Source organism: Hydra vulgaris, chromosome 11 (genome assembly GCF_038396675.1).
Source record: "Hydra vulgaris chromosome 11, alternate assembly HydraT2T_AEP".
Classification (NCBI taxonomy): Eukaryota; Metazoa; Cnidaria; class Hydrozoa; order Anthoathecata; family Hydridae; genus Hydra; species Hydra vulgaris.
The window spans coordinates 37,357,953-37,430,041 of NC_088930.1; the positions used below are offsets into that span (position 1 = coordinate 37,357,953).

Genomic DNA, 72,089 nt, shown 5'->3' on the forward strand with positions numbered 1-72,089 from the left:
TTCTTGGTGTAGCATTTGTATATTTGGCTTTTTTTGTTATTATATTTGTATAACTAACAAGAATCAGTGTTGCAGTATTACTAGATACTATTACATTTAGACCTCAAAATCAATGTAAAATTAAAACTGGTAATTTGTGATGTATTAGGAATTGTTCTAATTGAACTCTATAATGCAACACGAACTATCTGTAAAGCAAAATTAAATTTAAATTACATCATAATTATTTTAATGTTAGCACCCAGAGTTTGTTAACATACATGATAAGGTATTCTAATGTGTCATAAAAAGACAAAAATATAGTTTTTTAATTATTTAGATATTATTTTTTTGATTATTTTTGTGTTTTATTTAATTTTCTTTAGTAAAAAAAGTTTAAAGAACCATATTATATCCATAATGTTTTTTTGTTTTTGATGTTAATATTTTTGATGCCTGATTGATGATGAAGCTGTTTACAAATTTTCCCTATTTTTTTGTTAATGTTGCTGTTGCAGTTTTTCACAATCTTTTAGTTTCTTTATTTTTTATATATCATGATGCAACAAAACAATTACAAATTTGTATATACAATTAATCATTTGTACATATAGAAATGTAAAATTTCTCTTGACACAATTGTGTAAACACAACAATATATGGAAGGTATAGATATGGCTGAACAAAATCTAAGTAATGGATCATTAAACACTCTTCAAGATGCTGGAGCACAAGAATATATTCAGAAAAATTTATTTACAAATGATTTTGAACCACTAATAACAGCAAATGATAACAAATCTGAAAATTGTACTTCAAAAGGTTTTTCTAATGATCTGAAGCATCAAGGTGTTCCTCTTCATACAATATCATTATTAAATGGAAGATTTAAAATGACTCCTGTGAGAAGAATGTTTTGTTTATTGGTTTTGTTTGACTGTTTAATGACATTTCTTATGTGGGTTATTTTTTTGCAGGTAGCTTTAAGTTTTATTCTGTTTTAAATAAATTGATCTATATATGACATTAAATCATTAATAAATATCTGATAGGATTATTATTAATACTGCAGTGAAAATAAGTTTTTATTCAAATCATTAAGATAATTTTTTTGATTCTATGATAAACCATTTTTTTATTTCAAATATTTAATTGTTTTACTTTTTTGGGATTCAAATTATAATAATGACTGCATCTGACAAGACATGAAAATGATAAATGAATCCTAAATTTTTTTATTTATGGTACAATTTTCACAGCTAATATTCAAAGTGAATATCAGTAATGATATTATAATTTTTTACGTTTTATTTTTTGTTTCCTAGTCTTTTATAACATCCTTTTCAGTAATGGGTCACAGGTAAATAGTACCATAAAATTGTTCAAATTCCACAAAATGTATTGGTGGATCTTTTTATAGAAAAATTTTGTTTTTTTGTTTTTTTATAGAAACTTTATTTTGAAGATATTTTGAAGGAATTGGTAGGATAAGTAAACATATTTTATCTGATATTAATTCCGAACTAAGAAATATTTTGCAGTTAAATCAGTGAAGTAGTTACTACTTTTGTACTTACGCAAATTGTAATATTTATTATATATCATATATTACAGTTCAAAACCATCATGACAAACATTTTTGTAATTTCCTTATTTTTGATATCTTAATACCCTTCTATTAATGAAAAGCTACTTATTGACTTCATTCACTTTGCAGAACAATAGGTTACCATTGTTGCAGATCATAAATTTTTAGTTCTTCGCGCACAAAAATCTTTATTATTTACCAATGACCAAGTTGGGATAAAAAAATTATGTGGTTTGTTTGATGTTACCATGGGTGCATTTAATGGAGGGAAGGTGTGCCAGTTATTTGATTTTTTTCTTTATTTCCAGATTTTGCAATTTTATAGCAAGTGTGAATTTTGAATTATATAGAGATAATGGCTTAGTCGTGTTTAAAAATGGAAAAAATGAAGAAGGATATTACTCAAATATTTAAACAAAACAAAATCAGTTTTCCATTTAATCGTATATGAAAATTGTTAATTGCCTTGATGTTACATTAAATCTTAACAAATGCAATTTTCAAACTTACCATAAACCTGATAGTAAGTTAAATTGTGTTTATGCTAGTTCCAGCCATTCACATTTTAAAATAATTACCAACCTCAATTGAACATAGATTATCTTCCGATCCAAAAGACTGCTCCTTTTTATAAAGACGCATTAAAAAAGTATGGATTTTACACCAATCTTCAATATCATTTAAATCTTCTTATAGTAATAAAATCATTTAATAATAATAATCATTTAAATCCCTTCTAATACTAATAATCGAAAAAGAAATATATAGTTTAATCCTCTTTACAGAAAAACTGTTGTAACCAAATTTGGACACTTTTTCTTAAACTTAATTGACTTTGATTTTCCATAACATCATAAGCTCCGCAAGTTTTTCAACAGAAATATAATAAAAGTTAGTTACAGCTGCATGCCAAATCTTTGATTAATTATTATTACCAACAAATTTTGCGCAACAAACTCACTGCAACTGTATTAAGAAAATTGCAGGCCTAATAAATAAAGCATGTCTATCAAAAAATGTTGCATATAAAGCCTCTGTAACATGAGCAAATCCCAGTTTTATGGAAAAGTCTTACATTGGTATTAGTGAAAACACATTCAAGCTTAGGTTTGCAAGCTACCTTAAATCCTTTAATGCAACCAGGTACAGAAATAATACAAAACTTTCTAGAGAAATCTGAAAACATAAAGATACAGGTAACATGCCCATAATCAAGTGGAACATAATTTAAAGATGCCAATCTTACAGCCCATCTACAAAAATGTGTAACTTTTGTCTTTATGAAAAATATTTTACTATGACTTGATAGTAGATCATTATTGAAAAAAAAAGTGAAATAATTTCTGCATGTAGAAATAGGAAAATTTTTTTACTATCTCACTTTGATACCAGCGATTTGCAAATAACTGTTTTATTTTATGTTTTTTAATATTATATCTGATGATTGCCAAAAAGCTTGAAACTTAGAGTTGCATTTTTTTTTTCATTTAGATTATTTCAATATATACATATATATATCCCTCTATTGCATATTGTAACATAAAAGTAATAAACCAATCTTTGTTACTTAATACACATAAGAATGCTTCAGTTCTGTAGTTGCATGCTGTTTCTTTTTGGTAACAGTCTAAATAAACAAATGGTAACTTTCTATTAGGTCATATGACTTTCTTATTTTTTATTTTACTTCCACAATGTGGTAATATGTGTAAGGTTGAAGTTTGAAGGTTTGAGTGTTGTATTTGATGCTACTACAATTTTCCTGTTTTTTTCATCAAAGAAAAATTGGATTCAAAAATATTGGTAAGTAAAGGATTATTTTCATACATAGAACTTATTATTATATTAGTTTTACTATGGAAAATTTACGAAAATTGGTATGTATCCAGAAAGTAACATTGTGCAATCTTGATATGGGGAGATATTAGATTTACTGTTGACATATGGGAATATTTTGTATTGGAAATATTTATTATTACTATATACTATTGCTTTACTTTTATTTTTTTACTATATTATGTATTTTTATATTCAGAAAATGAATACATTGATGCTTTATGGAAAAGGGAAGAAAAAGACAGAATTAACTATCCCTCCTGATAACAATGAAGATGAGCTAGCTATTAGTGATGAGGATGATGGAGATTATGTTCCTGCCAATGGAACTAGTGACAGCGAAAGTGAGGACAAGGATGATGAGGAGTATTTAGAGTTAAATAACACAGGTATTATGAAAACATTTAGCTATAATTTATCATACATAATTTGTTATTTTTTATATTTATGGTTTTTTACTTATATATATCAGTCAAAAAGCAGTCTATAGACTAATATCAGCAAATACTGTTTTTGAATATTTTACATATTCTAGATTCAAATGAAAAAGCTCTGCTGACAAAAAATAAACCTGCAAGAAATTTGAAATAGTGTAACAATCGGACTATTATGTACTGGAAAATTTCCTGTCGAGTTGATTGCGTGGCTAATACAATGTCAGTCTTGCATTGGGAAGCTATCAAGCGCTTCCTCCACTTGAGCAATAATGATGAACAAGTTCCAGTTGGACACCTTGGTTATGACAGGCTTTTCAAGATTCAACCGCTGATAACAGCGCTTCTAGAGAGCTTCCAAGGGATTTCAATGGATGAAAAACTGTGTGTGCATGAGCAAATGGTCCCATTTAAAGGGAAGAGCTCCATAAAACAGTACAATCCTAAAAAGCCAAAATGCTGGGGATACAATACATTTGTTCTCTCAGATAGTAATGGCATGGTTTACAACTTTGATATTTACAATGTTCCAATTCTACCAGTTGATGGATGCTTGACATTGGCGCAAGTGGAAGTATAGTCCTCAAACTTGTGTCAATTGTACCACAGAGCCTTTCTCACAAGATCTACTTCGACAATTGGTTTTGTAGTGTAGATTTGCAAGTGGCACTCAAAAAGGGAGTTCACAGTGTGGGGACTGTCGGATCCAATCTTTTGGGTGGATGTCCATTCATGTCAGATAGGGAGCGTAAGAAAAAAAAGGAAGGGGAACCTTTCAAGAGAAAGAAGCAACTGTCAATGGCGTAAACCTCAGGGCAGTAAACTCGTATAACAACTGTGCAGTGACTCTACTCAGTATGTTTGCTGCTGCCAACACAACGTCTACTGTTGGTAGATGGGATAGGAAGAAGAAGGAAGTTGTCTAAGTGACCTGCACTAAAATTGTCCTGGTTTATAACAAATTATAACAGAAGGCCAAGCTCAAATGTTGAGGAGAAGCATGCTGAAAAGAAGGGAAGAGGGCCTGCAGCCCCATTGCCTTGTACATCAGTTAGACAGGACAACACTGGACACTGGTCTGTTTTTGCTGAAGAAAGAGGCAGATGCAAAAATCCAGGCTGCAAAGAACTTATAAATGTACAGTGTCAGAAATGCAGTGCAAACGCCGCAAAAGTGTACCTCTGCTTCTCTGCAGAAAAGAACTGTTTTATGGATTTTCACACACATTAGTCCTGTAGCAAACGTGTCCAGAATAATTGTTAGTTGTTCATCATTCATTCTGTTAATACTGTTCATTTTGTTAACAGAAAAATGTTATCTTGTTAGAGAACATGCAATAAAAAAATGTTTTGATTGATGTTTTGAACCAATAAAAATAATTCAATGAATTGAATTATTTTTATTGGTTCTTCAATTGCACATTGTTACTTCCAGGTAACGTTACCATATAAAACTTCCCAAATTATATTTAACAATTTTTTTTTTGTGTGCAATATGGACCTATTTAAGTAAAAAATTCTAAGAATTATTTTTTTTCCACTCTATTTTCATAATGCATGCAATAGAGGGATATATGTATATATATATATATATATATATATATATATATATATATATATATATATATATATATATATATATATATGTATATACACACACACTTTTTTTGAATAAAAATATTTTTAGGGGTCCCTCAAGACTCTTGAACATTTAGGAAATTCCTAATATTATAAAAAAAAAATTTTTCAAAAGTTCCTACCTCATATCAACATTGTATCATTCAATTTTGACATTGTATCAGTACATTTTGATAATCTTGCATTTAATTTTGACATTGCATTTCTTACCAACTGTTTTACATTTAATTTCAATAACACTAAAAATCATTTAATTAATATAAAACAAAACAGTTAGAGTCTTTCTCAATTCATTAAGATAATATAATTTTTTAGTTTGTATGCAAACTAAAGTTCAAACAAAACTATCATATATAAAATATTGTAGTTGCAAATATTAGCTAATTGAAAGAAAAAAAAGTAAGTTTATTCAAGTAAATATAGGCTTTCTGTATTAAATGCTCTTCTTTGTGTTTCATATTTGAAAATTCCATTTTTTTTCACTGAACAACAGATGAAAATATTTCTTGATCATATATATGTATATATATATATATATATATATATATATATATATATATATATATATATATATATATATATATATATACATACACAGAATGCAAAAAAAATAATCGTGCACTTAAAAAAGAATCTTAATTTTAAAGATTGCATCAAAAAAACGAGTTGTCCCTTAAAGAATTTGAAAGTTTTTTTTTAGATATCTTATCAAGTATTGCTTTAAGAATTTATTTGTGTATTGGTGAATTAATTGGTTTTCAAACCTATTGAGTTTTACACAATTGATCTAATCATGCATAAAATTGATTGCAAAAAAAGTAATCGTACAGTTCAAAAATAATGTCAAATTATCACATTTCATGGAAATTAGCATCGAGTGGGGCCTCCTTTAGCCTTGATGGCCTTACCTAGATGATTTGGCATTGAGTTGATCAAATTTTGGGTCTCTTTTGTTGTTATATTATCCCATGCCCTCATTATAGCTTTTTTCAAGTTGTCTTTGCATCTAAATGCTCGATCGCAAATATTTCTATCCAAAATGTACCACAAATTTTCTATTGGATTCACATCCAGACTTTGAGATGACTATTCTAAAACATTGATGTTATTCATGTCAAAGTATACCTTCGTTTTCTTAGGGGTATGTTTTGGATTGTTATCCTGCTGGAGTATGAAATCGCTTCCCATTCTCAATTTTTAAGTATATGGTTGCAAGTTAGCTTTGAGAATTTCACAATACATTGAAGCATCCATTTTGTCATCAATAAATGTAAATTACCCCACTTTTTTTCAACTCATACTACCCCAACCCATCACATTTCCTCCTCCATGTATTACACTACCTCGCAAACAACTCAATTTATAAGTTTCTTCTTTTTTTCAACACACTTTTTGGACTCCATCTGATGAGGCGAAGTTGTATTTTGACTCATCTGACCACAGAATTTTTTTCCAATATGATATCAGCATTTTTAAGTACTTCGATGCAAATTCAAATCAAGTTTCATTTGTTTAGAAGTTAAAAAAGGTTTTTTTCGAACTACTCTACCTCTATATCCTTGTTCTCTTATACAATTTCTGATTGTTTGAGGAGTCACTGTGATGTTATGATCTTCTTGAATTTTTAAAGCTAATTTAGCTGCTGAAACAAATTTATTTTTCGTCACATTAATGATGAGATTAATGATATTTCGATCAATTGCACTAGTGGACTTACATTTTCGTTCTCTACCAGCCACACTTGCAACAGTTCCAATCAGATTAGATTTCTTAACAATTGAGAAAATGAAGTTATACTTTGACACAAATAACATCAGTGTTTGGGAATGGCCATCTAAATGTCCGGACTTGAATCCAATAGAAAATTGGTGGTATTTTTTGGACAGAAAAATTGGCAAACGAGTATTTAGATGCTAAGACAACTTGAAAGAAGCTATAATGAGGGCATGGGATAATATAACAACAGAAGAGACCAAATATTTGATCAACTCATTGCCAAATCATCTAGGTGAGACCATTAAGGCTAAAGGAGGCCCCACTCAATACTAATTTCCATGGAATTTGATCAATTTGACATTATTTTTGAACTGAACAATTATTTTTTTTGCAGTCTATTTTATGCATGATTAGTTCAATTGTGTTAAATTCAATAGGTTTGAAAACCAATTAATTCACCAATACACAAATTAATCCTTAAAACAATACTTGATAAGATATCTAAAAAAACTTTTAAATATTTTAACGGACAACTCATTTTTTTTGATGCAATCTTTAAAATTATGAGGACATTCTTTAGATGGAAAGTGGGCCACGAAAACAGTGACCAATAAATGGTCAAGAAATATTTCCATGTACAATGAACAAAAATGGAATTTTGAAGTATAAAGCGCAAACAAGAGCATTTAGTACAGAATGCTTTTTATATTTTATTTGTCTGGTATTAGCACAACTAGCTGTTAATGAAATTGTTAGAGCTATCTTAATTTTAGACAATGTTCGTTTTCATAATGCTGTTGTTGTTCTTTGATGTTTTTAACTTCATATTCTCCCTTTTTAAATCCAATTGAAAATATGTTTTCTGAATGGAAACAATTTATCAGAAGATGTTCGCCTAGAACTGAAGAGGAACTACTTGAAAATGAACACAACGGTTCATTGAATTTTATGTGCCAAAAAAATTATTACAAATTGTAATAATTATTTTGGGCACATGCTTAGGTATATGATTCCTTGTTCAAGAAGAGAATCAATTATTGATGAATAAACTTACACTTGTATTTTTTATTTTTAAAAAGGGAATATATTTGCAACTACAATATTTTATATATGAAATTTTTTTGTTTAAGCATTAATTAACATACAAACTAAAAAAACATATTTTCCTAATAAATTTACTATCTAACTGTTTTATTTTATACTAATAAAATGATTCTTAGCGCTGTCAAAATTAAATGTAAAACAGTCGAAATCAAATGCAATGGTATTGAAATGGAATGCGTACATTGTTGAAATGTACTGGTACAATGTCAAAATTGAATGGTACAATGTTGAAATGAGGTGGAAAACTCTGTAATTGAAATATACATTTTACGTATATTCAAAAAAATTATTTTTAAAACCACATTCATGATTTCAGTAAAAAGATTTAAATATTTTAGAATTTAAAAAACAGCCAGGTTATTTATTTTATTGGCCTAATTTCATCATAAATATGATATTTTTTTATTCAAAATATGTTTTTCAATTGTTAAAATGTATTGCAACTGTCAAAATTGAATGATACAATATCGAATTGTGATACAATGTCCAATTGAAGTGGAAAACCTGTAATAATTAGGCTATTAGTCTAGTGAAAAAAAAAATGCAAAAAAACAACAATAGAAAATTTTTTCCCTGTTAATTTTGCATGAATTAATGACCAATATGCTTTAAATAAATAACTTATTGATCTTGCTATGGTATTTTTAAAAAAAATAAAACATTTGTTTTTAATAAACTTTATTTGTTACTATTTTAATTCGTTCTTTACAAACAAAATCATAAAATGAGACGAATTTTCTTTCACTTACTATTGTTGTTTATAGATTTTTGATAACATATTTTAAAATACTTTTTTGTTTGTTTTTATTACAGCTGTTTCATATTAATCTTTGTATAATTCATTCAGAAAATTCTAAAAAATTAAATGATTTGATAAAAAGGCAATTGTGTGTATTGTAATGTAATTGTAGTTATTAATGTATTATATAAACAATTAAATAAATGTAATTCTAGGTTGATGGTGGATTCAGTAAAAATGTGGTAAAGGAAGTGGTCCGTTATCAATTTACATCTTCATACTTTGATGTTGTTGTAAGTATTTTATTTTTTATATAAATATAGTGAAAAAAATTGCTAGGCAAGTAATTGTTAAAAACATCTGAATTTTTGGTTAAAAAATTAAAGTTAAATACTTTTATACCGATAATTATATCAATAAATAGTTAATTTTTTTTATCTATTTTCAGCAATACTGCTATATTTGCAGCACTTAGTATTTTATCAAATACAAAACAAATATAAATACGCCAAAACAGCCCATTTTTACCAAATACAAATAGGCATTTGACCCCGATTCCTGGTAGGAAAAACAAGGAGGGGGGGGTAAAGGGAGTAAAATTTCACAAAATTCTTGATAAAAGTTATAAAAGAAATAAAATACACAAACTATTTCTGCAGCTAATTATAAACATTTTGTTTTTTAATCATATTTAATAACTATTTTATGACATTAAAAAATAATTATTTATTAGATCTTAAAAATCTTAAAATATTATGAATAAAACAATTGCTTTTAAAAAAAAAAGCAATTGTTGAATTCTTATTATAATTTTATCGAAAAAAATTCAAGAAAGTTTTTTAACATTGCAATGTTAAAAAAGTAATAGCATTCTACAACCCTCGGAATTAGGAAAAATGAGGTCGGCAATAATTTTGCCGACCTCAATCTTTTAAAGGTCGGCAAAAAAAGTTTGATACAAAGGTCTTACCATAAAACATAGAAATGAGGTCGGCAAAAAATTGCCGACCTCAAATATTTTAAGGTTGGCAGTTAGGTCAGCAATGCCGAATGCCGACCCTAATTCCGAGTGTTGATTCTATTATAGAAAGAAAAGAACTGTACAAACAGTAGAAAAGAAGAATTTCTGATTTTCAAATTAGCACTCGCTTAAAACTGAGTAAATCTTAATGACTTGAAAATTGTTCAATACTGTTTAAAAGTTTTTTTTTTTTAATCTTTCTAACAGGTTTGGTTTTTAATTTTAATTTTTTATTTGTAATTTTAATTGATATTATAACTTAATTTAGTCTTAATAACTTAAATTTTGGTAGTTAAATTGTTAATAAAAAAAGTATTGGACTTCTAGGACTATTTCTTATAAAATAGTTACTTATAAACAATAATGCATATATTACTGTTTTAAATGACATTTTATTTTGTTAGGTGTGGCCACCAAAGTAAAGAGGGCTAGCATTTTATAATACTGTTTTGTCAAAAGAATCAAAAATCTACCAATACAGGATTTTGCTGGTTCCATCTTGAGTATCATCATCCAAACAATGTAATTGTGCATTAATTGGCAAGTCTGAAAAAAATCAGGTTATAATAAAATAATTTAGAATTTCTTCTCCTGAACCTGAATTTAGTGTGAAAGTTCTACAAGAAAAAACAAGAACGTCATTGAAATTAATAAAGAAGATTCAATAGCCGCAACCACATGTTAAAGCTGTTTGTCTATTGACATAGGGACATCTTTGTCATGTCATGTAACTGATTAAGATAATTACAAAATATTTTTGTCCAAAAATCATATACCTATTTCAAAGGGTAATAGTTTCAGATTATTTTGGTTTTGTAAACTACATACTGAAAATTATTCTAATTTTATGTCTTTACGGTAGTAAATACATTGACAAAGTTTGACTTAAATTGAAAGGAAAAATATTAACTAATAGTTGCAGCGTTAATTTAGGTGAAAACAACTAATAGTTATTAAATTACAGAAGATTGGAAATAAAACGCAATAAAAGTACATGATATAACAATGCTTTAATATTAATGATTTCCAAATGTTCATCTATACAAGCTGCAAGAAATACAATTAGCACAATGAAAAAAATATTATAATTTTTTAAAGTTTTGCTGTGTCTTTAAATATATAAATAACGAAATGCTTAAAACTTTATGTGAAACAAGATTAATTGATCAACATGTTTCTGTATCAAATTTGATTTGCTTGATAAAAATATTAGAAACCCTTGATTTTATATCTTAGGAGAAAAAACAAATTTCTTCAACAAAGGCAGTACAAGGATAATCTTTTTGTTACAAGGATAATCTTTCTGGAAAAATCCGTAGTTTTGGATATTTTTATTTAATTTTCAGTTTTTTCTAGATTTTTAAAAATTTTCAGTAAATACAAATTTAAATATTTTTGCAATATATTTGTTTCTTAACTTTTTTAGTCATTACCCTTAAAATAAATTTTTAAAAAAATTTAAGAAAGTTATCAGCTTCAAGCTAAATTAAGACAAATATAAGGAAAATAAATTCTAGTTTTTTCTCTGGATTTTTTGCAAAGCATTTCCGATTTTTTAAAATATAAACCTGGATGATCACTTAGCATTACTAAAACAATGCAATATCTGTCCTTGTTTGTAATAACACTTAGTTCATTAGCCAATCTGTTAAATATTAAAGTCTCTTTAAGTGAAGCTTTTAAAAAAACAACAACAGTTAAGTAATGTCCAAAAACTATAGTAAAACATAGCATAAAGATATTAAATAAAAGATGACAAAATGATGAAGAAAACTTTATCTTTTTGCTGTCTTTTATTTAATATCTTTACTACTTGTTATATTTAAGAGTGCAATAAAGTTACTAGATGACATAAGATCAGAAATCAGGTTTCCATGAATTACAAGAAAAACTTCAATACCAATCATCAACAAGTTAAGTTAAGAGCCAATGTTTATTTACTGTTACTGGATAGTATACTTCTGGATTTAAAGTTTCGATTTTCTAATGAAACCTTAAAGTCTTTTCACCTTAATGTAGAATTATCTAGAAATTTATTAAATAAAATAAAGGCTGAGTTAACAGCATTGATAAATAGTTTGTTGAGTTATATGAAATGGCTGTCTAAGATAGATACTATTTGGACAAATAATTTTTTTTTTCATAGTTTGAGTATTCGGAGTTAAAATAAAAAATCTAATCAAAAATTGACAACACTTACCTTACTGTGTGTAAGAAGCATACAAGCAATATTATGGTAATGTCTACCCTTTAAATAAATGTATTTTGCAATTGCTTTGCATCCTTCCCATTAGCGTTGCTTCAGGCGAAATACTTTCTCAGCTCTAAATAGACATAAAGCTTGGTTAAGATCAAAAAATAAACAAGATCACCTAAATGGCTTAGCTATGATGCATATCCACACAGATTGCATCACAATTTTTAAAAAGATTATTGAAATATTTGCGTTTTTAAAAACTAGAAAGCTCCATTTTTTATTTTAGTTTGTTAACTTTATATAAGTTTTTTGAAAGAAAGATGTTGAAGGTATTTTTTTATTTTTAACTGCACATCACCAATTTATAGCTTGATATAGCTTAACTATATACAGTAAATTTTTGTTTCTATATATAAAAATAAAATATTTTTTGTTTTTTTGTAAATGATTAAATGAAAAAGTGTTTTTTTTAGGTTTCGATTATTTGCTAACTTCCTCCTCCCAAAGGGCAATGGCCTGGACCCACCTCTGATTAAACTTATAATGTTGTATTACTACTAATAATATTTTTATTTTCTTATTATAAATTTAGTACAATTAAGTGAAGTTGTTTATTATTGCTATTTATTCTTTTTATTATTATTTTTATTTATGTTTATCACTTCTTTTTTAAGATTATTTATCTCTCTAATAATTCATCAGGGATACGGAGTCCCAAAAAGGACTCTAATAAGTCACAAAAAGGTTACCTCTTCCTAGTTTTTGGTATCCAGGAGCTTTAAAAATTGAAAAAAAGCGTATGGACTACTAATGGGGAAAAAATTAAGACTTTAAGGTTAGAGGAGCAATCAATTTTTGAACCTGAAGTCTTTAGGTATAATGGCGGCAAGGATTCCGGAATTAAATATAAATTTTTTTCTTATATCAGATCATAAATCAACCAACATGTTTAGAGCTTTTGGACATCAGAAACCATGAAATATATATATATATATATATATATATATATATATATATATATATATATATATATATATATATATATATATATATATATATATATATATATATATATATATATATATATATATATATATATATATATATATATATATATATATATATATATATTTAGTATATATGTTACTGTTACTCGCAGTACCAGGAATTAACTAAAAGCTAATGTTTATAATATAATTTAATATTGCAACTCTGAGATTCATGTGTTACCACAACCATCAGGCAAATATTAAAAGTTTAATTTTGCTATGATTTGTTTAGTGGACGTTACGGTTTATATTTGTATTTTAGATCGTTATGGGACAGAAATCGATTAGTAGTTAGGTTAATGATATTATTAATTTGTTTTTAGTTGGCTAATAGTTGTGAAATTGTTATATGTTTAATGTTGTTTAAAATCTTTTTTATGTGATAATGTGTATTATTTGTGTATTAAAAAATAAGAATTAAAATTAATATAAAAATATATATAATATTACGAAATATATTACAAAAGCTGTGTATGTGAGTAATTTATTAGTTAGCCTAGAGATATATGGAGTAGATTAATGTAGTTATTTTTAGTTGTTGGTCAGGTTTGTAGTGAGCTTTGTAATTTATTAATTAGAATTTATTTTCGTGGCAGCACTTTGATATTATTTTGGTTCTTTTACTAAATAGTTCTTTAGGTTTTGGATATGATATAATAGTAAATTTCTCATACAGACATAGTGGGCTTTTTTTGGAAATATTTGAGTAGGAGGGTACAGACTTGAGAATAGACCATGTTAGCATAGGGGTTTCATTAAAATTGTTTTTAAATCCCAGACATAGTTTGATAGAGCGGTAGACTTTTTTAATTTAATATTATTGAATGATGATTTGTGGTTGTTGATATATCTGGTTTTCCACTCACCTTCCGTTAATCCGATATTAACTTTGTTGGGTTGGTTTTTTGCTGTGATGATGCATTTATATATAATATTTGAGGATTTGCACTTACCATTCAGTGGGCATTTTGCTTTGTTTTGACAATTGCATTTTGGATCATTATTTTCAATTCTTGAGAAGATAATTTTTTTGTTGTGGTTTTTATAATTTTTTCTATATTTTCAGTGCAACTGTAGCTAACCTTTACAATGTTTCTGTTTAAGATTTTGTGAAGTTTGTGTCTTAAAGAAGTTTTTTTCTAGTAAATGGGTCAAATCATTATACTTCAACCAATTTAAAGAAAACTTTGTGGGGCACCATCTCTGATTTTCCTGATTTTTACATATTGTTATGTGCATTGTGTAGATAGGTTAAATTTGAAATTTCAGACTTCCAAGCACAATGGTTCGGAAATTATAGCCTTACAAACATGACACAGTGGCCCCACTCGATTTACAAATAGTCAAAACAGACTACTTTAGAGCTGTATAACTTTTTTCTCACTTTCAACAAGTGTCTTATTTTTTCTAGAACTATTTTCTGGATAGTTCTCTCTTTAAAAAAGTGGTTTTTATTAACTTGTGTTAAATTAGAAAAAAATTATGACCTCCTCAACTTTGGAAAAAATCATAAAATTGCTAAAATATGCCAAAATGAAACTAACTGTAGCATTATTCTGTTCATCCACAAGTCTTTACAGATAGTTTTTCTGATTAGCTACTACTGTCTGCAATAAACGGGCAAAATATAGGCAGCTTGTTGCAGTTTAGAACTTAAATATATCTAAAAGCAAAATGTCCACTCACCTAAAAAGTCCAATTTTCAGCCATTTTGAGATGCTTGTAAATTTTTCTAACACTTTGTTTTGATCTAAGATTAACAGCATATAAGACCATTAGACCTAACTATTTGAAAATGCAAACATTATAAACTTGTCAAATCCACACCAAAAATGCCAGCATTTTTAAATTACACTATTTTTCAATCATCAACGGTTGTATGTGTTACTAGAAACCAGTGCCCCTCTAATCTGTCAACTGGCCTATGTAAAGGGTGCAACTAACTATAAGTCATTTCTTAATAAAAGGAAAGATACGATTGGTTGTCCTCTCCTTGATCTAGTCTTTATAGTAGATAGGGGCACAAATAAAGGGGACAGTAACTTTTTAGAGACCTTCATTATGGTTCAAATAAAGATCTCTAAACTAATTTAGATATTTAGGTACTTAATATCTAAATATCTAAATAAATTTCAAAATGAAACCATTATTTCTTTAAATTCTATTTTATTATAGGTAATTAGTGGTGTTTATGTGGTCTGGACCCCCCCCCCCCCACTCACTAAGGTGAGGGGGAGGGGGTTTGTGGTGACACCAATCAAATTCAACTAACTTTTAGTAATTTAATTAACTTTAGTTAATTCCCTTTTAAGACCATTACATTGTATATTTGCTGGAAAATCTCGCACACATTTTTGATAGTTACTAAGAAAATTTGAATCATATGGTAAAAGCATGAAAAAATGCAATAAAGATCCAATGGCCTTAACTGTGTATTCATTAGAAAATGAATTATGTATGTTTCATGCTAGAAAATGAATGCTTATATCTTTGTAAGTTGGTTGCCCTTCTTTCCCCTTTGATTGGAAGAAGTTCACGTATTTGCTGATAAAACCAATAATCTATATAAAATGTCTGCTGAAAGTCACAATAAACTGATGAACGAAATGTTACAAAAACCTATAAAAAAGCACCGGATAATTTAGAAAAATCAGTCAACCTAGAAGCCAACTAAATAGCTTTAAAATTAAATTTAAGTAACCAAATAGAATACCTAGCAAAATCTCCAGCAATTTATCACCTTAAAAGACCATAAAGAAAACTTTAAATTAAAACCTGCCTGCCATCTCATTAACCCGGCAAAAAGCGAAATTTGAATAATAAGTAAAAAAATCTTAAACATTACTAACACATACTTGAGAAATAGCCTAAAAGTAAAGCCTAAAATTGTCTAACAGAGTTAATAAAATCTAGTCCACCATATTACCTACATTCTAATCTTAGTTACATAGTTATGACCTTCTAATCTATTCTTCAAAACTTTCAGAGTCTATTCTTGTTGAAGTTATAAATCTGTATATGAATAATACTATTTTCTGCTGTATATATCCACATCCCTTATAAAAAAGAGTTTGTATTATTTAAATCTACTTATTAAATTGTCAAGTTGTGTAAATTGTTGTTCTGATAGTCGATTTTAATTTAGTTTGTTGAATTATAGAGAATCACAAGTTGTTTCTGAATATTTTAAATCTTCCAACACAAGTAACTGTAAAACCAAAAACATTACAGATAGTATTTTTACGAACTTTATTCCTAATATAACTTTTGGCAATCTTTCAATTTGAATCTCTAATCACATGGCACAGTTTATTTGTATTCCTGGCAACGCACCCAATACTAAAAAAAGATTAAAATATTTTAATGAAGCTTCAAAAAATTTGATAGTGATACTTTTATCCCAGAGGTTTCTAAAATAAGAACTATACATCAAAGAAGTCAATGATAATAAATTTTTTCTTAAAACATTTGAAAAAGTACTATAGCAGCAAGCTCCTTAAGAAGAATTAACAAACAAATAAATCAAACTTTAAACTAAATCCATGACCATCTATGATATTTTTAAATCTTTCTTAAATCTCTCTATTTTCTGTTAAAACTATCCATTATAAAAAAATTTATAAGGTCAAAAAATAACAAAAATCTACTAATAAAAGATCTTCCTTGTATACCAAAAATTTATTATTTACTATGTTCAAGAAAATACAGAAAGAGTATGAGCAATTTTATTTGAAAATGAAAAATTCAACTTATTTTTAAATAACAACCTTAATACTATAGTAAATACTTTGAAAAGAGTTAAGGAAATTAGTCTCAAAATTAATTAAAATATATTAGCAACACATCAGTGTTGCTAATATATTTTAATTATTTTTGAGTCTAATATATTTAACAACTATTTTGCAACTATTCAAGACTACTTAATAAAATTGATCAATCTAAATGTACTTCAACAATTTTCTTAAAATATCTAATAATTTTTTTTTTCATTGATTCTGTTTTAGAAAATGAGTAGTTCAATCTCTTAAAAGATACAATAAAATAACCAAAGTATTGGTCCCAATACTCACCTAACATTTCTTCTGCAGCCGATTCCCCATATAGTCTTCAAACCTCTGTGTTATGATGAATAATTTTCCCAATATTAGCGTTTTTCCAGAACCTCTTATAGTAGCTAATGTAATTCCAATGCACAAATGGGTACTCTTCTGGATTTCACCAATTAAATAGTAGTTTCTTTTCAATTTAAGTAAACTGTTTAGTAAATACTCATTTCTTTTCTTAATTAACTTAAGTAAACTGTTTTAAAAGCAATGCTCCACAGACACAGTTTTTTGGAAAAATGTCTTTTTTTCTGAAACAATTTGAAAAGTAATTGCAATAGAAAAGCAATGCATCGTATGTTCGAATTATATATATTGATTTATTTTAGGTTTGAAAGTAATATTATTTTCAAATTAAAAATAGTGGAAGTGGGGGAAAAAAAGGTAACTAAAGTTGAAAACAAAAAGTTTCTTGTGATAATTGTCATGCTTTACTCAGCAACAAGATAGACCAAATTAAGCCCCATTTAAAACATAGCTAAAAGAAAATAAAGTATTTACACAAGCATACAGGTGACAATCACAATCTGTCAAAAATATTTAAATACTGCGATAATTTATTTCCAAAAACTTGTTTGATTTAAATAATAATGTTATATCTGCTCTAATAGCTGGACCATCATCTCAACTTGCAACAAATTTCCCTGCATACAGATGTAGAAAAAACTCTTTATGTTTTCCAAAGCTTTGCAAAAAGCAACGGTTGATGTCAAAAAAATCATGTCATTTTACAAAATATCATCAATTATGCAAGATTGTTGATTTAATATTATGAATGATTTAATTATTTTTATAGTGCACATGATGGGCTTAAACTTTTATGTAAACTTATATGCATAAAATATTTAAACTTTTATACATAACTAATTGTGCATCAAATTAAAAAATCAGTGTCATTAAAGATCTTAAGAAAAGATACAATAAAGAAGGAATTGCTATGGTAATAGAAAATGAAAATAAGGTGAAAAAATGATGGAGTTAATTGGAGACAGTCTTCAAATCCAACTCAAAATATTTGGACTTGTTTTCGATCAAGGATTTTATGTTTTTAATTAAAGTGAAATCTATATAGCTGTCCATAAAAATAGCTGAATATCCATATTTTATTACAAAATTAGACTTTTACAGACCTTTAATTTTTTGATAAATGCAAAGTGACAGCTGCCACATAGCAGATTGTGTTGAATTATGGTTTCTAAACAATCCCAAACTTAGTTATTACTACATAGCTAAAAAGAGATGTGACAATAAAGTGACACATATCCCTTATCTTGCATACATGACCAATCCTTGCTTTTTTGGTAAATATATATATTTTTTCATAGGTAAAAAGCTGACAATTTAAAATGAAAATAACAGTAGAAGAATGACTTCACAATCATTATACTGATTTTTTTTATCTGGACTTTGTACCTTGATTTATTTTGCTTAAACTAAAAGGCTATAATGTTTTTCGAACAAGGATTTTAAGTACTTAAATTATATCTACAATTTTGTGCATCAATCATTAACCAGCAAAATGAGAAGTCAGTTCAGTAAAAGCTGCCTAAAACCCTGCTAGCTCAGTATCAATTAAAAAAACATTTGGTTTTATCTATATTTTTCTTTAATAACTAGACTATATTTAGAAATCTAATAAATATAATAATATAGTTATAAATATTATAAGTTACAAAAAAAAAAAGTTTTTAGAAAGATTGCTTATAATAGTAACAATAGTAACTACAAAGTTTTCTTATTTTTTTTAGACTTACGGTTTCTGTAACAAACACTTTAATAAATTAAAACTAAATAAAAATAGAACCCTTACTTTTTCTACTTTTTATCAACCATCTGGGCGTTTTGCCTATATTTTCTACTGCTTAATTTTTTAATTTTTTCAATTGGCACTTACTCCTAGAATTACAACTTGCTCCTAGTTAACAAATCACTAAAAAAAACTCAACAAAAATGTGAATTATGATCTAACCAACATTGTTTAATGATTCAGCTCCAAAATAATCCCTTAACTCAAAAAATAAAAAATAAAAACAATTGAATTATTCAAACAAAAATAAGTAAACTGCTAAGTTTTAAGTTAAGTGGACTGAAAATCTTGTAAATTCTATCAAATATCTGGGAATCAAAATAGATTCTTAATTATTATTTGAATCACATCTTTAAGACTTAGTGCTGACTTAAGTTAATTTATAGGAATGTTGGATCTCCAAAATCTACTATAATGCCAATCATGAAACTCTGCCTAATATGTATCATGCAGTTTTTCACACTCCTCTCAGATATGCTTGACAAGTTTAGGGACATAATCAACAACATCTTTTTTTAAGAATAACTTATCTCCAAAATAAAGCTTTAAAAGTAATTTATTTCCAACAATCTAACTCAAATTTTAAAATCCTCTATTTTATCTCCCTTTTTATCTCATATCTCTTAAATTCCTCTCAAAATTTAAAACCCTGGTCTTCCACTATTTTTCAGTAAAGTATTGTTTATTAATCTTATATCTTTCTGCATCCTATTATTTATAATCTCATCTCTGAACTATAGTATATTATTTTTTTATGTAATAGTTTCCGATATGATCCTAAAATTGACAACAGTAATTGATAACATTAAAGATAAAATGAGAATAATGCATAGTAAATATTCTTAAGGGTAACTTAATCAGCATATTGACAAATTATTGAGAGCATACCCTGTTAGCTCCAGTTAGTTTCACATTGATGAACTACACAAGAAACTTGAGCCAACAGTATGCTCTTAATAATTTGTCCTTATGTCACTGAAGTTTGAAAATTGGAAACTTTGGAAAAATTAGAAGCTAATTGTTAATCCTTTAATCTTATTCGTCTAGTTTTTTTCCTCAAACATCAGCTCTTTGGAATTCGCTTCCTTCATCTTGCTTTCCTGATTCATATAACTTGAAATCCTTTAAGTTGTCTGTCAATCGTTATCTTGCTCTACAATCTTCATCTTTTTTCTTCCAGTAACTTCCAACTTTAATTAGTGGTTGCTTGCAGCCTTGTTGGAAGCGAAAATGTTTTGAAAAAAAAAAAAAAATTGTTAATCACATTAACGAGTTGCTATCGTCTCAGCGTCAGTCCATTAGAAAAATAAACAACACATATTTTGTTTGGGCTAAGAAAAACTTGGACTGAGATCATTTGGATGCATAAATTCAGTTTTTTCTCCTTCCTCATATTTTTTGATTATAGTTCCAATCCACTAAAAGATTTTGTAGTTGCAAGCTACATAGTCCATAAGATTAGGTTTTTTTATGTTGTTTTCGCAAAATTTAAACATCTTATCTACATCTAAAATCAGCTCAGTCACTCTCCTTATAAAACTTGCACAGTTATTTTTTTTACTGTGTTGCCAATTCCATCACAAGCAGACTTTCTTATTAAGACCTTGTGATATATATTGTGGATAGTGTGAAACAATAAAATAATGCTGGTTTAAAAATATTTTTTGAATAAAAAATGTTTTAAAAAGTAGCACAAGACCCTTAAGTATCAGACAAATACCTAATATTATCGAAAGGTTTTGTTTTCAAAATTATGTCATGTTGGGTCTTAAAGAAAGCAAAATTATATAAGTTTTAAAAATGATAAAAATATAAAAACTAATTAATAACTATGTAAAATGTACTTTTTAATTTTTTTGTTAAAAAGGTTTTTAAGTCATTAAACTAATAATCTCTATATAAGAATTTTTTTTTTGTAATTTCCATTTTTAAAAATTTTTATATTAAAAGTTATATTTAAATTCATTCAAAAATGAGTAAAGATAACTAATTGAAATCAATTGAAAAAATTATGTTGACTACAAGTTTATATCAATTTAGTCATAGAATCACCGTAAGCTTAGACATATACTTTACTTGTTTTGTTTGTTGCTGCTTTCGCAATTTGATCAATTTTTTCTTTTTGCAGCTGGTAATTGTTGATTTTTTGGCAATGATTTAGATCTGATAAGAGTAGCAACAGCTGTTTTGACCCAGGTACATCTGGATTGTCTTTTATTTTCAGAATTATTATCATTAATAGCATTACTTTCGCATTTCCTATAAAATAAAAAGGAAAAAATCACTTCTATAAATTACAATCAGAATGGTTGTGAATGACATCTGTGTATAATTATTAGTTTATAAGTTAGCTAACTTTAAAATCAATTAAAAAATTTATATTGTTTTTTTGAAAACAAACATTTTTTATAAGTATTACTGTTTGAGTCTATTTTAATCTAATGTAAATAGTATAAAAAGTTACATTTCACATTTTTCTTTTTATTTCCATGTTTTTAAAATAGATTACAGTATTGCTAGAATTTTCTTTCAAATGCAACTCTAAAGTATTCTTTATAGTAATAGCAAATTGTTGTAAACAATTTTACACAATCAAAACTAACTTTCGATAATAACTCATCATTATATAAGTATTTTTCATCACTTGAAAATGTCTGCCCTCCAATTAAGGTTGGCATTCAGAAATGCTGACCTAAAAGTACCAGATATATGTGATTTTTTACTGGCCTTGTTATTATTCTATGTTGTTAAGGTAAAACCTTTGTATTGAAACTTTTTTCCAGATCTGGTGCTAACCAAAAATAGTTTTAGGTTGTTAATTTATTGCTTACCTTATTATTTCTAATTCTGTTTGAAAAAGGTGATAGGTCTGAAAGACTTTATGTAATATTATGAAATTTTTCATCAAATTAAAGTATCTTTGTATAAATCACAATTAAATTGGCGTAAAAATTAGCAAAATTTATTTCAACAAACAGGTTAATCTAGCTGCAAACTTTTAAAAAGCAGTAAACCAAGAGAATATCTTTTGATGAATAGAGTTACAAAATATTAAAATAAACTTCAAGAACCAACACAATAAACATATGTGTATTATGGTTTAAAGAAACACCCATTAGCATGGGTTTATAATAGATTCAACATGGAATTGAATCTCAAGGAACATAAATAGTTTTTTTTTAACTCCCACATTAAATTTCTTTAATTAAAATATTTTTAGATTGAATTTTTTAATTGATTTTTTTATTATGAACCTGTTTATGTACCTGTTATATAGAAAGCTTATCAGCTTTTCTTACCTGTTGTAAGGAAAGCCATTAATCTTTCCTAATAACATTTATTTAGATAAATTTTTTCTATATAAATAACAAATAATGACAACAATCTCATAACTAATCATAAAATAACTTGAAAGTTAATTTAAAAATTGAAAAGTATTTATAATCTTTAAAAACAAAGTGTTTGATAGTTAAACTGGATTAAATTATTGGATATTGTTAGTTAAATAAATTGGATAGTTAAAAAAGGATTGAATGATTTAGTTAATTGAATTAAAATTTTTGTTTGTTGCCTATTTAGTATGATTATGTGATGATGTTGACGATTTGTATAATCCTTTAATTTTTCATTTAAATTATGTTATTATTTTTAATATGCTTACTTTTAATTTTTAGGCAATTTCCTTTGGACGCTCAGCTTTGTTGTTGTTGGCATATGCCTGTATTTTCAAAAGTCAAAAGTGGTACATGATTGCAGTACGTTTTCATGTAAAATAGAAAATATTTTTATTTTAGCGTGGTTTTGTTAATCTTTACTTTTTATTATTTGTTTCTTGTTTAGATTATGACAGCATCGTCAACTATCTTTCTTTTAGTAAAAGTTTTTAAGATAGCAAAGGTTTTTACTTAATTTTTACTCTAAATTTTGCTGGGGCCTAGTCCCCCTTTTTTGGGGAGTAGTAAGCGCAAAATAAATGTCAAAATTATCTGTATTTGTAAGCAAAAATTATGTTTTAAAACTTAATTTCTTTACATTTGTTAGCATATTATTTTGACATTTATCTCTGCTGCAAAAAATTGTCTTCAATATATGTGTAATAGTAAAGAAAATGCTTGATAATAAAATCATCTTTTGTCTTAGGTAAAAAAATAAAAATGAAAATTGAAAACAATTATTTTGTGATAAAATTCAAAATGTTTTTTTTTCATAAACTGAATATAACTTTTTTTTTTTTAAATATTCTTTTAGATCAATGAAGGAGCTCCAATGAGTTATTTGTTAATTATTTATTCATTTGTTATATGTTGGTGTGAAGCATGGCATTTTGATTATCAAGTAAATATTTGGATTGCCTAGTAGATACTTTTACCAAGAACCTTTTACCAATTTTAACCATATTTTATTTACCATATCTCTTCACATTTTGTTTTTAAATGATGTGAATGATAATACATAGGTTAATTTGAATTTGATAAAATTAACAGTTTTCTGTAAGTAACCTTAAAAATGTTACTTTTTTTTTTGTGATGTTAGTGTTGGATATTTTTTTTATTTTTTTGATGCATTATTAATAATTATTATATATATTATCATATTATTATTGTAATATATTTATTGTATTTTTAAAATTTGCATTATGTTTATTATTTTTTTAAATTAAAAAATATCCTTTAGGTAATACCAAAAGAAACACACAAAAAAACAGGTAATAATTATGATAAAATTGAGAGAAATAACAATGATAAAGAAAAATAATTAATAAATAATATTAATTCTTTTTTTTTCATTAACTTCTTTTTTTTAATAAGTTTTTGTCTAACTCGTTTTTTTAGTTTAATTTTTTATAAACATGTTATTTTTTTTTTTTTTTTTAATATTTTGAATTTTAGTTAAAAGTATTTTATTATTTAAAATACATTAGATAACAAGTTTTTTTTATTTTGTTGCTGAAACAGGTTCGTTCAGAATGATTTATAAAAGTTTCGCTTTTAGTTTGATTGTTTAATCAAGTTTATTATTGATATTAATTTTAGGCTGTTAGGTAGTATTTTAAAAATATATACATTTTTAATTTATTTAAGCATGTTTTTTTTATTACATATATACTTTTTATAAATTTTTAAATATTCTATATAAATCTTATTATAGATTTTTTCCTATAAGATTTTACTTTGGTTAGATTTTTCATGTTAAAATATAGAATTGGTTTGTGACTTTGTTTTTGTTGAAGGCAATTTCCATATTGTTTATCTATATTTTTATGTTGTTGGAGGCAAGCATTATGGATTCTATCCAACCTGTTCCAGTTTGGATACACGGTGTTTAGCCAAAGTGTTTAATACTTATTGAAGGAAACCAAACATTTCACCAAAGACTGTTTAAAAACTTGATGCAATAGTTTTATATATAATATGGAACACTGCACAAAGAGAGTTTTTAGAACAGGTTCCTGTCCCATTAAAAAAGGAATCCTTATGATACCTGACTTGGATAATATAACTTGGAATGCTTCTTTTAAGAATCTTTTATAAATCACTTTAGTTTGAAATTAAACGGGTTTAGAGTTTAAAAGATTTCTTTTTTTATTACATATTTGAACTTTTTGTACCTTTTATTTCTATTTTTACACCCTCTATTTATTTTACACCCTCTGTTATTTTATTTTTACACCCTCTGTTATTTTATTTTTCAACACTGTTATTTTATTTGTACACCCTCTGTTATTTTATTTTTCAACACTGTCATTTTATTTTACACCCTCTGTTATTTTATTTTTACACCCTCTGTTATTTTATTTTTACACCCTCTGTTATTTTATTTTTACACCCTCTGTTATTTTATTTTTACACCCTCTGTTATTTTATTTTTCTAACCTTTATTATTATTTATTTTTTAATCCTATTGCATTAAATTTTCATATGTTATGATTTTTTTTTGTTTATTTATATTTTAAACAAATGTATGTGAATAGTTATGATTTAAAAAAATGATCAATGTTGTCAGCCATAATTTTTTTATTTATTTTAGGACTAGAAGTATTACCAAATGTGATTGCTGGTTCATACAGTGGAAAAGCTTATTTAAAAAGGTATCTTCCTGTGGTTTATTTATTTAAATTAGACATTTAAGTTGCTCTTTAAAAAGTTAAGAAATACAACTTAAAAGAGTTTGTTGTTTTAGTTCTTATTTTATGATTTGAATAATATATCTGGAACAGTTGTGATACAACCTTTTCCTTTAAATGAAGGGCTTTTCTCTAGTACCATCCAAATATAAACAGCGTTTTTGCTAAATTTTTAGCCATCATACTTGTACCAACCAAATATAAAAAGCAACTTATGCAAACTTTAATAAGTTGATCTATCATTTCCTCATGTGTTTAAATGTTTTGGTAAACATTGCTCTGTTTTTTCCATTTTCAGCTGAACTTTGTAATGTAAAATGTTTAACTATAGATTCTAACCCGTTTCTCTGCAATGACAGGAAGATTATTAGGTTCAACAGATGAGTTAGATTCAACAGATGAATTAGAAAATCTTGGATAATCTAATCTGAGCTATATAATAGAGATTAAATGTTTGACTTGCCTTTGTTAATGACAATGTTATTTGATCAGAACATCAATAAGAGTGCAGTCTTGAAAAGAAAGGGAATGATAGAGGTAAACTTGTACTAAATTGTTGATTGCACTCTCTTTGGCACATACTTCTTAATGCATGCAATATTGAAAAAAGTTGATATTTTTTAATGCTAAAATGTTAATAGCAAGTTGTTTAAGTAACTAAAATCCAACAGTAAAAAAACATCCTGTTGTAACATTACATCAATAAAAAGAAATTAACAGTTACAAAAAAACATCCTGTCATTACATCAGTATAGAAGAAATTTATTACCTATTAAATTCAAGGTATATATAGCATATTTGATATGTAAGGTAGGGTGGGCTAGTCAAGTCCTTTTTTTAACTACTTTTAATATTATGCAAAAAATATAGCAAAGCAATTTATTCTTTAAAGAATATTAAAATCATGACAAGCCATCCTTTTTAGTAAACTACATCAAAAAATGTTTATAAATAATTTAAAAGTTGTGTAAGGAGCACCGACTTTTAGTTGTCTTCAATAGACCCATATTATCCTGTTTAGTGGAGTAATGTAGGTCTAAGTTGCATTTTTATCTTTTTTTCAATCAAATATACCAACTCAGTGTTGGTATATTTGATTGAAAAACTTGAGTATTCAAATTGTATTCAAATTATTTGATCAAAAGTTTAAACATAATAGTACTTCAATAGATATTTTAAATGCAAAAGAATTTTACTCGTTCAAAGTGCTAAATTAGAAATACAAAATATATTGAATTTATGATATTCAATTTTGAAAGTTGAAGTAATTATAAAAAGTCAAAGCACGATGAAGTTATTTTAAAGGAATAATTTAAAGCGAAAGCTCATTTAAAAATTATCTAAAAGTTTTGTGTGATATTAGAGATTCATCATACTACAAAAACAATATGTTTATATAATAAAAATTCAATGTGCCATGGTTAAAAACTGCTACGCTGCGTTATCTACTAGTTTCAATTGAAAACACAATATCATTACATCATAATGATCATCTAAATAAATCCATCTAGAAACATCTTCTAATTTTTACTAATTTTCATTTTAAAGGTATTTATTATTGTATAGCATTAGATTCTTAAAACCATAATAATGCCTCTCCTGATTGATTCTTTTCAAAAGTTGAAAAAGATTTCTCAATTTCACAAGTATCTTGTTCATTAAAATTATCAATTGTAGCATCATTATATAAAAGTACAATATTTGGCACATTGACTCTCAATGGTTTTGCCATGTCTAATGTTATTACACGAATACCTGAAATGAAAAGTACACTTTATTTTTAGTGATTACCTATGAACATGAAAACAGTTTGTTCTTATTTCAATATAATGCATAATCAAACCATCTTATTTATAAACTTTTATAAACTAATTGATTTTAATTTTATCTTTCAAAACAGATTTTACAATAATTCTTTATCAACAATTATTTACTTTTGATTGCTTTTCTTTTTAATTTATGCTTATTCACTAAATTACAACATTTTATGTTTCTTTTCAAAGTTTGCACCAAAAATCTTTTCCAGGTGAAGGCAGATTAATTTTATTGTCTGTTATTCCAGTTATCTGTTATTCCTGTTATCGCCAAATTAATTCTTCTCTGGCATCTTCTCCATAACAATCAAATCTCTCTAAGTCAGTCTTTCTGCAATAAATTAGTTTATGACATTTAACAGTTTTCTAAAATCACATGAATCCATTCTTACTGTAAAACTAACTATTAAGTTGCATTTCAGATTAAATTAAAAGTGAGAAACCAATAGAAATTAATTTAATTAAAGCAACTTAAAAACCATGGTAATGGTAAACAGTGATTGTGATTGAAGTGATTTCTTTTATATTTTTTTGAAATTAAAAGATAAAATATTGTTTCTTTAACAACTTTGTTTAATTTGTAATGTTAAAAATGTTAATGATGAATTTAATAGGTAATAAATTTCTTCTATACTGATGTAATGACAGGATGTTTTTTTATAACTGTTAATTTCTTTTTATTGATGTAATGTTACAATAAGATGTTTTTTTACTGTTGGATTTTAGTTAATTAAACAACTTGCTTTTAACACTTTAGCATTAAAAAGTATCAACTTTTTTCATTTCAAAAAGTTTAAAATTATACAATGTAAAAATCTGTTAAAATCATTCTTTTAGATGGATGGCTGTTTTAATCTCTATACTTGCAAATCAAAAGTCTTATAAACATATGTAGTTTCTTAAAACATCTTGAGAAAGATCATTGAATACAGAATGATCAAAAACCAAACGGAACAAATATAATCCAAAAATTTATTTTGAAAACAATATTTTCAAAATTATCTTTACTTTATTATATATGCACAAAAAAAATTTTGGCCCCCAATGTCCTGGTCTTCTGGTCATCTGTCTTGAAAACAATTTTAACAAACGTTCATCAGAACTACATAAATGCTGAAATTTTTGAGCTCCAATTTATCTGGAAAGTAGTGAAAAATCTATCACAAGATTCTGCTACAAAAAAGTGAAACTTATGAATTAGCAATCCCCTCCCCCCCCCTCCCCCCAGTGTCTTGGGTCCTAAAAACAACTTTAACATGCACATTCATCAGCACTACAGAAGTGCCAAAAATTTCAGAGCTCCAGCTATTCTAGAAGGTAGTGAAAAATCTATTGCAATACTCTGCTACAAAAAAGTGGGGATTGTGCCCGGATATCCATATATGGAAATCCATATACTTGCAAATCAAAATCTTTATACTTTTTGAAAGATCAATGAATATAAAATGATGTGTAATAATTTTTTTTATATCATCAAGGCCGCATGGGTTTCTTGAGCATCAAAATCAGGTATGTAAAAAATGGCCTAAATTTAAATGGATAATTAGAGGTACTTAAAAATAATTTTTTACATTTCTGATCATTTCATTTGATTCGCCACCCCTGAAAACAGCCAGGTACAAATTTTTAAGTTAAAAGATCAGATCTTTCAAAGTTTTGTAACTTGAAACCTTTAAATAAATGTTGCATTTCTGAGGGGATAAGAGGGACCTGGCCAACATTTGTTAAAAGTAAAATGGACATATTTCAGGATCTTCTTAGAGCCAGAGGCTAAAATTTTCAAAGAATTTTATATTTACTAAGTACTCTCAATTGTATAAAAATCAGCAAAATCTGACATATAGGGTGACATTTTTAAAATTTTCTGGGTCATTTGACTTGGAATTACCCATAACACATGCATAACATAGGTGTATAACACATGTATAACACAATATATTATTGTTGCAGCTTCAAACAACTGATAAAATCTACATTTGTCTAAAACAGCATATTCAACAAATTTCTGCATGTTTTTATGTATAATTTGATTTGCACTGATGTTAATATGTATAAACTAAAATAAGCATTACTTTTAATATAGTAACTAAATAAACATTTTTATTAGATGTTTATTCTGAGGCTGATTTGATTGCAGATCTAAATATCAGTTTACACTTGCGCTTTATTTGTAGGTTATAAATTTGATATGTTTTTTAAGTGAAACGAAAATAATTCATTGCTTTTAGTTTTCCTCAAGGTCCACATTCTGCTGCATACTTCACCCCTCATGCTCAGTCAATATATAGAGGTAATTCTTTATTATTAGTAGTACTATTTAGAATTATTAATTTTTTTTAGTTATATATTTATAACCAAAATTTGCAAAAATTCAATTTTTTAAAAAACTCAGGTTTATAGTCAAATATTTTTTTTTAAACAATGGAGATTTTTTCTGAACAAATGGTTTGAAAAGTTTTTAATTTCTTTGATAAAAGTATAGAATGAAGTCTTTATTTATTATTGTAATCATAGACTCTAAGATTTAAGGTTTAGGAATAGGTTTCATTTTTCTAATTTTTTTTTATTTTCTATTCTTTTAAATTTATAATATTCCTAAACCTTAAAATAATAATTTTTTTTATCAAATTTTTCAGTACATAAAAAATCTGTACTAAATATAGTAAAATAAATCGCAGCTTTATTAACAGTCATTTCAATAAACTTAAAACATCTAATAAGATTAATAATATGGTAAATTTTGTATTCTGTCCCATTAGTAGTGATAAATTTGTTGATGGAATTAAATTCTTTAAGAAAAAAGTGTCTGTTGTTATTCAGATATTCCAATTTAAATTACAAGGCTCTAATTAACGCAAAAAAGTCTAATCACAAAAAATTTATATTAAATATAAAATTTTTGTGATTAATCACAGTGTTTAAAATAGCCTTATTTACTGGTATAATTTACAGCTTAAATTATGATTTAAAGCTTAAGTTGCAGTTAAGTTGCAGTTATAATATGCAAGTTAAAACTATTATGATATTACTTTTAGTAATTTTTTTTTTTCTTAACTTAAAAAATTAAAATAGATACTTATTAAATCAAAAGTAAAAATGCAAATATTTCAATGTTTAAACCCATTTAAATAGTATAAAAAAACTACTAAATACTCCGTTCATGATGACAAAAAACATGTTTTATTTTTAAAGGGTATTAAATTGTTATCATAAAAAGCAACATAAAACAACAATAAAACAATACTACAAAGTTTTGTCGTTATAAAAAGCTGGCGTTAATACAAAACAACTTTGCTATGTTGTTTTATTGTTGTTTTATTGCGTTTATAACATTATTTACATAAAACACGTTTATAATAAATCAACATAAATGATTGGAATTATTCTAATTAATTAAATCATCATTGTTAAAACTTTTAACTTAATATTTGTGAAAAAATATGCTCTATTATCTATAGACCAAACAAGTAAGATCAGATCAAAAAAACAAGCAAGTAAACTCAAAAAAATACTACACGTATTAGCTACCATGTTTTTTCTAATTTATTACTTCTTGATCTACCATTCTATTAAAAATTTCTACATTTAAAAAAATTCATTAATAAAAAAGTATAATTAATTTTTTCATTCAAAGGATTTTTGAGTTAATGTTTTCATTTAATTTTTTTGTTCAAATTGTTTTGCAATCAAATAAAGTGAGGAAAAAAAGAAAGGTTTAATAAGTCAAATTATATTTTCATATGCTCAAATTTTATTTTTGAAAAAAAGTTTTTGTATAACTTTTTTTTTATTAAATTTTTTAGAATTTAATTTTTACTCGTTTTACTGAATTTAAAATTTAATTTTAACTTGTTTAACGTTTGCAATGTTTTGAATGTTTGTACTTTTTAAACTATTTTCAATAAACAAAAAATAATGACACCTTTAAAAAATACTTAATTGTTAAAAAGGTTTACTTTAAAAAAAAATCTTTCTTCCTCAATTACACAATCTATCTTCTAAATCTGATATTGTTACTCTAGCTAGATCTATGTTTGATTTTCAGGAATGATCCTTACTATGCCACTGGGTATTATGGACGTCGCTACAGTTTCCATTCAGTTAAATTTATAGTTATTGTAAGCGAGCGTTAAACTTGTTTTAAATTTTTAAAAGATGGTTGTACTTTTATTTAAAAGTTAAATTTAGCATGACGTACTTTATGAAAGTTTTTTTTATGAAAAATTCTGATTCAGCATTTTTTTGGCCATTCCTAAAAATATGAAATGTTTTTGCCTAAAGTTTATATCAGAGGTCATAAAGTACATTGTGCTAAATTTAGCTTTTAAGTAGAAGTTATTACTACCGCGATATACTTGATTTGAACCCTGAATTATTTAAAAAGCATTCGAAAATATGGCTGATCCATTAATGAAAATTTTTATTAATATCTAAAAACAATCTTTCTTTATTATTTTAACTTAATTTAAAATAGTTAGCATAAATACACTTAATAAACTAAAAGGAGGCTTGCATGCTTGCCCATGAAGGTGACATGCACGCATCCATGTGTGCATTTCACATGCATGCATGCATGTGAAAGTGACATTCATATTAATAACAACTGTAGAAGTATCATTATATCATTAGTGAATATGTTTGAATAAAAAATTGCCAAAAGAGCAATTTTTTATTCAAATTACTACATCTTTGAACTAAATAATTTATTGAATAAATTTGAAAGAAAAAAAAGAATTTATTTAACAGTTACAGATGCAACCACAATCTAATTTCAAAAGCAAAGATGAACAGTCATAAAAAACTTTCAAAAGATGAACAAAAAACTCTTAACACAATTACTATTTATTGATTTCATAAAAAATTTGATTTAATAAATTCAAAAAGTTGCTTTTAAAAACCACTGCAGTTTTCCTAACTATGCTTTGAATTTAACACAAAATTATTTTCACAGTAATAAAATTGTACATCATAAACTTTTGTAAATATTATAAATACATAAGTTTAGAATGTACAATCTAATTAGGAATTATTGAATATTAGTTTACCGCAAGTTTTATATTCATTTTTTTGACTTCAGCAATGATCTTCTTAAATATTTAAGACTATTTAAATCAAAATTGTTCTCTGGTAACACAACACTTATGACAAGTGATACAAATATTACCAATCTAAGAACAAAGACTCAATTTAAAATATTTACTGAGTGGTGCTAGGTGCGTATAAATTTGACATCTATTGGGAATTCGACTTAGCAATTATCATAACAAGCAAGCAAATAACTAAAATTGCCAACAATAATATTGTCATAGACAATAAGTTCAAAATTAAAGCAGTTAACATATTTACATTGATAGTTGTCATTATTGACAAAAATAATCAATTTACTGACAACATAAAATAAATCAAAGCAAAAGTGTACAAAAAATTATTTATAATAACTTATTTTATTGTAACTAACTTTTTTTTGTAAGTAACTAATACAAGGTATCTAAGTAACTAATACTATTCACCTACCTCAGTGCAAGTTTCACAGAGGCAAAGCCTGCTATTTTTACCAAAACATTTATAAATTTTTTTCTTTATTATTTTCAGTTATTATAATTGGATCAAATTAATTTAAAATGTTGTGCTATGTTGCTTTTATAAATCCCAATTTGATTCTTGATTTAAAAACTAGTTAAACATGTAGAAAAAAAGTAGTACACAAGATTAACAACTAAGTATAACAATTTACTTTGTTGTTACACAAGATGTTCTACTTTGTTCTTACACAAGTTTTTACAAGGTTTTTACACTGTTACTAAAAGTTTCTTGCTCTTAAAACTTCAAGCTAGTTTATTTTATTTTTTTTCCAGCACGAACCATTAGTGATGGGTCCCAAAGCAGTAGTGTCAGTAATTTATCACAAGAACTTCAAAATGCACAAGAAATGGTACCTTTTTATCATTTTTTTTTTGTTGTTGCTTTCTTTAGAAGCTGTTTAGATTTTAGATTTTTTTTTTGCTGTTGCATTACTATGCTTATTGAATTGAAAAAGATTAATAAGTATATATATTTATATAAATTATATATATATTTATGATTTTGACATTATTATATACATTTTTTAAATTGCAATATACATTAACACAATATAAAAAAAGTGGTATGAAGTTGTGACTAAAAATATAATATGCCAGTTACAACAAAAAGAGCTGACCACACAATATTTCCTCATTGAACTTTTAGAACAGTCTCTATTTTTGCAGAATTGAGGCAACAAGAGACTCTTGACATCACTCTTTTATTATGGTTTTTTTTAGATCTGCCAGCAAAGTTGACTTACTAGCAGATCTAAGAAAACTTATGTTTTCATTTTTATCAAGCAGTTTTTAATGGGTTTTGAATCAAGTGATTGCCTAACCATGGGGAAAGAACAGTAATCATATTTTCTTGGAGCCAAGTCTTGAAATATTTCGCCTGATGGCCAGTTGCCTTGTAGTGCATGAAAATATTAAAATTTCAAAAACCAATTAGACATTGTTTTTCAAATATTTTTCTTCATTGTTTTTCAAAATGTCTGAATAGTTCTTGGAGTTAGCAGTCTCAAATAAATGTAAACTATCAGTATGTGATCCATAAAATGGTTCACGTTAGATCTTTGTGCCCCACCCTACAATTTTTAATTATATCATGAGACGATACTCTCATTTTGGTATTTGCTGAAAAATAAATGGAAAAAAAAGTTATAATTGTACTTTTGAATAAAAATTAATCATTAAAAGACTTATATACATTTAAAAATCTATTTGTGAAATAGTTTTTTCAACTTAAAATTATTTAAGTAGTAAATCCTACCAGCTTTCAAAGTTGTAAGAGTCAATCCAAAAAAAAGTAAATAAAGAAATAAAAAAATATTTTTTAAATATTTTTATTGTTTGTGATAAGCTAGTTTTAGTTCACTTCTTTGACTATAAGATATTACATCATATCATACATGATGTAAGCTATATCTTCTTTTTTTTTTAATTATCTGTTTATCTTTAGTTTCAATTTGCGGTAAAACCATGGTTGTTTGTGTTATACCCTTGATTAAATTTTTTATTTAATTATTACTTTCTGTTGTTAATTAAAAACAATCTTTAAACTGTTGTTTGTTTGTTTGTTTTTTTGCTCATTTTTTTCATTAATTTTTTTTTTCAAAAACCCTCATGAAATTTTGCTATCATTTGCAGAGGTATAGCCAATAATGGCAATATCTTTGCAAATATCATTGCAATGACAAGTAATTGCAATAGCAAACGATGGCAATGTCTTTGCAAATATCATTGCAATAACAAGTCATTAAATTTTTTTTCATTAAATCTTTTCAAAAAATTCCATTGAATTTTTGCCACCATTTATCAAATCATTGCAATGAATGAACATTTTTTTAAATATATTATTAGCACATTTTTTCTATTGAGTTACCAAGAAAATAAAAAAGTACAAAATTAAGTACAAAATGGAGATGACTAAAAAGAAACAAACAACATTTTCAGTTTTAACTCAACCAGGATCAGATTTTAATCCATTTTAATAATTTTTAATTTTTTTTTTTAGTTTTGTTATTGCACTAAAAAGCATTAGTGGGTAATAAATTAAAAAATATTTTTAATTTTTTTAATTTTTTTTATGTTTAATGAATAGTTTTATAAAAGTTTAATTATATTATAACAAAAATTAAAAAGTTAAATGTAAAAAAAAGCACCAAATTTTAATAGCTCATTTTTTGTATTCTTTGCGAAATTTTCACAAACAATTATTTGTGAAAAACAAGGTTTAATACAGCATAGTTTGATCAAAGAATAAAGTCATTGGAAAGACGTCTTAAAACTGTGCAGACTTATCGTCTTTCATTAAAAGTTGTTCTTGTGCACGTTTAGCAAGTGATATTGTAACCATATTCTAATCAGTATTTAAGATAATATTGATTGAATTACACATGATTTCAATCTATATAGAGCATATAATATATTTTCCTATTATTTATAACTACACAATCCCCTATGCAATATGTAATTGTTTAGTGCATGCATATTTTGCCTTTATAAGTGATTATCTATAATAATTTTGAGTGATTATTATTATAATTAGTAATTATTATAAGAATCCAAAGTTTTATAATAAAATTTATTTAGGATCGCAGTTGGATCTCTAAAGGTAATGATAATGTACATGAAGTGCTTAAAATATTTTTTATAAATGAAGAATGGCATCTAGAACAAAAAGAGGTATTTTGAGTTACGATTTCTATATTTGATTTATTTCTAATTTATTATTTATTGTTTTCTTAAATTTTTTTTTTCAACACCTTCGCTTCCAGCAAGACTGCAAGCAACCACTATTAGAGTTAGAAGTAACTGTCAGAGAAAAGATGAAGTTTAAAGAGCAAGATAATGGTTGACAGTCAACTTATTATAATAAGATTGCAAATTAAATGCATCAGGAAAGCAAGATGATTGAAGCGAATTCTAAAGAACTGATGTTCGAGGAAAAAAACTAGACGAATAAGACTTTTTGGAGCACTTAAGAACAGTCACAGAAAAAGGATGAGACTTGATTGAATGTGAGTAATATAAGAATAAATTTTAGTAGATGGTACAAGAGATGCTAGCTCTTTAGAGCAGTGCCCATTATAGTATTTGTACAAAAGAGAAAAAAAAGCAACATTACGACGATGTGATAATGGTTGGAGGTTGGCTGCAAGAGCAGGTCCAACTATGTTTACAATGCGTTTTTGCACCTTGTCTAAAAGAGAAAGGGCATCATTAGAAGATCATCCCAGATATGGCAACAGTATTCAATACAAGGACAGATTTGAGATTTATAGAGATAAAGAATAGAATCCGGAGTAAGAAAGTGTCTAGCACAATAAAGAGAATAAATGGTAGTATCATCAGCAAACAATGGCACCTTAGATGAGAAAATATCTGGAAGGTCGTTAATGTAAATTAAAAAGAGTATAGGGCCAAGGATTGAACCTTGAGGAACCCCTGAAGGTAAAGGATAAGAAGAAGAGTGCTGTCCATCAAGGACAATTTTTATACTACAATTGTGAAGGAAGTATTCAATAATCTTAAAGATGTTACCAGATACACCGTAAGAAGAAAGCTTATGAAGAAGACCAGCATGCCAAACTTTATCAAAAGCTTTAGAAATGTCAAGAGAACCTTAACCTCTCCATCTCTATCTAATGCATGATAAAACCTATCAGTTATTACTGTTAGCAAATCGGCTGTAGAACGAGATGATTGAAATCCATTTTGATGATCAGATGTTATTAGATTCAAGATGAGAGATTAAGTGTTTGTTAATTAAAGATTCAAAAATCTTGCTTATTATAGGAATAAGTCTAATGGGATGGTAGTTAGACAAGTCAGATCACTCTCCAGAATTTTTGAAAATAGGGATAACAGATGCCGCTTTCTAGCAGGCTAGAAAACAAAACTCTGATAAATACTTGTTAAATAGTTTTAAAAGTATAGATGACAGCTCCGGAAAACACTTCTGCAAGACTATAACAGTTATGTTGTCCGGACCATAAGCTGCAGAAGAGTCTAAGTAGGAAATCACTTTTGATACAGAAGCTGAAGTAATACAAATATTAAGCAATGGATCAACCTGTTTTCCGGCTACATCAGATAGAACCCAACTAGTGAAATCAAGAGATGATATTGATGAAAAGTTCTTAGCAAACAATTCAGCTTTGTCTTTAGGTGAGGTGACAAAGTCTGAACCTTACAAGAGAGGTGGAATAACAGATTTGCCCTTATTATTGATATTGTTAAAGATTCTCCAGATGTCATAAGAGCCTAGTTTTTGTGATGAAATACAAGATTTCATGACCTGAGAATTGTTTTGCTGATAGATATGGAAGTAACGGTTTTAATTGAAAATTGCAGCAGCACTATTTGAGGAAAATCATGGAGAAGAGTGAGGTTTGCCTTAGAATTGCAGAGACGGAATAAAAGGCTCCATGCCAGCCTGAATACTCGAAGTTATGTAAGAAACACATTTCAGCAGGAAGACGAAAGATTTATAAGGGCCATCACGAAAAAAATCGCAGAAAGAGTTCGAGTCAGCTTTAAGGTAGTTGTAACAGGTACAATGATAGGGGGATTCTGATGATGAAGAAAAATTAGATAATAGTTTTAGAGAGATCGAACTGTGATCAGAAGATTTAGAGAACTTGGTGATAAGGATAGTTTTTTGTGTTTTAAAGTTTTTGGTGCTTTAGTCATTTTTAAATTTGTTAAAGAACTTGACTCAAAGCATAGATAGTACTCAGTGCACTATTTAATAGTCCAAGCAAATGCCTCATTACTATTAATAAACAATTTCTTTTAATAAAATAATTTCAATAACTTCTATATTTTTATTTTAATATTAAACTCAAATTTTTTAATATAATTTTTTAGACTGACAATATTTCTGTTTACACGCGCTACTTTAAAGGAATTGGTAAAGTCTTTAAAATGGAGGTAATTAAGTTTAAACAATTTTTTTTTAAAAAAATATAGTTTTTTTATAGTTTATTAAACATTTTAAATTGATTTCTTGTACCCAAATATCCTCAATTAGACCCCTTAAAAAGACGAATCGCTCTATAAAATTAAATTGTATGTCTATTATTTCATTTTTATAAATATTATAAAGAATTTTCAAAGATCATAGGAGTTATGTTCTTGTATAACATTTGATGACATTTTATGTAAAGTTTATTTTCTCGCATCAATACTAGAAGTTGCAATATTATTTCTATTTTCAAAATTCAAATGCAATTTTATTTGCTTTGAAAGCATTGATACTTGAAAATACAATTTACAGGAGTTATTTTCTTTTGTCATCAAATGTTCATTTATCATCAAATGTTTTACAAGAACATAACTCCTGTTATCTGTGTCAATAGTGTTATGCCAATGATCTTGCACTATTTCAAATAAAAATATGAAGGAATGCTAGCATTCTCTTTTATTATTCATTTTAAAAGGTTTTAAACTAAGTTAAAAAATAAAATCTTGAAGTATAAAAAATATCACAACTTTTTTCATGACATAGTTTTACTCAGGGTTGATGCTACAAAAGTACATGAGACAATATCTCCCTTATAATAGTTTAAAATGTTGACAATTTTAAATCATTAATTGAAAAAATTGATTTTTTTATTGATTAGCTGGCATATTTAGGAAAAGAAAAACTTTTTATTCCTTTTCTTTTTTGCAGTAAGTATTTGGCTGACTTGTTTTTGTATAAATATCGAAACACACTATAATTTATTCATAAAAATAATAAATTTTATGTTTGAGGAAGTAGTTGGAGTTTGAACTTATTTAAAGTAAAAATTTAATGTAAAATATTTTCTTTAATTTAATAAAAAAAGTAATAGAAAGAAATTTAGTAACTTTATGTAAACATCATGTTTTGCAAAACAAAACAAAAAAAAGTTAAAAAATATAATGAATTTTTAAATAAGTATTATTTAAATAAATATTTTATTCTAAAAATTGAAGGGTGAAATTTTATATTTTTTAAAAAATTTACTCTCTTATTATACATATAAATATACTTCCTTATATTATGATTAAGAGTGACCTGGATCACTAAGCTCTAGATTACTGCATTGAAGTAAGTACTCCTATAAAATTTTTTAACACAAAATTTATCAATTTTTAGACTCGGCTTGATGTTTCTAGTAATATACTCGATAAATTATTTTGGGATGATGTTGAAAATCATTCGATATGGAACTCATCTGTAAAAGAGTGCCAGGTCAGAATTTTTCTTTTAATTTTATTATGCAGTGTTTATATTAATAAAAATATATTAATGAAAACATATTAATGCTGTGATTAATGTCATGCAAAGGAGATACTATGTTATGCCTATTTAAAAAGTGCACTATGAGTTGGCTTAACAATGATATTACAGGTGATGAGAAATTGGTTTTCCACTATTAAAATAACATCATAAGTGTAAATGGAAGAAAAATTTTCTTTTTTTTTGCGTTGCATTATTGAACTTATGTTTTAATTTTTGTCTTGTGTCAGTTTTATGACAATAAAGTTGTATTAAAACTTGTATTATAAAATTTTAGTTCAGAATTATTTTAGAGTTATAAAAATTTTCATGAGTTATAGAAAAACTTTTCTATAACTCATGAAAATATTTTCTATAACTTTTCTATAATATATATATATATATATATATATATATATACATATATATATATATATATATATATATATATATATATATATATATATATATATATATATATATATAATTTTTTTTTTTTTTTTTTTTTTTTTTTTTGAAGACATTGATTAAACCCAATCAATCATATATTTCTGAACTAGTTATTACACTTCATGGGTGTTTACAAATAGTAGATGTTTCAGCAGGAGTGGTGGGCTATAGACCATGCCAGCCGCCACACCCTTGTAAGTCAGTTTACAAGGGCAAAATAAAGTCTGCCTAAAATATAAACTTTTTGGTAAAAAAATGTTAAGTATGTTTTTTTATTTTTAAAATTTTCTTAAAAAACTTCTGACATGATATAATTTCAACATGGGCAGCAAACTTCAAGTTTTAAACTGTTTCTTTTTTAAATTAAAAAATAAAAAAAATTAGCATGTGCTAACAAATATTAGTTATGCAAGTCTTTTTGTTGATTTGCTAAATTTCTTTATTGTTATTATAGTGCTTGTCAAAATTTTGATTTTGATGACATTTTATTCACAAAGAAGTAGAGAAATTAATGAACTTTTATAAAATAAAGTAAAATCAATTGTATTAATAAAATGATGTTATATTGTTTTTTTTATTTTTGTTTTATTAAAACGATTGGTTATGCTATAACATTATTATATTATCATATATTTATTTAATTAATAAATAAATATAATAATGTAAAAATTAATTTAACAAAAAAACATTAAGATAAAATAAAAATATTGTTTTTGAATGCCAGTTTTTTGCATTTTCATTGCTTAAATAATGAATACTGAATACCACTGGAATGCTATCACTGGAATGAAAAATACTATCACCGGAATGAAGAAGAAATAAAGTAAAAGTTCAGTGGAAATGTTAAAAATAATAATTTAAATTGCTTTAAAAGGTAGCGCTAAACAATCTACGCTGGTGGCCCCTGAAGCCCGCTTAGTCCATTTTAGACTGGCTATTCTTAGCTCCCTCACACATTTGCTCCTTCCATAGCCTGTGCACTATTCTTAAGTAGAACATAAAGTATTAACTGTATTTATTTAGGAAAAAGTGGAATAAGTTGCTTTTAAAAACATTTCATGCAAGTTGCTTTTGAAAGACATTTCATGGATAGACTGTGCTAAACTTTTCTTTAATGAAGATAATTGATTGGCGTGAATTGGACATGAATTAGATGGTTTATCTAATTTAAAAAGCGAACAAGAGAGCTCAAGGTTATCGTCACTAGGCTGCTGTTCTATGGCTTTGGTGTAGAACGTTATCATCTCTTTCAGAAGAGTTTCTTTATTCTCATTTAAAGATTTTGTCTTTAGCTAGCGAGTACTCAGTTTGCCTTAAGTATGGCTATTTCTTCTGGAACCTCTTAAAGGGATCCCAAAGTGCTGAGACAAGTTGTGTTTATTTTAAAGAAGATGATAAAAAAAAATGTTTGGGCAGAATTTTTTTATGTAAAATAAAATAATAAATGTATACCAACAAAAACAAACTTTGTTGTTTTACTCGAAGCTTGTTGTCTCCACAAGACACTAGATAATCGGTCTCGAGTCTCGATTTCTCGTCTGGTATCGGTGCGATACCATACAGTATCGGTATCGAGATCACGCAATACTGATATTGAAAATATCGTTTATGTTGGTATCGTTTGATCTCGGTGCGATACCTTACGGTATCGATACTAGTATCAAAAGTTATTGGTTATGTTGGTATTGTTTGGTACCTATAGTATCATTTGGTATTGCAACTCGGGTCATCATGAGAACTTCCATGTTATTTTTATAAATGATTTGTAATTGAAAATAGTAAATTCGTATAATTAATGAGATATATATATGGCTCATTTATTATAAAAAAAAAGTTCTCTAAGCTGGTTGTATGACATCACGTTTATCATTTAATTTCTCATCTGTTATCTTTGTTTTAATTTAAATAATTGTGTGGTACCACTTCTGTATTTTAATTTCTCATCTGTTATCCTTATTACAATTTTTTCTACCGTGATTAAAAGGAAAGAAAAGATTTTTTCAACATTTATTTCTATATTAAATTTTTACAAATTATTAAATTATGTTAAACAGTGTGTAAGGGCGGACAAAAAGGTAAGGGAGGGGGTGGTATTCAAGGTAACTACCCCCTTCCCCTACTTAATAAACGTCAAACTTCAAAATATTATTAATAAAATTAAAAAAATAAGAAAAAATAAAAAAAATTTATATAACCATTCAATATATTTATTATTACTAACTATCTTATAACCTTTCTAAAATCATTCTAAATATCAAATGAAACAGTTGTTTTATTTTGAAAAAATGCAAACCTTATTTTTTATATATTTTTTTGGTCCGACTACCCCTCTAGAACAATGACCTGGATCAGCCCCTGCAATTTGTAATTTTCCATGTCGTTATTCCAACTCTATCGAATTTTTATTCCGATCAAGCGAAAATTTTCTGTGCGGATATAATCTCCAAGGGAATAGTTTTGCAATCATTAAAGAGTGTTTTTCATATAATTCTCCAAAGAAAATTGCTTGTGATTATTCTAAACGAGTATTAGAAATGGTTGTTCAAAGGGAATTAGTTTTGTAACTATCATTAATTAGAGTTTTTCATATAATTCTCCAAAGAGAATTGCTTGTGATGCAATCGTTAATGATTATTCTAAACGCTTATTAGAAATGATTGTTCAAAGGGAATTGATTTCGTAACAGTCACTACAGTTATTTTAATTTAATTAATTGTGTGATATCGCATTCATATTTTAATTTCTCTTCTGGTATCGTTACTTTAATTAAATCTCTCGTGGTATCGTAATTCTCGCTTTGTTCTGTTTTCAACATTCAACGACTAAACTTTAGTTTTAAACAGTTAAACATAAGTATACTTTAGTTATTAAAGAAAACTAATCTTCACTCGTTATGCCTTTTACAATATCTTTATACAATATCTGGGATTATTTCAAGATCTATGCCTTTTACAATATCTTTATACAATATCTGGGATTACTTCAAGATCTAATTACAATATCTGGGATTATTTCAAGAAAAATATAGGTAAGCACTACTTACTAAGTATTTTTTATACTTTATCTCAAAAGGTAATTGCCGGCAATGTCGGGAAATAATTCTAAAATTAATTACCGGTAGAATTATTGTTATATATAATAACTTAACTTTAAAACTAATAAGTTTGCGTGGCCAAGCGGATAAAGTTATGGCATATAAGCACAGAGTTCTAGGTTCAAGTCTTTCATGAGAATTTAATTTTTTTTAACTAAAAATGCTGTTTTTTTTTACTTTTACGTTATAACTGTTATTGTTTATTAACTATTAAGATTTAAAAAAAAATTAATTTAATTGGTGGAGCAATAATTCATAAATCGCAAAACACAGTGTGCTAAATTGATGGCCAGGTTGTATACCGGCCCACTCTAAATTTGTTTTTGTATCATATAAAGATACCTAGTAATTAATTGTAAAAAAAATAAATTAAATTCACGCCTATCAAAGGGTCTTTTTTTGGTAATAATATTTCTGAAATTATTTAACTCTTTTGACATTTTTTAGAGGTAAAATTTACAGTAAATCCCCCCAAAACTTAATTTTGCCTCAGGCCCCAAGTGAGTTCGAAGCGTCCCGGCTCTGTTGTTTTTAATAAAAATAAAATAAAATATTAATAAAAAAGTAAAACCATTTTATTTGTTATTAAACTGTATCTTACATTTTCAGGAGAATCTGCTCTGTGTAAAACTTGTGGAAATAAGCTTGCATCAAAGCAGGCAAATACTACTGGCTTGCGAAAGCATATTCAAACACAACATAGGAAGTTATTCATCAAACTTCAAAAAAAGAAGACGAGCGGAGATCACAAGTAGATGAAGAACTAAATGTAATTGAGGCAGGTGCTTCTGGATCTGCAAAAGATGTAGCCTTCAAAACTCTCACTCTCCCAAAGAAGTTACAAAAAGGTTACAAAAAAAGTGGCTAATTCAAGATCGGCGTCAATTAGTAGTTGATCATGACATCATTAGTTTGATTGCTACTGAGTGCTTGCTGTTCAGTTTTGGTGATTCTGAAAATTTTAAGAGGTTTATGAACAAAATATTACCAACAATAGTGTGTTTTTAATAACTAAAGAAAAAGGTTTTGTTACATGCAGTGATCACAAACTCAACACTGCACTTCAAGGAACAGTTGAAGGTCCCCGGAACTAAAAAATGCTTTTCTTAAAGCCAGCTCACTTGCTACCAGGCTTCATAAATCAACAGCCTTCAGTGTTTTGTTAAAAGATGCTTGTTCTAGGTTAGATGTGAGTTATCTCAAAATACCCTCCACAGTAACCACGAGATGGAACAGCCATTACGATATGCTGCATGTCATGCTTCGACTGAAGGTTCCACTCGTACTTATGCAATACAGAAGGTGATGATTGGAAGAAAACTGTACCTACAAATGAACAGTTCCTACTCTTTGAAGCTATTGTTCCAGTGCTTAAATCTGTTAAAGAATTATCAGTTTTTTTATCTTCTGACACAGAGATCCGAATTGACATGTCACTGTGGAAAGTAACAGCACTCATCAACTTCGTCAAGAAAGAAAAAAATAATTATGTTACTCATGGAAACAACAAATTAGTAGAAAAATTCTTGGAGGGCTTATTATCAGAACTAAATAAGAGATTCCCAGATAAAGGTCGTAAATTACCTGCATTTGCACTAGGACATTACCTTCATCCATTTTTTCGTGGGCATCTTCTTGATGTTGACGATGAAAATATTCAAAACTGGTTGAAAACCATCCCACAACCAAAGAATACTTTGAGAATTCTTCATTGTCTGTCTTAAGCTCCAGTAGTAACAACGGTAGTAACGATTCTGTTGCTGATAATGCACAAGGTTGGGAGGAAAATGAGCACAATATTATTTTAGCAAAGTGTAAGGAAGATACTAATTCATATCATATACACAAAAACCCTCCTATTAAACTTGAAATGGAAAAATACCAAAAAACAATATGATCCAAAAATGCAGGAAAAACTGACACCTTAGCATGGTGTAAGCAGCATGCAGCGGAACTTCCTATCCTTTTGGCTGTTGCAAGATCTTGGTTGGCAACTCCACCAACCACTGCATCATCTGAAAGAGCATTTTCTGCTTCTGGCCTTGTCATCACTGATCGTAGATAAAATCTTGATAGTGACAAGGCAGATAAGCTTGTATTTATAATGCAGAACTATTCTGCTCTTGAAAATTACATTAAAAAATGGCCCATCGAACAAGAAAATGAAAGTGATATAGGACATGAATCAGACTTATCTTTGCCAATATTAATAGAAGAAAATCCTAAAATACCAACGAAAGTATGGCAAAGGAAAAAGTAACGAATGGACGATAGCCAAAGTATTGTAGATTTTTAAAAATCTCTAAAAAGCAATTGTACTTGTATTTTGTTAATAAAAAATTCAATAAGTCACATTTTAATTTTTTGTTTTTTTGTTTTATAAAGTCTCGATTCAAGACCTTGTGATACTATATGATTCTTTTTATTATCGGTATGGTTTGGAATCGAAGCGATACTGATAGTATCGACATTGGAACATAAGCGATACTACACGATACGAGACCTTCCTTCTTGGTATCGAGTGGTATCGAACTGATACTGATAGTATCGACATTAATATATAAGCAATACCACGCGATACGAGACCATTCTTCTCAGTATCGACTTATACAATACCGATTATCTAGTGTCTAGTCTCCACAATAGCAATTCTCTCAAAGTCTTTAAAATATACGCCGCAATCTACAGACTTTTTAATTTATTCAAGCGCATTTAATTCCAAAGAGTTTTAGTAAATTACGTCATTTTTTTAGTTATTTTAAATTATTATTTTTTGTTATTTTTACAAAGTTCACATTAAAAGTATTAATAAAATATTTCAGACATTTTAGGCTTGTTTATTGCTATAAATTAATTTTGTGTTAAAGTTGTTGTTATTAAATTATTATTATTATCCATATTAAGGTTCTGTTAAAAAAATTATTTTGTATTTTTTAACCTTAAAAAAGTTTAATTAACAGCTTTTAGGGATTGTTCATAAAGTTAATGTTTGTTATTGTTATTATTATTAATACTGCGCACATCAGTTTATATTTTAAAGAATGTTACTTAATTTGTAATACCTGTAGCGATATTTATTTCCTTTATTTCAACGCAACCAAGACATTCTTTTTCAAGTGGCATAGTTTTACAATATCCACATTTACATCATTGTTCAGCGCCAACACTTAAATGGCTTAGCTTAGACGTTTTAGCAATATTGAAATTCAAATTTCATAGATGAAACAATTGTCAACTATTTTGTTTCTTTTATCCATACAGGTTATTTTTGTCTTTTTTTAAAAAGGTTCAAATCGGTATGGAGTTGCCAACATTTTAATCATTTATTTATAAAAATCCAAATACAAAATACAAAATTACCTTAATATTTATATGCAAATCATTAAAATTTATTTAATTTCCACTAAATTGACATACTTAATAATATTTTTTAACTATAAATTAAAGAGTTCGGCTATTATCTCTAATAAATGATGTTGTTTACCAAAATTATTTATTAATTAAAAATTTTAAATTTTGTAAAATGTCATTTCAATTGGAAAACAAAAACGTCATAACCATAAATAACTTAAATAAACTAAAAAAAAAGTTCACATTATTTACACAAAAAGAAAAAAAGATTCAGAATATATAATAAGGTGGTCAATGACTTTTTTATATATTTATTTTATTTAAGAGTGTAATGTAAAAATCTTAATTTTATTTGGTTCTCGTGCTCTATAAAAAACATTCTTATCTTTAGCTTCCTATAAAATTTATAGGAAAGTCATACGATTGATAATAAATGCTATTTTAAAAAACAAATAAAACAATAACAAATAATATTGATTCAAAAAAAAATTCTACTATGATGTCATTTACTAAAACTCTTTTGAATTAAACCTTCTTGAATTAATTATTAAGTCTGTAGATTGCGGCATATGTTTTAAAGACTTTGAGAGGATTGCTACTGTGGAGACAACAAGCTTTGAGTAAAACAACAGAGTTTGTTTTTGTTGGTATACATTTATTATTTTGTTTTACTTAAAAAAATTCTGCCTAAACATTTTTTTATAATCCTCTTTAAAATAAACACAACTTGTCTCGGCACTTTGGGATCCCTTTAAAAAGACCAACTTCGAATCCACTTACAAACAACTGTCAGAAAAAATCAGCTCTAAACGACTTGATAAGGCATCTAATGTTTACAAGTTCATAGCCAATTCCTTCCTCATTAAGAACGCATAGTTACTCATCTCGATGAATGCCTGTGTGCTGGAAGTTGTATCAAGTACCAGACCTTGAACTTTTTCTCATATTTTCCAGTTTTCTAGTACTTTTAAGCATGAAGCAACCTGTTCTTCCTCAGTTCCTCTTCTAATTTTTGGGACTGCCAACAACTTCTTGATTTCATTCCCTGTGAGGATCACAGCAATTGGCTCAACAATTTGCTTTTGCACCAGCTATGTTTAAAAGCAGTTTCTTATCCCAATGGAGAAGAGAAAATTGAATTGAAAAAGAACACTTCTTTGCTTCAGCTACTTGTTTTTGGGTAGCCATCCAAGGCCTTTTGATAGTGCTCCTAGGCAGTGTCAGGTTAAAGAGGATGGCCTAAGGCCTTTGCTACTGATGCAACAGCATACATAGCTCAGCGGTCAGAAAGTTTCACTCTATCAAAATCACTACATCGACTATCTTATAGCCTGACTCGCAACGGAGTGCTGCTGCATCGACTGAGGGTTTGGTTGGGGCAGGTAGTTTCAAATAATTAAAAAAAAAGAAAAAGTTTTTTGGGTCTTCAAATTAAATTTTATTTAAAAAATCCTAAAACTGACATTTTATGGTAAAAACTTAAAGACGACCATGCAAGTGTGTATATGTATATGTATATATATATATATATATATATATATATATATATATATATATATATATATATATATATATATAAATTAGTAAAAACACTTATCTAATTTTTTCTTTCTTCTACACAGTGTTTCTCCATCAGTAGGTTCATCAGGAAGCTTTCTGATGAACCTAATGATGGAGAAACACTGTGTAGAAGAAAGAAAAAATTAGATAAGAGTTTTAACTAATTTATTATTGCTCTGTTCTTTAAGAACATTGAGCACTCTCTTTGTAGAATACACTAACATAATTTATATATATATATATATATATATATATATATATATATATATATATATATATATATATATATATATATATATATATATATATATACACACACACACACACACACATATATATATTTAAAAAATTTTTAAACAATTTTTAAGCACTCTTCAATTTTTATATTTAACCATTAAAATGTGTAGCTGTTTCATAGTTATTAACAGTAGCTAACTAATAACAAGTTATTAGTAGCATTAACCTGAACTACTTAACAGTTTTCGCCTCTAAACAATCTAAGCTGCAATTTCTACTAAATAATTTGTAGCAAAATTAACTTTTTACTACTTGCCTGATGAAGAAAATAGTTGTATAGGTTGTTTTTTTTTGTCAGTATTTAGGTTCATGGTTATTTAAATGAATTTAATTTTTGATTTATCTAAATTTCAAGAGGTATTTAAGAACTAAAACAATGGATCTTAAAAATTTAAGTATATTTTTTACACAAAAATATATCATGTTTTTATTACCTGATGGTTGCGGTAAAACTGTGAAACTTAAAGTTTTAAATACAAGCATTATGGAGTTGTTTGTTTTTATTTAACATAATTCACATATTTATAGCTCATAGCTCTGATTTTATTTAATTTATTTAAATGGATTATTTAAAGATACATGCAAGTACTTATACATATATATATATATATATATATATATATATATATATATATATATATATATATATATATATATATATATATATATATATATATATATATATATATATATATATATATATATATATATATATATATATATATATATATATATATATATATATATATATATATGATATCCAATTCGATCCAACCACTCATAATTAAAAATGTTTTATTTAGTATATACATTTTATTATTTAGGTTTTCCATCGTGTAAATAAGAACACTGATATTCTTTACACTGTATCTTCTGAAGCTGCTGGTGGTGTAATTGCTAATAGGTGTGTATTATATGAAAATATGTGTGTGAAATGACAAAGTCCGAATGATAGATGTATAGAATATTTCAATACATGAAGATTATAGGTGACAGATTTATAGATTATAGGTGACAGATTTATAGATTATATAAAAATAGATGTATACATTATTTTTGTATGTAAGCAATTTAATAAAAAATTATTAAATTAATTTAGAAAATATTATTTGTAATAGAGATTTTGTTGTTCTTCGGCGTCGAAAAAAGAAAGGACCAATAACATTACTATGCAGTGTAAGCATTGAAACTGATCTTTTACCAACTAAAAGCGGTATAATAAGGTCAGTAAAGTTATTTTAAAATAAAATTGTTTTCATTGGTAAAAACAGTTACTTAATATTGCTTCTTATTTTTTTTAGTATTGCTTAAAGTTATTTTTCTGAGCTTTTTTATTTAGAGGTCATAATGGTCCAGGTGGCTTTATTCTTCGAGATATTCCCAATGAACCTGGAAAAACAGAGTTATTTTGGCTGTTGAATACAGACATTAAGGTAGCTATTCTAATGCTTTGCTTAAAATTACATAAAAATGAAACCAACCTAGTTTCTAGTTTGTTTTATCATAAATATATTTTTTGATCATAATACACCTAACAAAAATTAAGATTTTAAGAAATACTGTTAAAATAACTACAGTTGATTCTTGATATCTGGGAGACTTGAAACCTCAAAGGTTTTTCCTAGTCGCTTGGGCAATACATTCTCGTTTTGGATCAAAATCCTATTGATATCTTGAACCTTGACATCTTTAATATCTTGAACTTCAATATCTTGAACAATATTTTCAGTACCTGGGTCAATTTCTCTTGTTATTATGAACTTTTTAGAAATGTTTTAAAAGTTTATTTTTTATAAATTTAAAAAAATTATTCATTTGAGAGATTGATGTTTCTATCAAATGTTGAAACATGACACTCGCTCAAAAAGACAATCAAATCTATAATATTAATATAAAAATAAGGGATGTATAACAAAGAGGTAGCATAAAGGCATAATGTTCTATAGAACAAAGTATTTATCTTGGTTTAGAATAAAAATAAATGATTGAGTTCCGCTGGAAAAAATTGATATTGTACTGATAGTTTTAAATAGATAGTCAATAAATATTCATGTGGTACGTTACAAAAAGAAGCAAACAAATACCAGTTGTTAGCATCATACTGAAAAAAAAGGCACTAAAATTCTCAAAAGCGTTGAGAGAGTTGAAGTTTAAAGCATCTAGTTGTTGGTTTTATAATTGGAAATAAAGTTCATGATGGCACCAGCAATGAATTTTTTGGTCGTGTGATTCTAGCTAAAGTTTGAGTTCTGTTCTTGTTTTTAGGAATGGCATCAGTTTTAAAAGCATCTCCGGCCAAAATACCTCAGTGAGAAATAATATGACCGCCTGATAAAATGAAGTTACACCCCTGATGAGTCTGATAAACTACTGTTTGGGCTGTTCTACCAGTGCTTTCCAAATAAAGCATATCGGATTTAATCAAAAATTCAGATTACCAGAGAGCATTTCACAGAATAAAAAGCTTGACTCTTCTTTTCGTGCTCAGAAAGTAGCATTCCTGGTGGAAACTTTCTAGCCCATTCACCATAAAAGTACTAAGCAAAGTAAACCTGATATTTCACCACGCTAACACCACATCATGAGACTGTCGTCAATTGTTTTAAAAAATCTGGTATTAATCGCCCAAAAAGAGCTCTCAGCAGAAGCTCTTATTGGATTTGCAATGTAGTAATCACTTTTTCTATAGCTACCAAAGCTAACATTGTTGCTAGGATTTTTGAAAATGTTGGTGATAAAGTTGAGATAACGTTAACGAAGTAATAGACGTTGAAGCCTGCCATGCCCAAACCGAATACACTTTTGAAACACTTTAAATTGCTTTGTTAGAAATTATATTATTAGAAAATAAAATGTTTTTAGTAAAATCCTAATAATTTTTCTTTCTTTTCAACCCCTTTTTTGATATATCAAACTTATATCCCCTAGTCCCCTGAAAGTTTGAGATATCGAAAATCAACTACATAAAATCAAATGTGTTGCAGTTATAAAACAATTATAAGAAATATACAAACTCGTAGCGAATAATTAACGACCCCACAAACTGATAATGTACGATTAGCTCACACGTACACACGCACAAGTACACGTACACACAGCTATCAATACTATGAACTTTTTTTTTTTACTATACTTTAACTTGTATATTTTTTTCTAAAGAAAATCCGTTAACTTTTTAACATTTCAAAACTCAACGTTTTAAGTCTCAATTTTTATTACAAAATTTGAGGCTTAAAACGTTGCAGTAGATTCATTCGTTTCAATAAATTTCGTTTTTTTAGATTTTCTTAACATTGTGTCTTCTTTAATATTCAACCCGATTTGTTTAGGGCTGGCTACCATCTCGTTTAGTGGAACAAAGTTTAAGTGGAGTTATGGTGAACACAGTCCGAGATATACGTAGGTATTTAATGAACATGCCTTCATCTTAGAGCGATGTTTCTGTGGTTTCTTTTTATCTAGCTTTTTTGATCAATTTTTATATTTAAAACGAAAAACAGTAAAAATAAAATTGTTTTTTAAAGCAGACAAATGATGAAAAGACTCAATTTTTATTTTACCAAAAAGATTTGTTATAAATCATACTTTTTATTAGAACTTTTTATAAAAAAATTAAGAAAATATTTTGTATGAGCTTTTTTTTTTCTTTTATTGAATAATGAAAAATAATTTATATTTCTTTTCGCACGATATTTTTTAATTTGTTTTATGTTATCGAAATTAATATATTTTGAGTAAATAGCTTTTTAAAGTTATTGGTTATAAAAAAGAATTTTAATACTGCAATAATTCTTTTATTAAATGGCTGGAATCCTTAATTATGTAAAGATTTTCATGGTTTATATACCGGTATTTGGCTTAGTTATCGGCATTTCCTTATTTACCCGGTACATGGATCATTTTCCGGTAATTAACTTATTTATCGGTCTTAAACTTTTTGTTGTTTTTTTCATAACAATGATTGCAGTACTCGCAGTGCCATCCTGAAATCTTTTTAAAATTTATAAATTTTATTTAAAATGCTCATTTAAAATGGCTGAAGAAACTGTTTTGTCATCAACTTTGAACTTAGAACATTTCAAATTAAATTTTCACTTTAAAAAAAAAAAATTCGGATCCTAATATGACATCAACTTCAACATTTTATAATCACATTAACTAATTCTTAATCTTCATTTTTCAAAGTGGGGTTTATTTAAGTAATAATTAATCCTACACGAGTAATTAGGGGCTAGCGCAGCGTTAATATAATATAAAAATATCACGGGTATTTTTATATTATATTTATTACAATATCAAGAAAGCATGTTTTTTAAGGCATTAATTTAATGCAAAAACGCTATTTATTTAAATAAACTTATGAGAATACACGAAAAGTCAAAAAACAGAAAGTTAGGTATATTTTTCTTTCTAGTCCAGTACAAATATAGGTATTAAGATGGAAGGACAGTGGTCCTCAGGCACAAATATAGAATCCGGCATTTAAATTAGAAAAGAAATAAATATTTTTTGTATTTTCACACTAAAAAAAAAGGTAGAAATTTCTACCTTAGGGTAGGATATGTGATATACCTTTAGTAAGGTATAATTTTCTACCTTTTAGGGTAGAAAATTATATTAAAAACAATTATCTGTCATACAATTTTCTAACTTAAAGGTATAATTTTCTACCTTATAAGGTAGAAAATTATACCTTACTAAGGGTATATCACATATCCTACCTTAACTAAAAATTTCTACCTTTAATTTTTAGTGTGTTAGATTTATGCTTTTTTTTTTTTTTTAACTGCTGTTTACATAATATTGTAAATTGTACAAGTCATCTATTAACCAGCAGTTAGAAATGGTTAGTCCATTTATTATTACAAGTTACCATGCGATAAGGTAGCAACTTAATTAACCATGTTGAGAAACTTTAGTTTTTGAATCCATTCTTATCGTAGTAATAATCACAAAATATACAATTGTACTTAAACAAGTCTAATATATTTATATTAAATTATTGAAAACGCACTCTGATGATATAGCACAGTAAAATTAGCAAATATTATCATGTTACCCAGAAAAAATTAGGAACAAGCTGAAACTGCTGGAAATGTTCAGCATGCACTCCTCATTATTATTGCATAAAATCGGCAAAATTCGGACTGAAGCCTTGTCTAAAATCTAAGATGGAGTCCAAAATTTCATTTAGTATTATGTTTTTGAGGTCAAGGAATTCATTTCCGAAATTATTTTTTTTTGAGCTAAACAACTAAAAGATGGCAGGCAAAAATAGAAATTGGCTGCTTTTTAACACACTTATCAGCTCATATCCTTTTGAGATTAGAAATTATTTGTTAGATTATTATGTTATATTTGTTAAATATATCGAAATCAATATTGAAGATTTAATGTAGCAATTCTCAACTGTTTAATGAGTGGAGTTGGCTCTCAGGTGAATTCTATTTTTCTAAACTAAAATCTAAAATTAATTTATAAATAACCATATTTACAATTGTGAGAAACTTATTCTTGTTTCCCTGTGACAATAAAGAAATTACTTTTACGTTTAACTTATTATATTTCATACTAACTGACTGCAAATCTAAAAAATTAATTACGTCGTTAATTATATTATAATTTCAATTCCCTTGCGGTTTAGAACGCGCGACTCACAGCACGCTAATAAGTCATTATAAGCGTCCTTATAATGACTTATAAACGTGCTGTGAGTCGCGCGTTCTCAACTGTAATTCCTTTGAGACTTCAAAGGTAACACAATCCACTAAATACTCTTTCTAGCCGTTATTTAGACGAGATTTACAACAATATAAAAGAATGATAGTTAAATCTAGTTGACCCTAAAATTTTATTTTAGTTCACTAAAACTAAGTTTTATTAGTTTTAACATAATGAACGTAGCAGACGAGTTAAAATTGCTGTGCGGTAAACCTCCTTTTTATGCTGAAGTAGTACTTGTTCAAAGTGGTACGTAAGTATTCTATAATTTTTCAAAAACATGGTTGTAATACTAGGCCTTTAATTCGTCATTATAATTATGCTTTTGTGTGCCATTTACGATTATACAAACAAAATAACGTTTGGCTATAAATTTATTATTTGTAGGTTTGAAAAACCTGATAAGTTGCATTAAACTACGAAATGATGGCAAGTTTGAGAAAACGAACGAATGTAAGTCGATCTGTGTTCACATTCATGGCTGCAAAGACTATACAGATGCTTAGAGCATTCAACGAATAACCATTTCCAATTTGGAGGCAAGTGCTTCATTAGAAAGTGTTCCATGAATTCGCTCGACATTAGGAAAGTTTGATTTCAAATTAAATTGTTTATTCTGCGGAAAATCTGCGAAATTAAAACACGAAAGTAGGAAAACGTATGAGAAGAGGCAAACAATTTCCATTGTATCAACTATGGCGATAAAAATTCGGTGCTAGAGTTAGCTCAAATACGGAATGATGAATTTGTAGTGTAATTGATTTGGTTGCAGCAGAGGGCGATATCATAGGGCCTGTCACGCGCAGTTTTCAAAAGAAGATAAAGTTGTTAAAAGAATGTCTTGACGTCCATCTAATTTAGAACAAAATTTAGCTTTCAATAAATTATGTGATTACCTCGAATCACGTAACTTATTGAAAAATTTATTCGATAACGGCGAATGCCAGTATTCAACTACCGAAGTAAATGACAAACTCTGTGAAATCCTTCCGTCTGGAATTGACCCGAACACAGAGAGAAATTTGAAAACTAAACTTCAAGCAAGTTTTGGAAATGAATTGGTAATTTCAACCAATCCAGGCAAAAATAACTTTTTGCTTCCTTCATGAAAGCCATAAGATTTTAACATATAATTGGTATTTACAAAGATGCGTCAACAGAGAATATGAGTAACCTTGGATTGTTGAGACAGTTGCAGCAATTATTCGAGAAGACCAACATTATCGTGCTTATAAATTAGAACAATATCCTACATTTCAGAATATGATGGCTACCTCACAGGAACAAGTATCAGAAAGCTTGCGAATTTTTGTTGAAAACGTGATTAATAATGACTAAAAGAATAGCCTAAAACATAAATGCGTCACTTTAGTGCATGCTATTATATTTGCAGCAAATCCAAGATCATTTATGTCTAACATTCAAATTGGCTTGTCTGTCTACCTGCACAGACACTTTGAATCCAAGACTCTAATTCAAACGCTTTCCAATATTGGATTGTGTTCATCATATAACGGAGTAATGCTTTTCTAATCTTTTGTAACATTATCCAGCGTAGGCAATATGATAGAATCAGATGCATTTATCCAGTTTGTTTTTGATAATGTTGAATTTAACATTCGTACATTAGATAATCACAATAATTTTCACAGCATGGGTGGAATTCGATGAATTACTCCTGCACATGCAGTACGTTCGTACATAAATGTTGATCGGCCAAAAAAACTACCTACTTCAAAAGAGATTGCATCTGTTGGAAAGATAAAATTAGCTACTTACAACAAGCCAAGGAGCACAGTATATGGGGCTACACAAACCACATTGTTCCTTGATGCACCATTCCGACTTGACTTTTTGTGGATGTGTTGTGCATGGCTCGGAGTGACTCGTAGACCTGGTTGGAACGACTATATGGCACCATCTATGGCCGAAAGTCATCGATACGAATTGTCTTATTTCTTACCAATATTTTTAATTAACAATGCCCCAGGAGAATTAAGTACAACATACACTTCACTCTTGATTGCTAAAGAAGAATGCAAGAAAGCTAATCAACTGACTTGTTTTGTTACTTTTGATCAGCTCTATTTGCCAAAACATGCGAATTAGTAGCGACGGTATCGATGGTAATATATCTTCGGTTGTTGTTCAATTTTTTTTTTGGGGGAGGGGGCTTCCATTTATTAATGTCTTTCATAGAAGCTATTGGCCAAATTATGCCTGAAAGTGGGTTTAAGTACAATATACATGAATGAGATTTGGGGAGCTATTTTAGCAAAGACTTCCGTGGTTCAAATGGTGAATGGTTATGGCTATGCACGGACACTTCAAGACTTCGTGACTCAATTAGCGCTGGCAGTTGTGTACTGCAGGAGTTAATTGAACCAATCAAAGAAACTATTAAAGTTGAGCTGAGCAATTTACATTTTCAGATTCTGAACAACATATCATCTGCAGAACGTCTCAACGAGTATCCGATTATTGATAACATTTTAGGCAGAATGAACGCAACAATGCAGTCTGCTGCTGCTTCAGGTTGAACTGCAAAATTATGGGTACAATATTTTAATCAATTGATTAACAGTATCATCAGTTGCACTCAAGTGCAACTGATAAAACTGTTCAATAGAGCACATATATTGTGTGCGTTAAATGTTACCACATTTTCATGCATCAGTTCACTTACCTTATGCGAAATCTGCTAATTTGTATTTACAACAGATGTTGTCACTTGAGTCCAGAATTTTTCCAGAAGAACACTTAAAATTCACAAATGACGTGTCAATAAGGGAAAAACTCTTGGGTTGTTTTTGATGGCTATTCTGGTAGTCTACGTAATACCAAATCATAAGAACACAGACAACGCCAGTCTAAAGCAGTTTCAGCAGATGTTATTTTGAACGAATTGACGACATTTAATTCAAGCCAGGAAAATTTTCTTTCAAATCTTCGCAACAGATTCAGATTATTTGAAGCCTTATCTATGCACCTCGCAGATTCTGGAATTCATATTAAACAGATACCAAGAGATGCGGATACACTAACTATCAGTACAGGAAAAATTTGTCAAGACATGGGTTCAACAAACCTGTTGTAAATATTAGAGAAGACACAGATCTGCTAGTATTTCTTGTGGCTCTAACAGATTCAACTACTAATATTTTCATGATGAAGTCTGGAAAAGATACTAAGCAAGACAAAGTTTAAAGTGAAACAAGCTGAGAGAAAGCCTTGGCGACTGCTCTAGGCAATTTTTGTTTTTACATGCAATAACTGGATGTGATTCAACATTGTTTCTTTACCGTCAAGGCAAAAGGAAAGTTCTTGATGTATTTAACACTCCAGAAGCCAAACTTTGATCCACAGGATTAAGGTTGAAAAATGATAGGATCAAATCTCTTACCATTATCAAACCTTTAATTCCAGAAAATTTGTTGCATCTTGCGAGCTGTAACTGCAAAAGATGGATGCATTAGGAACTGAAAGAGTAAAAAAGGTAAATGTAGTCTTATGAATAATATAATTTAAATAACACAAAGCTTTCTACCAAAATAATACAGTCCTGTAGTAGTTTAACAATGATTGAAAACAACTTTTAATATTTATTTTAATTGTATTTAGGTGAATTGCTCATCAATGTGTTGGTCATAGGAATAGATTGCTTAAACCCTGCGAACGTAAATGATGCTGATTCATCTGGTGAAGATAAAGATTATGATAATGATAAAGGTTATGACAATGACGCAAATGGAGATGTCAATAGTTCAGATGAAGAGCCAACACGAACAATTTATAATCAAATATATTAAAGTTTGAGATATTATAATTTTATGATTTTATAGCATTTTGATATACGTTTAGCTAAACTATTGTTTAGTATACTACGTGATATTGTGTAAAGTTTCCGATTTCCGATTAGGAGACAGTGCAGAGACTTCCGGAATGGCGGACGCTTTTTTCAAACGAATTTTATAAATAGATTTAAAAAAAAAAGGAAAGATAAAGAAAATAGAATAAAATAAGAAAAATAAATGAAATAAAAATAAAGAGAATGAAGAAAAGAAAAAAAAAGGATATAAAAAAGCAAAAACTAAAAAAAATTAAAAAAATCAAACAAATTAACGAAAGAAAAAAATGAAATAAGAAAAAGGAAAGACAAAAAGTCCATGTTAAAAGAAAAAAAACATTCGAAAATGGAAAGTAATTAAAAAGAATTAAAAAATATATATAAAAATTGTTCCGTTTTGGAAGAAAGGAAAAAGAATATTTTTTAACTTTTATTATTTTTGAAAGACTATATGTGTTTGCTTGATATGATTTACTTTTTTATCTTAATACTGTCATTTATTATGAAAACACTATACTTTTTGTGACTAAATGTTTGTGTGTAAGTGGATGACACGTTTTTATTTGTATTATTGAAAATTTTTTGTTTGTTTATTTATTGTTATTTTTTAATAAGATATTTATATTACTTTTATTTATATGATTATTGATATTAAGATTATTATATTTATTAAATCATTGTTACTTTTTTTTGCAGTAATTGTTTTAGTTTCATGGTAGGTTGTTACGTTTTGTCAGTACATAACTGTTTGTAACTTTTCTGTCATTATATTTAATTGTTGTTTTAAAATTGATATTGATTTATTATCATATAATTTTCTTATTATTTTTATAATTTATCATTATTATTTGTATTATTAATGCTCTTTCATGGCATTTACTTAAGATTAGTTTTTAACTATTTGTAAATAACCTCGATTGAAAGATCTTTTATCGAAAATTTATTGATATTACTTATTTCTTTACTTAATAGTTGTATATACAATAGCATTTTCTTCCGAGCAAATTTCTCAAAGGCTGGCGTATCCGAATGATTATGAATTATTACTTTGTATACCGATATGTATAAAACAGTTATTGAAAAGTCATATTTGACATGCTACATCTTTGTTTCTTCAATGACAAATTACAAGACACATGAATTGTTTTTAAAAGCGATATACAAACTTTTATACTGTAGTTTGGATGCTGATGGGCAGCCATCTCGGATATCGACAGTTATTTTGTTTTTTCACATAAAATTGTAAAAAATGAATTGCTTGATCTAAAAAGCATAACACTCGACGCAAAAATTGTACTTCGATTTGATCAACAAGCTGAGATATTGAACATTTTTTATTTTGATGCTGTTTTGAATTTTGACAACCATTTAATTTTTTATAAAACTAAAAAGGATGAAAATTAATATCTTGACCTCGCAAACGAAATAGTAGACAAAAGAATCATATTTTTTAAGTGATCTACAAGCTCAGGTATTACAAATTATAACTTAGATGCAATCTTGGACACCATCTTGGATTTCAGATAATGCTCCGCTTCAATTTGACCGATTTTTCTGATATAAATCAGGAGTGCACACTGAACATTTTCTGTAATTTTCAGCTTGCTTCTATTTTTTCCGTGTCAAAACCTAATTTGACTGGGCTAATAGCAAATTAAAAAGATTATTATGGCAGTAACAAAATCAGACATAAAGAAAATGTTGATAGAAATGTTCAGCGAATACAAAAAAGAAACTGAAATTATGCTGAAACAACAAGAAAAAAACTTTGTTGAGAATTTAAGCTCCAATTTAAAAATAATAAATGATCAATTGAGCCAAATTGAAACATATCGGCGGAGTGTATTAACTAAATAAACAAATTTAGAAAAAGAACTTGATGAATTAAAAGTTAAAACTTCCGCGAACATTTAATCGACCAAAAATTAAAACGGCATGTAATAACTTAGTGAGCGAAAGCCCTATAAAAAATATTTAGCGAGAAAAATAAAATATTAGAAGATCGATCAAGACGAAATAAGCTTAGAATAGAAGGTATTACTGAAAGTATAAGCGAAACCTGGGATGAGACCAAAGATAAAGTTTTAAAACTATTCTCTAAAACTTTAGGAGTCAACGAAGTTGAAATTGATAGAGCTCAACGCACAGGTTACAAAAAAGAATCACGACAAAAAACTATAATATTGAAACTACTACACTGTAAAAAATATAACGCTAACGTAACGGTTACGTAACGGTTAGTGAAAAATTTAGCGTTAAGTTTGCCGTTATGTTAGTAAAAAATATGTTTTAAGCGTTACATTTCCCAAAATTATTTACGTACTCTTTTGTCTATGGAAAGCGTTATGTTTTACGGTTATGTTGCCCATTATGTTACCCGTTTTGTTAGTTTAATTATGTAGGTTAAGGTATGACATCGTAGAAATATTTGTAAAAAAGCGGGATTTTTTGCAAATTGTGTTAAATATTTACGATATTTTTTACAAGCAATAAGAGCGCTCAAACAACTTTTATATTAAAACTGTTTATTAGGATATGTTTATTATATTTTTGGTTACTGAAGCTCATACTTTGAATATGGATTGTTTCTTAATATAATTTCTTTTTACAAAGTCTTCGCTTTGAATTTGTTTTTTACTATTTGAATTGTTTCTTCACAAAAATAGTATTTTTTTACAATATTGTAAACAATATTTTTTTTGTGTCAAAATTATTGATTGGTTGATTGAGTTTTCACTGCATTGATAAAAATTAGAGTAAACTGGAATAAGAGTAAATAAACAAACAAAAAAAGTGAACGGTTTAGCAATTTTGTTTCTTTTGCATTATTTGAAAGCTAAAACAAAAAATCTTTAAAAATGCGAGGCACCGTATTGTAGAGAACTTTGTGCTCTATCTAAAAGGTGTAAAAACGTTTAAAAAAATTTATTTTTGCCTCAGCAAACTTTAAAATTCTTATCCTAATGAAAAAAAAACTTTTTTTAAAAAAAATTAACCTCAAAAGTCTCAAAACTAAAATTAAATTTTACTTAACTAAAAAGGCCGTTTTGTAGAAAATTTTATGACGATCAAAATTCTCTTTTCAAATTTGAATTTGCTATCCGTAAAAAAGTTATGAGTGAAAAACCGATATAATTGTTTATCGGGGAAAAAGCGCAAACATGCTAATCGCTCCTATGCACTTATGCATTAGATGAACACTTATGCATTAAGATGAACGCGGCTAAACTAATTAATAGTTATTCATTAGTTAATACGTAAATAAATATGGAAACCTTTGCTATCTGACTAAAAAAATTTAAAACAAAATGACTCGTACTTAAGTTTTTAAAATGCAAACGATTTACACTGAAGAGCGATTGCAACTTGGAGTAGAACAAATCAAAAAAGGCGAAATATCACTCAGTAAAGCTTCAGAGGCATACAACATACTAAAGGCAACTCTTTACAAGCGTATTCACAACAAAGTCCAACCACATAGTTGAGGTACAACTACCGTGGTAAGTACATCATTTGAATTTGTTCTTGTTTCATTACTTATCAGTTTAGCCAATTGGGGATTCGACAAAACGTTCGCAGATGTCATCGCAACAATTTGGTTTATTTTGTATCTACAAATCAAAGTAATCTGTTTCCACCATACGGTATACCAGGACGAGAATTGTATCAAGGTTTAACGAAACGATGGATTTATAAATTAAGCGTTAGAGTAGCAGGCAATATTTCTTCTCTCAAAGCTTCTTCTTATACTAAGTAAAAAATAACAAGTTATTTCAATACACTTTAAAAACAATTTCTTGAAGCAAGTATCACTAATAGCACTTCGTTCAATTTGTGGAATTTTGACAAAATTGGATGTTCAGGCGATCAAGGTAAACATATAATTTAATTTGCAGGCAATAATATAATTTGCAGGCGTAGTGCTAAACGCACTTTGAAATTGGTTGATAACAACGAAAAAATTAATTACACAGTCGGTTATTGAGTCAACGCTACCGATACTATTCTGCAACCAATCGTAGTTTACAAAGCAATATCACGTCGGTACAAAGACTGGTGTGAAAGGGTACTAGCAATCACCGTATTTACAACAGCCAAGTCGGATTGGATTGAAGAGAAACAGTTTATTCAATGGCACACTAAAATATTAATACCGGCAATCAAATTAATTTCAGTTAAATAGTTTAATCTACTTAAATTGAATAGTATAATCAACTAATCAATTTTATTTTTTTAATTACAGGTATTCACATTTTAGTCTTGGACGGACACGTCACACGTGTTATTTACGATTTTGCACGTATTTGCAGTGACATCAGGCTGATATATTTACCGGCTCCTTCGTCCCACATACTTCAACTGTTAGACGTTGGTGTATATTGTCAAGTTAAATTTCAAAACACTGGTTTGTTCCCTCTTGATATTAGCAAAACTGATCAATCAAAACTACAAGTTACTCAAACATTTCAAACACCATCTCAGCCTGCTTCATCATCTTCACCCAAGCCTGCTTCATCATTCTCAACCAAGCCTGCTTCATCATTTTCTTCCTAGCCTATATCATCATCTAACATCAGTCAGCATCAAACTTCAATAGTTCGCTGGCTTCAAAATTTAGCAACAACACCAGTGACTCCTGCTCGAACGTATCAAATTTTGCTACACTTTACAGAAAGACTTGATGGCAATTTAAAAAATTTTTTACAGCGCCAAAATGTTGACAAGCAAAAAAAACTAAAAAGAGTCAACATTCCGGGAGTTAAAGGCGTCGAAGTACATCTGAGGTGTTCGAGGAACTAAAGCAAGATGATAAAGTTAAAAAGTCAAAACGAAACACAAGATTTACTTCAGTAATGCTTTGGATGAAACTCAACAAGTGCAAAATTCAAAAAAAAAAAGAGACAAGATAAGGACATCAAGACGTGCAAAAAGTGTCGCAGAGCTTGGGAAAAAGCATTAGCAACTCAAAAACAAAATGTGGTCCAATGTGAAGCTTTTAGTTGAAAGTCTTGGGTTTGTTAATCGCGTTTACCCAAAATATACAAAATTGGTGAGGATTTTTTTTGCATGAAAAAATGCCCCGAATCTGCTTCTGACAATAAAACAATTCAAATCTATTGAAATAATAAATAGCTTTTTTTGCATATTTTTTTGCATATAAACCATTCACTCTTACACCAGTTACTCTATAATAACACATGTGTTCTAAAAATCTATATTTATAATATGATGTATTAATGATATTAAATTATAATATAAAATGATAGTTTAATACATATTTTGTAGTAATATAATGTAAATGTTTTTAAGTTTTATTTGATAATTTTAATATTCCTTGTTTGTTTGTTTTATCTTTCAAAGGATAGTTTTAGCTTTTTTTTCAGAGCAATTTTAATATATATATATATATATATATATATATATATATATACATATATGCTTTTATATATATATATATATATATATATATATATATATATATATATATATATATATATATATATATATAAAAATATATATATATATATATATATATATATATATATATGTATATATGTATATATATATATAACAACAACAATCTGATTAATTGTCTTGTAGTTTTAAATAAAAAAAATAAAACTAAAAATGACCTAAAAAATTGGGCCTCAATTGCGAAGAGAGGATTAGTTTAAATCAGAGTTTTAAGCCATAAGGGCAATTGATACCTTAAGTAAGGATATTGGAAAGTGAGAAAGTAATGTTATTGTCTTTGGAATGTCACAAAGTGGAAAGGAAATTGATACTAAAATCCATAAAAAGTGCAACTCCAACTTGGTAAATGGTCTATTTAAAAAAAATAATCATAAATAAAGAATATAATCAAAAAAGTTTATCATTTGAAACCGAGGAACGATGCTATAAGCAGCCCTGTTTTAGTAAAATTAACCAACAACGCAAACAGAGTAGAAGTTTTGAAAGCTGCTATAAAACTTAAGGTATTAAATTTTTAAAAAGTATACATTAATTTAGATTAAACTGACGTGAAAGGAAACAAAGAAAAAAACTAGTTACTGGCAAAAAAAAAATGCAGCAGAAAACTTGCTATAGAAGGAACTATCAATAAGCCCTTTTAATATAATATTCGAGAAATTAGAGTCAATAAAATCTGCATCAAGTAAATTAACAAGAAAATGCTATCATCTGTCTTGCTGGTATACTAATGCAACATTGCTAAACAATGATAATATTAAGTAAATATGGTACTCGGTTTGTACAATATTTTCAGAAATACTTTTTTGTGGGTGTATCTATAGGAAAGAAGGTTGTAGTGAGGGAAATAACAAAGAAGTTGTAGATTCAATCAATTACTCCTATAAGTTGTTAAAAAAAAAATCAATATTTAGGTTTACATATATGTGGTGAAAACAGTGTGATAGTAGTGAGATGTGCAGTAGGAATGACAGACAAGTTTAAAGTGGAGGTAGGACTACATCAGGGATCAGCCCTGAGTTCCTTACTGTTCGAAATTGCCATGGACAGACTGACGGACGAAGTTAGACAGGAATCCCCTTGGACTATGATGCTTGCTGATGACATTGTGATCTGTAGTGAGAGTAGGGAGCAAGTGGAGGTAAACTTGGAAAGATGGAGGTATGCTTTGGAAAGCAGGGGAATGAAATTGAGCAGGAGTAAAATAGAGTACATGTGTGTAAATGAGAGGGCAGGCGATGGACAGGTCCAGTTACAAGGAGTTGATTTGGTGAAGGTCGACGAGTTTACCTACTTAGGGTCGAGGGTACAGAGTAATAGAGGAAGTGAAAGAGAGGTAAAGAAGAGAGTGCAGGTAGGGTGGTGTGGATGGCACAAAGTGTCTGGTGTGATCTGTGATAGAAGGGTGTCGGCTAGAATGAAGGGTAAGATCTATAGGCCAGTAATAAGACCTGCTATGTTGTATAGACTGGAGACAGTGGCACTGACAAAGAGACAAGTGATGGAGATGGAGGTGTCTGAGATGAAGATGTTAAGATTCTAATTTTGAGTGACGAAGAAGGATAAGATCAGAAATGAGTTTATTAGAGGATCAGCACATGTAGCATGTTTTGGAGATAAAGTTAGAGAGTTGAGATTGAGATGGTTTGGACATGTACAGAGGAGACAGGAGAGCTATATTGGCAGGAAGGTTTTGGGGATGGAACTTCCAGGTAAGAGGAGGAGAAGTAGACCTAAGAGCAAGTTTATGGATGGATTGGTAGAGGATATGAGAGTGGCTGGTGTGTCAGTGGAAGACACTCATGACAGGGCTAGATGGAGGAGTTTGATCCGCTGTGGCGACCCCTAAACGGGAAATGCCGTGTGGGTACTTAAAGTCACCACATTTATGTGGTGACTTTAAGTACCAGGAGCGGATCCGGGCTGTAGCAAGTGTAGCAATTACTACAGTCAGATTTTTCTTTCTCTTTTTATTTTTTACATACATTTTTTTTTCATGCAAAAGAGAAAAATAATTTAAATAAGATATGGAGGTTGCAAAAATGCGGCGCTTCAAAAATTTATTCAAAATCGTATCTGAGCCAAGTTGACTATGTTACGGAAATATTTTATTCGGAAAAATGAAATTCTTCACTGAAGAACCCATGTTTTTAACGGGTTTTGTCTCACATGCCCATAAATTTTTGAAAGAATGTCAAACATTTTGGAGCGTATAAACTTAAATTGAACTGGGAGTTAAATGAAATGGCAAATCGACTGTAACAACTCTAAAATAAGTCAAATTGTCATATTTTGAAACAACTCTACACATACCCCCAATAACTTCTTATACATTGAGGCTAATTAGATCCAATCTGTTTACCATGAAGGAGGTCTTAAGTATGACTAATAGTCATCAAGCGAGAAGCTGTTGCAAAAAAAAATCGTGTTGCAAAGACAGAAATTCTGTTAAATATCCACTCTCCGTTTATAAGATTTTTTTAATGATGTGGTTAGCAATATTAAATGAAAAGGTTTTATAATTATAAAGACTAAACTTAATAGCACCGTCTGTTGGTTTCTTTATTTAGTCTATTATGAAAGTGGTGAAATCTGTTTATGTTTATGAAAAATGGTGAAATGTGTTTATTGCTGTTCTACGACTTATTTATCATTGAAGAAGTTAAACGAATTAAAAACGTTTATTTAAAAAGATTTCCCAGAGAGAAAGAGAAGAAAACAGATTGGATAGAATGTTTACCAAATACGAGTTTTAAAGCGTCTTGCAACACTTTATTATATAATCTGGTTGACATCAAAACTTCAAAAAAGTTAAACTGAAATAACATTTTACACCATTTTCCTCTCAAATTTTTAGATTTTTAGCTCATTCTAAAATTACAAGGAGCTTTCTAATACCTTTTTTTTCTTTGAAAACTTCTACTCGGAACTATTATTCTCTGTGACGAGGTGTATGTTATAAAAATGTTATTGTATCACTGATACTATCAGAAAGTTGCTGTTTTTGGAAAACCAATAATATAAATTCTCTTTCGAAAAGTGTTTTAGATGTTATGATAACTTGTAATACAAATTATATGTTTGATGGTCCTAAACTTCTTTTGAAAATGTTGTGAAAACCTGTTAACAAATAAATTCCCAATTTTTATGTGATCAAATTCATTTAACTTTTGAATCAGTAAGAGAGTCAAATAGCAGAGCAAAGGCAATTATACGTGATAAAAATCTAACTCTAACATTTAATGAAAAACAGATAGAACTCTTTTGTTGTTTGACTTTTGTTCACGTTATCAAAAACATACAAAATAATGGACTCAAAAAGCAAAACTATTTTTTCAATGTTTTCAATTCTTACAATGTTCTTTTTAATCCCCCTGAAACTTCTACTATCTCAAACATTAACAAGACTGTGATTTTATTAAACTTGCTGCCACATAATAGAAAACTTTTAATCTAAAAAGTTTAGGCATATATTTTAGGTTCAGAGATCTAAATGATAAACAAAGAAAGTTTGTTTTGGATTTTTGCGATACAACATTATGTATGAAAAAAATCAGAAAGCATAAAATATCAACACATGTCACAAAGCATTTGTGACATGTGTTGATATTTTATGCCTAATATTGACAAAATATGCACGTGAAGAAATAGTCTAGCTGATTAAAACGTTATTAAGAGAAACACTTTTGTTACAAATATGTAATGTTACGAAAATTTGTTACAGAACTACTTAAAACAGAATTTAAAAATTTAAGAAAAGTATTTTTTGACATATTTTTTAAGTGTTCTTCGAAACCAAAGAAGTCTCTTGTTTACATTAAAATGTATTTTGAAATTATGATTTGCTTAACAAATATGAAATTTTGACGATTATAATGTTTTATTTTTTTAAGCTTTGGTCAATATCCAAAATCATTTGAAATAGGTGGATTAAAAAGTCCTTTTGACAATACTGTTCAATAGCTTTTCTTCAATTTGATTAAAAATAAAGTTTGTTTGACTTCCATATTCAATACTTTTATGCTTCAATGCAGTACTTAATTGAAATTGAGTGTTATCATCACAATATACTCTCCTATATTAATTTATAAAAAACCACTGAAAACTTTCTACACCAAAATCAAACAAAGAACTATGTTATTTTAAACAAAGAATAACCATATTAAGTTTGTCTTGTTATGTTGATATTTATTCATTAACACTTTTGTTTTTATTATTTGCTGAGATTTGTTAATTGTATCGTTGTTAATTGTAATATGCCTGAAGTTTGCTGTTTTGGGATTTTAAAAGCATTCCTTATTTATTTAAAGTAATATATTTTTATTAAAAAATTTAGTTACTTTAGCTCTATTTTTTTTTTGATTTGAAACCTGTTTCTTTTTTTCATAATTTGACAAAAAGTTTATTGTAATTAAGTAATGAAGTTTATTATTAAAAATTTAAAGTATTCATATATTATTTTTATAAATTTATATAAATCGTTACAGTGTCTATTTTAATCTTCAGATATTTTTTAAAATAAGCCATTAAATAAAGCATAATGTGTTTTAAAACAAATTTAAATCATATGAAAAAGTTCATTTTGAAGCAAATTTAAATTAAATTTGTCGTTTTCATTTTCAAATATCAAACTCCAATTTTTTTGCAGACCAAAACATTTAAACAACCACAAATATTTTGTTGATTTAAATATTTAGATAAATTTATATGATAATGTTTTGCGTATTATTTGGCATAAATACATTGACTGGCAATGAGAATACCAAGAATTAAATGTAGAAACATCGACTGAGGATAAGGGTTCGGTCAGGGTTTTAGTCTTGAAGTCATAAAAGACAAGTAAACTATCATTTCGTTAAAAAGTATTCAGTTTAACAAGATGGTTTTAACGTCGCGTAAATCAAGTAACGTTCTTCCGCTCTAAACAGACGGAAGAAGAAAGCAGTGGTAGGGAACCTCATTTATCACTATAAACCACTGTACATCCAAGGCTGGCGCGAATGGTGTGCGATGCCCTCCCCCAACCCCCTATCAATGAATTTTATTTCATTGTCTGCAAACATAGCTCTTTTAGACCAGCAAATCGGCATATGTAGGTCATATAGTACAGTCGGCAAACTTGGACTTTTAGTACTGTCAGCAAATGTGAAAAGCGAGAACCTTTTTTTTTCAGACAAAAAAATATTTGCGGCATTTTTTCTTCAGTCAATAAAAATTTTGGATCCCCGCTGATTACTCAAAATATAATCAATTCAAAATATAAATCAATCAACATTTCAAATAAATGAAATGTTCAAAAAAATGAAAACGACTTAAACAACTTTTTCTTGCTTTGGAAATGGTTTTTCATATATATGAAAAAGCATTTCCAAAACAAGATAAGTCAAGCTCAAAAACTTACAAAGTCCATGAATTTCACAAGTTCTCGTCAAATCTTCAAAAAAATAAAAACATACAAAAATGAAAAAAAATACAAGTTATAAAAACATTTTTTAAAAGTTTAAGAATCAAGCTAAAAAAAACTATTATTTGAATCTTTTACAAAATAATATTGGTAATAATAAAAAAAACATTGGATATTATAAAAGAAGTAATAGGAAAGGAAAAGATGAATTCATGTTATTCTAAACACGTTTTTAATATAATTTATTTAACGGAAACTTGGACTTTTTTAAAAGACCAAAATAATAATTTTCGTCTAACCTCATATTAATATAATATGGAGAGAGAAATAAACAAGCGCAATGGTGGAGTTATAATTCAGGAAAATTTTGAACATCGTTTTAGGAATGATTAGAGCGTTTCTGACTGCGATAAAAAAATTGTAACTATTGAAATAACTAACAATCAAACAAAGAAGTTTTACTAAGCTGCTGTTATCGGCCGCGTGGCATGAGTGAAAAGCATGTTTTTGCAACTAATCATTAAAGAAACCGTTGAAAAAAAGCAAAACTTTATGATCGGAAATTTAAACGTGAATTGCTTGATGAATGAAGACCTTGAAGTAGGTACTTCGATTGGGGCTTCTTGCTTATGCGTTTTTAAAACGATTATTGAGCGTTTTTTATGGCGAGCGGTAACGTGGTTTTTTTTTAAATGCTTGTCGATGATTCTTTTCTACTAACACAATTTGTGAAAAGAGAAGTTTCTAGAACAATCATTCTCTGCGTAAAAATATACTGGTTCACGCTGTTCTTTTAATTTTTCACCAAGTTCGTTGATTCAAAAGTAAACTTCTTCATAAGAAAAAAAGAAAGAATAGCGTTTTTTATAAGATAAGTTTAAAATGTTATAATATTTTAATTAGATCAGGTTTTTCTATAGTATCAAAAGATATAAATATTAGAATGTATTAGTTATGAACTGTAGCAAAATGGTTCACAATTTCTTTGGCTTTTCGTATATATGCGAGGTACTGTGAGACGACTATTTTTTGAATTTAAATTTTGTTTTGTTTTCAAAAACAAAAGTGTTGGTACTCGCTACGACTTTTTCAAATCAAGTTTAAACTTTGAGCCGAACTTCAATTTAATCAAATCTAATATTAAATCATCTTTTAATAATATTAAGAGTACCTTTTTGTATAACATATTACAATATTATATCTATTTTTGCTCATTGTATTTATTTCTTCATAGTAAAAATATAATTCGTAGTAATTAATAATAAAGTATATATACAGTATTACTATATTATGTATTGTTAATTACGAATAGTAATTAATAATACAAAATATAATAATACTGTATATATATACTTTATTATTAATATAAAAATGATTAACCAGTAATTGGAATTCCATAGAACGATAACAATTATTCTCCATTTACTAATAGTTATGTTAGCGATTCAATAGGTATTAAAACAGTAAATTTTCCACCAGAAGCAGTGTATAAATCTTTAACGGAAATTAAAGCTAGTACATCGTACGGTCCTGATGGCATACCTAACATACTTCTGAAAAAGTTTGTACACTTCTTGTGTATTCTGCTTTTATTTGTATTTGATGCCAGTTTTAAGTCTAGTTCTTTACCTAATCAATGGCGCCATGCTTATGTCTCTCCTATTTTCAAAAAAGGAGCTACAGCGGATCTAAATAATTATAGACCCATCTCATTGACATGCACTTGTTGTCACGTCATGGAAAGAATGATCAATGTGCATGTTAAAGAGTACCTAACTCAACGTAGCCTAATAACTCATAATCAACATGGTTTCCTGAATAATCACTCCACCTGTACAAATCTCTTAGAATCTGCAAACGATTGGAATACCGCACTAACGGATGTTGTATATATTGATTTCCAAAAAGCGTTCGACTCAGTCTCGCATTCCAAATTATTAGTTAAACTTGCATTGTATAACATAAGAGGCAATTTTCTAAATTGGATTTCCGCATTTATTACCAATAGATATCAGCAAGTTAAGGACCGTAGTTCTCTATCAAACTCAATACATATTGTTAGTAGAGTTCCACAGGGTAGTGTGCTAGGTCCCACATTGTTTCTATTATATGTTAATAATTTAACTGCTATAACTAATAATCTGGATTGTCGTATAAATCTTTATGCAGATGATACAAAGTTATATAGTTCATTCCGTGACATGGATCTAAGCCAGGATTTAGTTGTTGCTCTAAATAAACTCGTAATATAGGCAGATATGTGGCAACTAAAAATTGCTTGTAGTAAGTGTTTTTCTCTTAGAATAGCATCTCCCTCATTATGCAAAGGTTTAAAGGTAAACTATAAATTAGGTGAGTGTACTTTAGCTTGGTCCTCCAACTCAAATGATCTTGGAGTTACAATTGACTGTAACCTTAATTATAAAAAACATATTTCTAATGTCATCCATCAAGCTAACGCTAGAGCATACTTAATTTTTAAATGTTTTAAAACTCGCGACCCTTGTATCCTAGATAGAGCTTTCACTACCTATATACGACCAATTTTAGAATATTGTTCTCCAGTTTAGTTGCCACACCAAGTTGGATTGATTAGATTAGTTGAAAGTGTCCAACGAAAATTTACTAAGAAAAATAGAAACCTTAGATATTTGTCCTATCATGATAGACCACAGTTGCTTGGTTTGGAATCGCTTGAAGTTCGGCGCCTTAAAATTGACTTGGTAACGTGTTTTAAAATTTTCCTTAAACTTATAAGCACAGAAGAATCTTTGTTCTTTGAGATTGACAACAATAGCCACACCCGGGATCATATTTATAAATACGCAAACAATTTTGTCACTCGGATTCAAAAAAGTATAGTTTTTCTTTCCGAGTTGCTGACATGTGGAACAATATGACCTCGGATGCTGTGGATGCAAAAAATATTTTATCATTTAAAAATAAGATTAACTCTTTTGACTTTAACAAATATTTATTCTAAAAGGAACAACTATTTGTTTCTTTATAATTTTGTTTCTTATTTATATTTGTAATTTTTCTTAATCTTATTTATACTTGTAATTAATATTTGTAATTTATAATTTTGTTATTGGTTTTGTAGTGGTGCATTTTTTTAAATTTATTTATGGGCACGCTGTTAGTGCCCATCTTTGTATGGGCCTTCGTGTCCTTTAGAACATGTATATGATGTTTCTAATAAATATCTATCTATCTATCTATAGTTGAAGTATTGGAGAAAGAGTTTATTGTTATTTCAGCTGAGCGTAAAACTTTTTTGTTTAACATCAACAATAATACTGATGTAAACAAATTATGACATGTAATAAATTAGAAACGGGAATGAAGGGTAAAAAATGTAAGTAAGTTAATACTCATCTCAGACAAGAAGTGAGATTACTTAAGCATGAAAGTTTTAATTTTAAAAGAAAACTAGATTTAAAAAGATGTACAAAAATTACCAGTCTATCTGCAAACTTGATTTTAGAAAAAAGGAATAAGAATTTATGACACTGTATTGTATCCAAACAAAAAAAAATTTGAGTTAAGAAAAATAATAATAAATAAAAATGCTGAAGTATCTCGTTTGCAGATATTTCAGCATTTTTACTTATTTTTTCTTTTATCATATTTGGGAGGTGGATGGAAAAGGTATTACATTTTTTGGTTCCATTAAGTCTTTTTCTTTTTAAAAAAGATTAGATTTTGTAAATATTTTGTAGATTGATGATAGTGGTATAACAAACTTCATCAGAATTTCAGAATTTCTCACTGACATTATTCTTGGAATTGTGAGTTTTCCAGTTGTGTATACCACTAAGCATTTTTATAAAGTTTTAACATTGTTTCAAAATAAATGATCACTGATTCAGAAAAAGGGTGTTGGTAATTCTCAACCTTTAAAAGGTATCAATTTGTAGTTTTTTTT

General features: G+C 27.7%; 2 protein-coding genes across 2 annotated transcripts; both read left to right on the plus strand.

The window, feature by feature from the left end:
- Window positions 1-515: 515 nt before the first annotated feature.
- Window positions 516-51,506, plus strand: LOC101237801 (stAR-related lipid transfer protein 3). The gene is made up of 16 exons (XM_065810977.1): window positions 516-956; window positions 9,249-9,326; window positions 22,885-22,965; window positions 23,051-23,107; window positions 23,459-23,545; window positions 23,885-23,915; window positions 25,238-25,298; window positions 29,377-29,438; window positions 33,004-33,080; window positions 35,308-35,400; window positions 37,588-37,650; window positions 38,843-38,938; window positions 48,542-48,621; window positions 48,836-48,940; window positions 49,057-49,150; window positions 51,047-51,506. Exons 1-16 carry the CDS (start codon window positions 639-641, stop codon window positions 51,146-51,148), a joined length of 1,485 nt encoding a protein of 494 aa, XP_065667049.1. The 5' UTR covers window positions 516-638; the 3' UTR covers window positions 51,149-51,506.
- A 12,218-nt stretch (window positions 51,507-63,724) lies between these two features.
- Window positions 63,725-64,300, plus strand: LOC136087013 (uncharacterized). Its single transcript, XM_065809517.1, has one exon. The coding sequence runs from the start codon at window positions 63,725-63,727 to the stop codon at window positions 64,298-64,300; it is 576 nt and encodes a 191-aa protein (XP_065665589.1).
- The last annotated feature ends 7,789 nt before the right edge of the window (window positions 64,301-72,089 follow it).

Bases quoted from the DNA above. Each gene is read 5' to 3' on its own strand.
- LOC101237801 (XM_065810977.1), top strand. From the start codon at position 639: ATGGAAGGTATAGATATGGCTGAACAAAATCTAAGTAATGGATCATTA. The intron at 25,299-29,376 runs GTATCTTCCTGT...CATTGCTTTTAG, and splicing joins GGAAAAGCTTATTTAAAAAG to TTTTCCTCAAGGTCCACATT. The intron at 38,939-48,541 runs GTCAGAATTTTT...TTTATTATTTAG, and splicing joins CATCTGTAAAAGAGTGCCAG to GTTTTCCATCGTGTAAATAA.
- LOC136087013 (XM_065809517.1), top strand. From the start codon at position 63,725: ATGACAGACAAGTTTAAAGTGGAGGTAGGACTACATCAGGGATCAGCC.